Source organism: Triticum urartu, chromosome 6 (genome assembly GCF_003073215.2).
Source record: "Triticum urartu cultivar G1812 chromosome 6, Tu2.1, whole genome shotgun sequence".
NCBI lineage: Eukaryota > Viridiplantae > Streptophyta > Magnoliopsida > Poales > Poaceae > Triticum > Triticum urartu.
In genome coordinates, this window is record NC_053027.1 from 139799023 (window position 1) to 139871111 (window position 72089).

The window sequence follows — 72089 nt, forward strand, 5'->3', positions numbered from 1 at the left end:
TGATTATTATTAGCTAGTGTTAGTGGTGATTAAATAAATACTGTTGGTGGTAATGACTATGATGATGATTAAATAGCTTGTGCTAGTGGATTAGATTCAAGTGGAGGCAACATGTGGTGCACATCGAAAGTACTACTAGTCCAAACTAAATCAAGTTTGGATTAGTAGTATACTTTTGACATGCACCACATATTGCCTCCACTTGAACCTAATCCACCTTCATTTGACACACTGTTATGGACATAATGATGTAAACCTCATAACTGGTATTGTACCAATATTTATACGATGGCGCATAAATACACTAAAAATAAAAAAATAAAAAATAATACTAGTAGCGATGGAGAGAAAGCACGCTGCCAGTAGTTACATTAGCAGTAGCGTGGGAGTGAACAAACGCTGCAGCTATTTGTCCTAGCAGTAGTGCGTGCGGGCATGTGTTACTGCTAAGCAATAGCTGTAGCACCTTATTAGTAGCGCGCCTACCCGCGCTACCAATGAGCACAAAACCAGCACTACTGCTAGGGTTTTCCCTAGTAGTGTCCTAGCAAATTAAGCATGTCATGGGCAACTATAATCTATAATTGTCATTGCAAACAAGTTTCATTCATAATAGGCTAAATCCGGAACGATGAACTAATCATATTTACAAAAACAAGAGAGGTCGAGTTCATACCAGCTTCTCTCATCTCAATCAGTCCATCATATATCGTCATTATTGCTTTTCACTTGCACAACCGAACGGTGTGGATAATAATAATAGTGCACGTGCATTGGACTAAGCTTTAATCTGCAAGCATTCAATATAAGGGAGAAGACAAGGTAATATGGGCTCTTAGTTAGATCAACAATAATGCATATAAGAGCCACTTTAACATTTTCATCATGGTCTTCTCCTCTCGGCCCCCAAAGAAAAGAAATAAAACTATTTACACGGGAAAGCTCCCAACAAACAAAAGAAGAACGAGAAATCTTTTTGGGTTTTCCTTTTTTTACTACTACTAAAAGCATGGAAAGTAAATTAGCTAAAAGCTACAACTATTTTGTATGTGTTTTTCTTAAGGTTTTTCAAACATGCAAGAAGAAAGCTGGAAAAGAAAATAAACTAGCATGGATATTATAATGAAAAAGTATGAGCACCGACAACTGGCATGAGTGTGTGGACATGAATGTAATGTTAGTGAGGAATACGTACTGCCCCAAGCTTAGGATTTTGTCCTAAGTTGGTCTATGGCCATGGCTGGCCTAGTGGACATCCAAAGTTCAAGCTGGGGTCGTACTGAGATGCATCAGCTACTGCCTGACGAGCTATAGCTTGGAGGCGAGCTGCCTCCGTCCTCCTCTCGTACTCGTTCGCCTCCTCCCTAGTTATAACATATCTCCCTTTTGTCTGAAAGTCAAAGAAAGCAGGAGCAGGGAGAGCAACACGGACAGTGCGACGCCTATCAAAGATTAGTCGGTACTGGAGAGGTTGTTCATTCCTCTCAATAAACTAATGGCGAACCATAACATTAAAATCTAGATAAGCAGGAGGCAACTCCATATCATTTTCGTGTACAGGTAGCTCAAGAAAATTAGCTAAACGGGTTGCATAAATTCTACCGAACAAATCTCCACTAATACTGTTATGATGCAACCTATGTGCAACAATGGCCCCCAAGTTGTATTGTTTATCTCCTAATACAACACTCTTGAGAACACTAAGATCGGGAACACACATGTGACATGCCTCATCCTTACCATTAATGCATCTACCTATAAAGAGAGCAAAATAATGTATGGCAGGAAAATGAATGCTCCCTATGGTAGCTTGTGTTATTTCTCAAGATTCCCCCATAGTGATACTAGCAAGAAATTCTTTAAATTCATATTTGCGAAGTTCACAAACATTACCCCACTATGGGAGTTTACAGGCAGTATTAAAATCTTCTAAGTCCATGGTATAAGATTTATCATATAGATCAAATAGGACGGTGTGAGAATTGCGTGATGATGTAAATTTAAACCTTCTCATAAAGGAATCAGTTAGGTGATAATATTGGGGGCACTTATCGGAAACGAAGCCCTCAAGTTCAGCATTACGCACATATGGGTCAAATTCCTCCTTAATTCCTGCTTGGACCATAAAACCTTCTGACGACCATTCACAAGGCCACACTTGAGCTTCTCTTGGTAGTTCATAGTTCGGCTCATGTATCGCGAGCCTGGGTTCTTGCTTCTTTGAGGAACCACCTTGATACATTTTCCTAAACATATTTCTTCCTCGAAGAACAATCCCCCAAAGCAGTTTTGTGAATGGAGCTTTGAGCAAGGAGATCGAAAATGGCAGCAAGATGAGCTAGAACTCGGGTTTGAGCTGGTGGAGGATTTTTCTGGAGGAAGACGAAGTGTGTGGGTGCAGGAATAATTGGAGGGGGCCACGAGGGGCCCATGAGGTAGGGGCACGCCCAGGGGGTAGGGCGCGCCCTGCACCCTCGTGGCTAGGTGGTTGCCCCCTCTGGTGTGTTCTCAGTGCCAGATATTCTTAAATATTCTACAAAAAATCATATTTCATTTTCGGGACATTTGGGGAACTTTTATTTTCAGGGTATTTTTTATGCAAGGATAATTCAAAAAATAGACAGAAAATACTATTTTTGCTTTATTTAATCTAAATAATAGAAATTAAAAATGAGGGCACAGAGAGTTGTGCTTTCTGACTTCATCCATCTCATGCTCATCAAAAGGAATCCACTAACAAGGTTGATCAAGTCTTGTTAACAAACTCATTTCGAATCACATCAAACTGGAGAATTTTCGAATAACACTAGGTTACCTCAACGGGGATATGCACATCCCCAACAATAAGAATATCATACTTCTTCTTGACAGTAGGAAGAGGAAATTCAAAACCTCCAATAATAATCATTGAAAATTTTCCAATAGAATTGATACTATGGACTTGAGGTTGTTTCCTCGGAAAGTGTACCGTATGCTCATTGCCATTAACATGAAAGGTGACATTGCCTTTGTTGCAATCAATAACAGCCCCTGCAGTATTCAGAAAGGGTCTACCAAGAATAATAGACATACTATCGTCCTTGGGAATATCAAGAATAACGAAGTTCGTTAAAATAGTAATGTTTGCAACCACAACAGGCACATCCTCACAAATACCGACAGATATAGCAGTTGATTTAGCAGCCATTTGCAAAGATATTTCAGTAGGTGTCCACTTATTCAAATCAAGTCTACGATATAAAGAGAGAGGCATAACACTAACACCGGCTCCAAGATCACATAAAGCAGTTTTAACATAGTTTCTTTTAATGGAGCATGGTATAGTTGGTACTCCTGGATCTCCTAGTTTCTTAGGTATTCCACCTTTAAAAGTATAATTAGCAAGCATGGTAGAAATTTCAGCTTCCGGTATCTTTCTTTTATTAGTAACAATATCCTTCATGTACTTAGCATAAGGGTTCATTTTAAGCATATCAGTCAAACGCATATGCAAGAAGATAGGTCTAATCATTTCAGCAAAGCGCTCAAAATCCTCATCATCCTTTTTCTTGGATGGTTTAGGAGGAAAAGGCATGGGTTTCTGAACCCATGGTTCCCTTTCTTTACTGTGCTTCCTAGCAACGAAGTCTCTCTTATCATAACGTTGGTTCTTTGATTATGGGTTATCAAGATCAACAGCAGGTTCAATCTCTACATCATTGTTATTGCTAGGTTGAGCATCAACATGAACATCATCATTAACATTATCAGTAGGTTCATGTTCATTACCAAATTGTGTTTCAGCATTAGAAATAGAAATATCATTGGGATTCTCAGGTGTGTCAACAACAGGTTCACTAGAAGCATGCAAAGCCCTATCAATTTTCTTTTTCTTCTTCTTAGAAGAACTAGGTGCATCAACATTAGTTCTCTGAGAATCTTGCTCAATTCTCTTAGGGTGGCCCTCAGGATACAAAGGTTCCTAAGTCATTTTACCCCCTCTAGTCACAACTCTAACAACATTATCATTTTTCTTATTATTTAATTCATTGAGCAAATCATTCTGAGCTTTAAGCACTTCCTCTACTTGAGTGGTAACGATAGAAGCATGTTTACTAATAATTTTAAGTTCACCATTAACTCTAGACATATAATCACTCAAGTGTTCAATCATATAATCATTACGTTTCAGTTGTCTACCAACATAAGCATTAAAGTTTTCTTGTTTAACAATAAAATTATCAAAGTCATCTAAGCATTGGCTAGCAGCCTTATAACGAGGAATATCACCTTCATCAAATCTATAGAGAGAATTTACCGTCACTACCTATGTCGGGTTATCAAGACCATGTATTTCTTCAATAGGTGGTAAATTCTTAACATCTTCAGCTTTAATACCCTTTCCTTTCATATATTTCTTTGCCTCTTGCATATCTAGGACTGAGAAATAGAATACCCCTTTTCTTCGGAGTTGGTTCAGGAAGTGTCCAATCATTTTCATTACTCAACATATTATTCAATAGAAATTCATCTTGATCAACTATTCTTTCCCTGAAAAGACAACCAACACAACTATCCAGGTGGTCTCTGGAAGCATCAGTTAGTCCATTATAAAAGATATCAAGTATTTCATTTTTCTTGAGAGGATGACCAGGCAAAGTATTAAGTAATTGGAGAAGCCTCCCCCAAGCTTGTGGGAGACTCTCTTCTTCAACTTGCACAAAATTATATACTTCCCTTAAGGCAGCTTATTTCTTATGAGCAGGGAAATATTTAGCAGAGAAGTAATAAATCATATCCTGGGGACTACGCACACAACCAGGATCAAGAGAATTAAACCATGTTTTAGCATCACCCTTTAATGAGAATGGAAACAACTTAAGGATAAAGTAATAGCGAGTTTCCTCATCATTAGTGAACAAGGTGGCTATATCATTTAATTTAGTAAGATGTGCCACAACAGTTTCAGACTCATAGCCATAGAAAGGATCAGATTCCACCAAAGTAATTAACTCAGGATCAACAAAGAAATCATACTCCTTATCGGAAATATAGATAGGTGAAGTAGCAAAAGCAGGGTCATGTTTCATTCTAGCATTCAAGGATTTTTATTTCAGCTTAGCTAACAATTTCTTAAGATCATATCTATCATTGCAAGCTAAAAATTCTCTAGTAGTTTCTTCATCCATAACATAACTCTCAGGCACAACACGCAATTCATATCTAGGGGGAGAATCTTCATCATAACTTTCATCAATATTATCAGTTTCAATAATTTCATTCTCTCTAACCCTAGCAAGTTGTTCATCAAGAAATTCACCTAATGGCATAGTATTATCAAGCATAGAAGTAGTTTCATCATAAGCATCATGCAAAGCAGAAGTGGCATCATCAATAACATGCGACATATCAGAATGAATATCAGGAGTAGGTGTCGCAAGTTTACTCAAAACATAAGGTGAATCAAGTGCAGACCTAGATGGCAGTTCCTTACCTCCCCTCATAGTTGAGGGAAAAATCTTGGTTCTTTCATCTTTCAAGTTCCTCATAGTGATCAACAAATATAAATACCAAGTGACTCAAAGAATAGAGCTATGCTCCCCGGCAACGGCGCCAGAAAATAGTCTTGATAACCCACAAGTATAGGGGATCGCAACATTTTTCGAGGGTAGAGTATTCAACCCAAATTTATTGATTCGACACAAGGGGAGCCAAAGAATATTCTCAAGTATTAGCAGCTGAATTGTCAATTCAACCACACCTGGAAAACTTAATATCTGCAGCAAAGTATTTAGTAGCAAAGTAGTATGGAAGTAACGGTAACATTAGCAGTTTTGTAATGGTTGTAACAGTGGCAATGGAAAAGTAACTAAGCAAAGGTCAATATGTGAAAAGCTCGTAGGCAATGGATCAGTGATGGATAATTATGCCGAATGCGATTCCTCATGCAACAGTTATAACATAGGGTGACACAGAACTAGCTCCAGTTCATCAATGTAATGTAGGCATGTATTTCGAATATAGTCATACATGCTTATGGAAAAGAACTTGCATGACATCTTTTGTCCTACCCTCTCGTGGCAGCGGGGTCCTGATACATCTCCAACGTATCTATAATTTTTGATTATTCCATGCTATCATATATTCTGTTTTGGATGTTTAATGGGCTTTATTTTACACTTTTATATTATTTTTGGGACTAACCTATTAACCCAAGGCCCAGTGCAAATTGCTGTTTTTTTGCCTATTTTAGTGTTTCGCGGAAAAGGAATATCAAACGAAATGAAACCTTCGGGAGACTTATTTTTGGAACAAACATGATCCGGAGGACTTGGAATGGACGTCAAGAAACAAACAAGGAGCCCACGAGGCAGGGGGCGCGCCTACCCCCTGGGCGCGCCCTCCCCCTCGTGGCTCAACTGACCAACTTCTTCCTCCTATATATACTCATATACCCTGAAAACAACCAGGAGCACCACAAAACCCTATTTCCACTGCCGCAACCTTCTATACCCAAGAGATCCATCTTGGAGCCTTATCTGGAGCTCCACCGGAGGGGGCATCGATCACGGAGGGCCTCTACATCAACTCCATGGCCCCTCCGATGATGTGTGGGTAGTTTACTTCAGACCTTCGGGTCCATAGCTATTAGCTAGATGGCTTCTTCTCTCTCTTTGGATCTCAATACAAAGTTCTCCTCGATCTTCTTGGAGATCTATTCGATGTAACTCTTTTTGCGGTGTGTTTGTCGAGATCCGATGAATTGTGGGTTTATGATCAAGTCTATCTATGAACAATATTTGATTCTTCTCTGAAATCTTTTATGTACGATTGGTTATCTTTGCAAGTCTCTTCGAATTACCAGTTTGGTTTGGCCTACTAGATTGATCTTTCTTGCAATGGGAGAAGTGCTTAGCTTTGGGTTCAATCTTGCGGTGCTCGATCCCAGTGAAAGAAAAGGAAAAGACACGTATTGTATTGTTGCCATCGAGGATAAAAAGATGGGGTTTATATCATATTGCTTGAGTTTATCCGTCTACATCATGTCATCTTACCTAATGCGTTACTCTGTTCTTATGAACTTAATACTCCAGATGCATGCTGGATAACGGTCGATGTGTGGAGTAATAGTAGTAGATGCAGGCAGGAGTCGGTCTACTTGTCACGGACGTGATGCCTATACACATGATCATGCCTAGATATTCTCATAATTATTCACTGTTCTATCAATTGCTCGACAGTAATTTGTTCACCCATCGTAATACTTATGCTATCTTGAGAGAAGCCACTAGTGAAACCTATGGCACCTGGGTCTATTCTCCTTTATATTAATCTTTCGTCAACAAGCTATTTCTATTACCTTTTATTTTGCAATCTTTCCTTTTAATCTTTATCATAAAAATACCAAAAATATTATCTTATCATCTCTATCAGATCTCACTCTCGTAAGTGACCGTGAAGGGATTGACAACCCCTTTATCGCGTTGGTTGTGAGGTTCTTATTTGTTTGTGTAGGAACGAGGGACTTGCGTGTGGCCTCCTACTGGATTGATACCATGGTTCTCAAAAACTAAGGGAAATACTTATGCTACTTTGCTGCATCACCCTTTCCTCTTCAAGGGAAAACTAACGCAGTGCTCAAGAGGTAGAAGGTCCTATTGGAAACTAAGGGATATTAATGCCTCCTTTTAATAGAGTACCGGACCAAAGAATTAACACTTAGTGAATACATGAACTCCTCAAACTACGGTCATCACAGGTAAGTATCCCGATTATTGTCACTTCGGGGCTAACGGATCATAACATATAATAGGTGACTATATACTTTCAAGATAGGATCAAGAACTCACATATATTCATGAAAACATAAGAGGTTCAGATCTGAAATCATGGCACTCAGCCCTAGTGACAAGCATTAAGCATAGCAAAGTCATAGCAACATCAATCTCAGAACATAATGGATACTAGGGATCAATCCCTAACAAAACTAACTCGATTACATGATAAATCTCATCCAACCCATCACTGTCCAGCAAGCCTACGATGGAATTACTCACGCACGGTGGTGAGCATCATGAAATTGGTGATGGAGGAAGGTTGATGATGACGACGGTGACGGATTCCCCTCTCCGGAGCCTCGAACGGACTCCAGATCAGCCCTCCCGAGAGAGATTAGGGCTTGGCGGCGGCTCAGTATCGTAAAACGCGATGAATCCTTCTCTCTGATTTTTTTCTCCCCGAACGTGAATATATAGAGTTGGTGTTTCGGTCGGTGGAGCACCAGGGGGCCCACGAGGCAGGGGGCGCGCCCCCACCCTCATGGACAGGGTGGGGGCAGTGTTCCTATTTTATATAAATAATTGATCTCTCATGCTTCACTTGTATTATTTTGAGAGTCCTTTAGAACAACATGATAATTTGCTTTGGTTATAAAATTTAAATACTAAAGAGAAGTTGGATGCTTGATAGTTGTTTTGAGATATAAAGGTGGTAATATTAGAGGTGTGCTAGTTGAGTAATTGTGAAATTGAGAAATACTTGTGTTGAAGTTTGCAAGTTCTGTAGCATGCACGTATGGTAAACGTTGTGTGACAAATTTGAAGAATGGGGTGTTCTTTGATTGCTTTCCATATAAGTGGCGGTCGGGGACGAGCGATAGTCCTTTCCTACCAATCTACCCCCCTAGGAGCATGCATGTAGTGCTTGGTTTTGATGACTTATAGATTTTTGCAATAAGTATGCGAGTTCTTTATGACTAATGTTGAGTCCATGGATTATACACACTCTCACCCTTCCATCATTGCTAGCCTCTTCGATACCGTGCATTGCCCTTTCTCACCTTGAGAGTTGGTGCAAACTTCGCCGGTGCATCCAAACCCCGTGATATGATACGCTCTATCACACATAAGCCTCCCTATATCTTCCTCAAAACAGCCACCATACCTACCTATTATGGCATTTCCATAGCCATTCCGAGATATATTGCCATGCAACTTTCCACCGTTCCATTTATTATGACACGCGTCATCATTGTCATATTGCTTTCCATGATCATGTAGTTGACATCATATTTGTGGCAAAGCCACCATGCTTAATTTTTTCATACATGTCACTCTTGATTCATCACAATCCCGGTACACCGCCGGAGGCATTCACATAGAGTCATATTTTGTTCTAAGTATCGAGTTGTAATTCTTGAGTTGTAAGTAAATAAAAGTGTGATGATCATCATTAGAGCATTGTCCCATGTGAGGAAAGGATGATGGAGACTATGATTCCCCCACAAGTCGGGATGAGACTCCGGACGAAAAAAGAGGCCATACAAAAAAGAGAAGAATGTCCAAATAAAAAAATGAGAGAAAAAGAGAGAAGGGACAATGTTATTATCCTTTTTACACACTTGTGCTTCAAAGTAGCACCATGATCTTCATGATAGAGAGTCTCTTATTTTGTCACTTTCATATACTAGTGGGAATGTTTCATTATAGAACTTGGATTTTATATTCCAATGATGGGCTTCCTCAAATGCCCTAGGTCTTCGTGAGCAAGCAAGTTGGATGCACACCCACTTAGTTCCTTTGATGAGCTTTCATATATTTATAGCTCTAGTGCATCCGTTGCATGGCAATCCCTACTCCTTGCATTGACATCAATCGGTGGGCATCTCCATAGCCCATTGATTAGCTGCATCAATGTGAGACTTTCTCCCTTTTTGTCTTCTCACACAACCTCAATCATTATATTCTATTCCACCCATAGTGCTATGTCCATGGCTCGCGCTCATATATTGCATAAAAGTTGAAAGTGTTTGAAAAGGCTAAGTATGAAACAATTGCTTGGCTTGTCATCGGGGTTGTGCATGATGAGAGCATTTTGTGTGACAAAAATGAAGCATGGCCAAACTATATGATTTTGTAGGGATAAGCTTTCTTTGGCTATGGTATTTTGATAAGACATAATTGCTTGGTTAGCATACTTGTAGTATTACTATTTTTATGTCAACAATAAACTTTTATCTTCAATCTTTTGGATCTGAACATTCATGCCACAATAGAGAAAATTACATTGAAGAATATGCTAGAAAGCATTCCACATCAAAAATTCTATTTTTATCATTTACCTACTCGAGGACGAGCAGGAATTAAGCTTGGGGATGCTTGATACGTCTCCAACGTATCTATAATTTTAATTGTTCCATGCTATTATATATTCTGTTTTGGATGTTTAATGGGCTTTATTTTACACTTATATATTATTTTTGGGACTAACCTATTAACCCAAAGCCTAGTGCAACTTGATGTTTTTTTGCCTATTTCAGTGTTTCACAGAAAAGGAATATCAAACGGAATCCAAACGGAATGAAACCTTTGGGAGAGTTATTTTTGGAACAAACGTGATCCAGAGGACTTGGAGTGGACGTCAAGAAACAAACGAGGAGTCAACGAGGCAGGGGGCGTGCCTACCCCCTGGGCGCGCCCCTCGTGGCTCAACTGACCTACTTCTTCCTCCTATATATACTCATATGCCCTGAAAACAACCAGGAGCACTATGAAACCCTATTTCCACCGCTGCAACCTTCTGTGCCCAAGAGATCCCATCTTGGGGCCTTTTCCGGAGCTCCACCGGAAGGGGCATCGATCATGGAGGGACTCTACATCAACTCCATGGCCCCTCCGATGATGTGTGAGTAGTTCACTTCAGACCTCTGGGTCCATAGCTATTAGCTAGATGTCTTCTTCTCTCTCTTTGGATCTCAATACAAAGTTCTCCTCGATCTTCTTGGAGATCTATTCGATGTAACTCTTTTTGCGGTGTGTTTGTCGAGATCCGATGAATTGTGGGTTTATGATCAAGTCTATCTATGAAAAGTATTTGATTCTTCTCTGAAATCTTTTATGTATGATTGGTTATCTTTGCAAGTCTCTTCGAATTATCAGTTTGGTTTGGCCTACTAGATTGATCTTTCTTGCAATGGGAGAAGTGCTTAGCTTTGGGTTCAATCTTGCGGTGCTCGATCCCAGTGACAGAAAGGGAAATGACACGTATTGTATTGTTGCCGTCGAGGATAAAAATATGGGATTTATATCATATTGCTTGAGTTTATCCCTCTACATCATGTCATCTTACCTAATGCGTTACTCTGTTCTTATGAACTTAATACTCTAGATGCATGCTGGATAGCGGTCGATGTGTGGAGTAATAGTAGTAGATGCACGCAGTAGTCGGTCAACTTGTCACGGAGGTGATGCCTATATACATGATCATGCCTAGATGTTCTCATAATTATTCACTTTTCTATCAATTGCTCGACAGTAATTTGTTCACCCACCGTAATAGTTATGCTATCTTGAGAGAAGCCACTAGTGAAACCTATGGCCCCGGGTCTATTCTCCTTTATATTAATCTTCCGTCAACAAGCTATTTCTATTACCTTTTATTTTTCAATCTTTACTTTTAATCTTTATCATAAAAATACCAAAAATATTATCTTATCATCTCTATCAGATCTCACTCTCGTAAGTGACCGTGAAGGGATTGACAACCCCTTTATCGCGTTGGTTGCGAGGTTCTTAATTGTTTGTGTAGGTACGAGGGACTTGCGTGTGGCCTCCTACTGGAGTAATACCTTAGTTCACAAAAACTGAGGGAAATACTTATGCTACTTTGTTGCATCACCCTTTCCTCTTCAAGGGAAAACCAACGTAGTGCTCAAGAGGTAGGAGGTCCTATTGGAAACTAAGGGATATTAATGCCTCCTTTTAATAGAGTACCGAACCAAAGCATTAACACTTAGTGAATACATGAACTCCTCAAACTACGGTCATCACAGGTAAGTATCCCGATTATTGTCACTTCAGGGTTAACGGATCATAACACATAATAGGTGACTATAGAATTTCAAGATAGGATCAAGAACTCACATATATTCATGAAAACATAATAGGTTCAGATCTGAAATCATGGCACTCAGGCCCTAGTGACAAGCATTAAGCATAGAAAAGTCATAGCAACATCTATCTTAGAACATAATGGATACTAGGGATCAAACCCTAACAAAACTAACTCAATTACATGATAAATCTCATCCAACCCATGACCGTCCAACAAGCCTACGATGGAATTACTCACGCACGACGGTGAGCATCATGAAATTGGTGATGGAGGAAGGTTGATGATGACGACGGTGGTGGATTCCCCTCGCCGGAGCCCCGAACGGACGCCAGATCATCCCTCCCGAGAGAGATTAGGGCTTGGCGGCGGCTCAGTATCGTAAAATGCGATGAATCATTCTCTCTGATTTTTCTCCCCAAACGTGAATATATAGAGTTGGAGTTGAGGTCGGTGGAGCACCAAGGGGCCCACGAGGTAGGTGTCGCGCCCAGGGGGGTAGGCGCCCCCCCACCCTCGTGGACAGGGTGTGGGCCCCTAGCCTTGATTCTTTCGCCAGTATTTTTTATATATTCCAAAAATATTCTCTGTTGATTTTCAGGTCATTTCGAGAACTTTAATTTCTGCACAAAAATAACACCATGGCAATTCTGCTGAAAACTGCGTCAGTCCGGGTTAGTTCCATTCAAATCATGCAAGTTAGAGACCAAAACAAGGGCAAAAGTGTTTGGAAAAGTAGATATGATGGAGACGTATCACGCGACGTCTTCCCAGTGCGGAGGAAGTACTCCGACTCCTCCACCTCGCAGCACTTGACATACCGATCTGCCTCTTGCTGGCGGACGCGCGCGTCCGATCTTGCCATTTCGTTGGGCGCCCACCGGAGCTCCTTGTCGGTGGCACGCTGGAGCTTATCGGCCCACCTCCACGCAGCGACGAGGTGCCCTACGCCTATGACCTTCCTCGTGAAGTACCCGTCTTCGTACACCTCCTCGGCATGACGACGCGCCCGCCCCCAAAGCTCCGCGGCCTCCTTTTTCCAGGCGGCATCATGGGCTTTATAGGCCGCCTGGTACCTGGCTTCCTCCTCTGCCATCTCCTTCTTGAACTCCACTTGCCTGGCTTTCTCACCCGGCGGCAGTGACTTCCACAAACAAATATTATAGGCCCCAAAACCAATCCACAGTTGGGTGCTCCGACACAACCTCATCAGGCGGCGTGTAGGGGGTCGTCGTCGCTTCTAATCGAGTGAGCGTCCTCGGGGGGCGGTGACTCCTCATCGACACATGGGCAGACCGGCAGCGCCATGGCAGAGATTTGAGAGAGAGAGAGGGCGAGCGAGGGGAGGATGCAGATGAGAATGCAGGCGGGACGAGGTGAGCAAGGTAGTATTTATTGGTGGCCGGAATTTATGAGTACTGTAGTTTGAATTACACACGATTCCCGCGGCAAAATCCGTGTGTGAACATAATAGCTAAAATCCATGTGTGAACATAATAGCTAACTCTTTCCAATGTAGAACCGTGTCTGATTAATGATCCCCGCCATTCACCTACCAAACCTCGAGCCGCGAGATAGACTGCCAATCGTGTGGGGGCGGTGGTCTTGCCAGATCTTTTAAAAAAAATTGAACACAAGATATTTACATCGTCTGATGATTTTTTAACTCGCACACAAATACACAAAAATATGATTTTTCAAACCATTTTTGTTAGGCATTGCATGTAGATGTAGTTCAAATTTTAATTACGGTCATTAAATGGTTAGAAAATCACTTAAATGTCTTTAAAAGGTCAAATGACCCCTGAAAATTTCCAATTTTTCACATGACAGTTGTATTAGTGCACATTAAACATAGGAAACAATTTGAAGATTGTAAGAGGAAGCTATCTCCCGTCCGTCAGCGAACATGCATTATTCCCTCTCGGAACCACGAACTCCTAGTGAGTTGCTCCGAATTGTGAGGGGCGTGTGTCTGAACTTTCGTCAAACAGGTCAATTTTTTTACCACATCATCTTCGTGGCATGACATTAAATCAGAAAAGGTTTCATGTTTTTCTGATCATTTTTTAATTTTTTGGAATTAAAATGCCATGGCATGCACTCCATGCTTGTGCCCATGCCTTGACACCAATATGTTTGAAATTTCCTTATAATTTACCGCACATGAAATTAATTCGCACACAAGTACACAAAAATATGATTTTTCAAACCGTTTTGGTTAGGCGTTGCATGTAGATGTAGTTCAAATTTGAATTACGGCCATTAAATGGTTAGAAAATCACTTAAATGTCTTGAGAAGGTCAAATGACCCCTGAAATTTACCATTTTTCACATGACAGCTGCACGTTAAACATAGGAAAAAAAATTGAAGGCCGTAAGAGGAAGCTATCTCCCGTTCGTCATCAAACATGCATTGTTCCCTCTCGAAACCATGAACCTGCTAGCGAGTTGCTCCGGTTTGTGAGGGGCGTGTGTCCAAACGTTCGTCAAACATGCCAATTTCTTTACCACATCATCTTGGTGGCATGAGATTACATCAACCAAGGTTTCATGTGTTTCTGATCATTTTTCTATTTTTTTGAATTAAAATGCCATGTCACTCCATGCATACATATGCATGTGTCCATGTCGTGAGACCAATATGTTTGAAAATTCCTTCTAATTTACTGCACATGCATGGAATTAACTCGCACACAAGTACACATATATGATTTTTCAAACCGTTTTGGTTAGGCGTTGCATGTAGATGTAGTTCAAATTTTAATTATGGCCATTAAATGGTTAGAAAATCACTTAAATGTCTTTAAAAGGTCAAATGATCCCTGAAATTTACCAAATTTTCACATGACAGTTGTATTAGTGCATGTTAAACGTAGGAAAAAAATTGAAGGCCGTAAGAGGAAGCTATCTCCCGTTCGTCATCAAACATGCATTGTTCCCTCTCGGAACCACGAACCTTCTAGCGAGTTGCTCCGGTTTGTGAGGGGCGTGTGTCCAAACGTTCATTAAACATGCCAATTTCTTAACCACATCATGTTGGTGGCATGACATTACATCAACCAAGGTTTCATATGTTTTTGATCAGTTTTCTATCTTTTTGAATTAAAATGCCATGTCACTCCATGCATACGTATCCATGTGTCCATGTCGTGAGACCAATATGTTTGAAAATTCTTTCTAATTTACTGCACATGGAATTAACTCGCACACAAGTACACATATATGATTTTTCGACCCGTTTTGGTTAGGTGTTGCATGTAGATGTAGTTAAAATTTGAATTACGGTCATTAAATGGTTAGAAGATCACTCAAATGTCTTTAAAAGGTCAAATGACCCCTAGAATTTTCCAAAATTTCACATTACAGTTGTAGTAGTGCACGTTAGACGTATAAAATTTGAAGGCCATAAGAGGAGGCTATCTCCCGTTCGTCATCAAACATGCATTGTTCCCTCTCGGAACCACGAACCTTCTAGCGAGTTGCTCCGGTTTGTGAGGGGTGTGTGTCCAAACTTTCGTCAAACATGCCAATTTATTTACCACATCATCTTGGTGGCATGACATTACATCAACCAAGGTTTCATGTGTTTCTGATTTTGTTTTTGGAATTAAAATGCCATGCCACTCCATGCATACGTATTCATGCATATGTGTCCATGTCGTGATACAAATATGTTTGAAAATTCCTTCTAGTTTACTTACATCAACCAAGGTTTCATGTGTTTCTGATTTTGTTTTTGCAATTAAAATGCCATGCCACTCCATGCATACGTATTCATGCATATGTGTCCATGTCGTGATACAAATATGTTTGAAAATTCCTTCTAGTTTACTTACATCAACCAAGGTTTCATGTGTTTCTGATTTTGTTTTTGCAATTAAAATGCCATGCCACTCATACGTATTCATGCATATGTGTCCATGTCGTGATACAAATATGTTTGAAAATTCCTTCTAGCGTAGCATGAAGATGGTCTCCCTCAAGCAACCCTGCAACCAAATAACAAATAGTCTCTTGTGTCCCCAACACACCCAATACAATGGTAAATTGTATAGGTGCACTAGTTTGCCGAAGAGATGGTGATACAAGTGGTATATGGATGGTAGATAAAGGTTTTTGTAATCTGAAAATATAAAAACAGCAAGGTAACTAATGATAAAAGTGAGCACAAACGGTATTGCAATGCTAGGAAACAAGGCCTAGAGTTCATACTTTCACTAGTGCAAGTTCTCTCAACAATAGTAACATAATTGGATCACATAACTATCCCTCAACATCAGGGCCGGGCCGGAAAAATCTAGGACCCTGTGCGAAACTAAAAAATGAGGCCCTATTTTACTAAAAAAAATAACGAGCAATTATAATGTATATAACCCTAAAAAAGCAATTATAATGTATATGATATAATATCTTATCAGACTAATGTTTCCTCGTGATGACTAAAATCAGTATTATAGAAACACAAGATACAAAACATGAATAAAACAAAATTAAACTGATACCACAGCAGATACAAATTGGATGTTACGCGTGAATGTTAGGCAATTAGACGAACCATTTAACTCACCTGGTCTCTAATTAGAAATTAGGAGTAGGAGCCAAAGTTAATCAGAAAGAAGGACTTTCCAATGGGAAGCTACCTGTTTTGGGGAGAGGATCAGAGGAACTGTTGCCATGCCGCCCGTCTCCAGTGTTCTGTAGTCTGGAACTGTCGCCCTGCTGCCCCTCGCCGGTGTTCTGGAGTCTGGAACTGTCGCGGATCGATCCAACGATCCAGTTTCCAATGATCCGATCGACCAGCGTCGTAACTTGTCAGAACTGTCGCCGAGGCCGATCGATCCGACCATGGATGATCATGTTTCCTATAGGCCATAGCCTATAGAGTGCTTTTGCTTGTTTGCGATCCGTCGATCGATCCGATGATTCAGTTTCCTTTCTTTTAGGGTTCACGATCTCCAATTCCTAATTCCTATCAAGAGCGCTGCAAGGGTTTTCTTTTTTACGGGAAGCAATGCTTTTTTTGAAGGGGGAAGCAGTGCTGTAGCGGCTTTTTTTATTGACGGTAGTTTTTTTGAGACAATTTTATTGATGGTAGTGCTGCAGCGGCTGATCGATCCGACGCTCGACGCCTCGAGGCTCGACTCACGCGCACGCACTAGCGGCCCAGCGCCCAGGAACATGTAACATATCATAGGCCTATAAAAGAACTTGAGGCCCCAAAATTTTATGGGCCCTATGCGGGCCGCACGTTTTGCACAACTATGGGCCCGGCCCTGCTCAACATGCAACAGAGAGTCACTCCAAAGTCACTAATAGTAGAGAACAAACGAAGAGATTATGGTAGGGTACGAAACCACCTCAAAGTTATTCTTTCCAATCAATCCGTTGGGCTATTACTATAAGTGTCACAAACAGCCCTAGAGTTCGTACTAGAATAACACCTTAAGATACAAATCAACCAAAACCCTAATGTCACCTAGATACTCCAATGTCACCTCAATTATCCATGGGTATGATTATACGATATGAATCACACAATCTCAGATTCATCTATTCAACCAACACAAAGTACTTCAAAGAGTGCCCCAAAGATTCTACCGGAGAGTCAAGACGAAAACATGTGCCAACCCCTATGCATAGGTTCATGGGTTGAACCTGCAAGTTGATCACCAGAACATACATCAAGTGAATCAATAGAATAACCCATTGTCACCACGGTTATCCCACACAAGACATACAGCAAGTGTTCTCAAATCCTTAAAGACTCAATCTGATAAGATAACTTCAAAGGGAAAACTCAATCCATTACAAGAGAGTAGAGGGGGAGAAACATTCATAAGATCCAACTATAATAGCAAAGCTCGCGATACATCAAGATCGTATCACCTCAAGAACACGAGAGAGAGAGAGATCAAACACATAGCTACTGGTACATACCCTTAGCCCCGAGGGAGAACTACTCCCTCCTCATCATGGAGAGCACCAGGATGATGAAGATGGCCACCGGAGAGGGACCCCCCCTCTGGCAGGGTGCCGGAACGGGTCTAGATTGGTTTTCGGTGGCTACGGAGGCTTCTGGCGGTGAAACTCCCGATCTATTGTGCTCCCCGATAGTTTTAGGGTATATGGATATATACATATAGGCGGAAGAAATGCGTAGGGGAGCCACGAGGGTGGTGGGCGCGCCCCCTGCCTCGTGGCTCCCTCGTTTCTTTCCTGACGTGCACTCCAAGTGTATCGGGTAGATTTCCTTCCAAAAATAACCTCTCCAGAAGGTTTCATTCCGTTTCGACTCCGTTTGATATTACTTTTCTGCGAAACACTGAAACAAGGGAAAAACAGAAACTGGCACTGGGCTCTGGGTTAATAGGTTAGTCCCAAAAATCATATAAAATAGCATATAAATGCATATAAAACATCCAAGGTTGATAATATAATAGCATGAAACAATCAAAAATTATAGATACGTTGGAGACGTATCAGCATCCCCAAGCTTAATTCCAGCTCGTCCTCGAGTAGGTAAATGATAAAAACAGAATTTTTGATGTGGAATGCTACCTAACATATTTCTCTAAGTAATTCTCTTCATTTTGGCATGAATGTTCAGATCCATAAGATTCAAGACAAAATTTTAATATTGACATAGAAATAATAATACTTCAAGCATACTAACTAAGCAATTATGTCCTCTCAAAATAACATGGCCAAAGAAAGTTCATCCCTACGAAATCATATAATTTAGTCATGCTCCATTTTCGTCTCACAAGAATGCTCTCATCATGCACAATCCCGATGACAAGCCAAGCAATTGTTTCATACTTTAGTAATCTCAATCTTTATAAACCTTCATGCAATACATGAGCGCGAGCCATGGATATATCACTATGGGTGGAATAGAATATGATGATGGGGGTTATGTGGAGAAGACAAAAAGGAGAAATTTTCACATCAACGAGGCTAATCAATGAGCTATGGAGATGCCCATCGATTGATGTTAATGCAAGGAGTTGGGATTGCCATGCAACTGATGCACTAGAGCTATAAATGTATGAAAGCTCAACAAAAGAAACTAAGTGGGTGTGCATCCAATTTGCTTGCTCATGAAGACCTAGGGCACTTGAGGAGGCCCATTGTTGGAATATACAAGCCAAGTTCTATAATGAAAAATTCCCACAAGTATATGAAAGTGATAAAACAAGAGACTCTCTATCATGAGGATTATGGTTCTACTTTGAAGCACAAGTGTGGTAAAGGATAGTAGCATTGTCCCTTCTCTCTTTTTCTCTCATTTTTTGGGCCTTCTCTTTCATTTTTGTGGCCTTTCTCTTTTTTTCTGGGCCTTCTCTTTTTTATGGCCTTTTTTTATTCATCACTTGGGACAATGCTCTAGAAAATGATGATCATCACACTTCTATTTATTTACAACTCAATGATTACAACAAATACTAGAACAAAGTATGACTCTATATGAATGCCTCCGGCGGTGTACCGGGGTTGCGATGAATTAAGAGTGACATGTATGAAAAATTATGAATGGTGGCTTTGCCACAAATACGATTTCGACTACATGATTATGCAAGGCACTATGACATTGATGAAGTGTGTCATAATAAGTGGAACGATGGAAAGTTGCATGGCAATATATCTCGGAATGGCTATGGAAATGCCATAATAGGTAGGTATGGTGGCTGTTTTGAGGAAGATATAAGGAGGTTTATGTGTGAAAGAGCGTATCATATCACGGGGTTTGGATGCACCGGTGAAGTTTGCACCAACTCTCAATGTGAGAAAGGGCAATGCACGGTACCGAAGAGGCTAGCAATGATGGAAGGGTAAGAGTGCATATAATCCATGGACTCAACATTAGTCATAAAGAACTCACATACTTATTGCAAAAATCTAAAAGTCATCAAAAACCAAGCATTGCGCGCATGCTCCTTGGGGGATAGATTGGTAGGAAAAGACCATCGCTCGTCCCCGACCGCTACTCATAAGGAAGACAATCAAATAACACCTCATGTTTCAAATTTGTTACACAACGTTTATCATATGTGCATGCTACGGGACTTGCAAACTTCAACACAAGTATTCCTCAAATTCATAACTACCTGACTAGCACAACTTTGATATCACTATCTCCATATCTGAAAACAATCATCAAGTATCAAACTTCTCTTAGTATTCAATGCACTTATATGAAAGTTTTTATTATATCCCTCTTGGATGCCCATCATATTAGGACTAGTTTCATAACCAAAGAAAATTACCATGCTGTTTAGGACTCTCAAAATATTATAAGTGAAGCATGAGAGTTCATCTATTTCTATAAAATAAAACCAGCACCGTGCTCTAAAAGGATATAAGTGAAGCACTAGAGCAAATGACAAACTACTCCAAAAAGATATAAGTGAAGATCAACGAGTAGTTAAATAATTATGCAACTATGTGAAGACTCTCTAACATTTAAGAATTTCAGATCTTGGTATTTTATTCAAACAGAAAGCAAAATTAAATAAAATAAAATGACGCTCCAAGCAAAACACATATCATGTGGTGAACAAAAATATAGCTCCAAGTAAAGTTACCGATGAACGAAGATGAAAGAGGGGATGCCTTCCGGGGCATCCCCAAGCTTAGGCTCTTGGTTGTCCTTGAATATTACCTTGGGGTGCCTTGGGCATCCCCAAGCTTAGGCTCTTGCCACTCCTTATTCCATAGTCCATCGAATCTTTACCCAAAACTTGAAAACTTCACAACACAAAACTTAACAGAAAACTCATAAGCTCCGTTAGTATAAGAAAATAAATCACCACTTAGATACTGTTGTGAACTCATTATAAATTCATATTGGTGTAATATCTACTGTATTCCAACTTATGTATGGTTCATACCCTCTGATACTACTCATAGATTCATCAAAATAAGCAAACAACACATCGAAAACAGAATCTGTCAAAAACAGAATAGTCTGTAGTAATCTGGATCAAATGTATACTTATGGAACTTATAAAATTATCAAATAAATTGCTGGACGTGAGTAATTTATCTATTAATCATCTGCAAAAATAATTAACTAAATAGCACTCTCCAATAAAAAATGGCAGCAATTCTCGTGAGCGCTAATGTTTCTGTTTTTTTACAGCAAGATCAACAAGACTTTCCCCAAGTCTTCCCAAAGATTCTACTTGGCACAAACACTAATTAAAAGCATAAAACCAGATCTAACCAGAGGCTAGATGAATTATTTATTACTAAACAGGAGCAAAAAGCAAGGAACAAAAATAAAATTGGGTTGCCTCCCAACAAGCGCTATCGTTTAACGCCCCTAGCTAGGCATGATGATTTCAATGATGCTCACATAAGGCATAAGAATTGAAAGAGAGCATCATGAAGAATATGACTAGCACATTTAAGTCTAACACACTTCCTATGCATAGGGATTTTGTGAGCAAACAACTTGTGGGAACAATAATCAAATTGCATAGGAAGGTAAAACAAGCAAAACTTCAAAATTTTAAGCACATGGAGAGGAAACTTGATATTATTGCAATTCCTACAAGCATATATTCCTCCCTCATAATAATTTTCAGTAGAATAATGAATGAATTCAACAATATAAATATCACACAAAGCATTCTTTTCATGATCTACAAGCATAGAATTTTTATTACTCTCCACCTAAGCAAATTTCTTCTCATGAATAGTAGTGGGAGCAAACTCAACAAAGTAACTATCATGGGATTGAAAATTGAAATCAAGATGACAAGTTTAATTGTTATCATTATTCTTTAAAGCATACGTGTTATCACAATAATCATCATAGATAGGAGGCATGCTTTCATCATGGTAAATTTGCTCATCAAAGCTTGGGGGACAACAAATATCATCTTCATCAAACATAGCTTCCCCAAGCTTGTGGCTTTGCATATCATTAGCATCATGGATATTCAAGGAATTCATACTAAGAACATTGAAATCATGCTCATCATTCAAATATTTAGTGCCAAACATTCTAATGCATTCTTCTTCTAGCACTTGAGAACAATTATCGGAATCCTTATTTTCATGATAAATATTAAAAAGATGAAGCATATTAGGTACCCTTAATTCCATTTTTAGTTTTCTTTTATAGAATAAACTTGTGATAAAACAAGAAACAAAAAGATTCGATTGCAAGATCTAAAGATATACCTTCAAGAACTCACTTCCCCGGCAACGGCGCCAGAAAAGAGCTTGATGTCTACTACACAACCTTCTTCTTGTAGACGTTGTTGGGCCTCCAAGTGCAAAGGTTTGTAGGACAGTAGCAAATTTCCCTCAAGTGGATGACCTAAGGTTTATCAATCCATAGGAGGCGTCGCATGAAGATGGTCTCTCTCAAGCAACCCTGCAACCACATAACAAAGAGTCTCTTGTGTCCCAACACACCCAATACAATGGTAAATTGTATTGGTGCACTAGTTCGGCGAAGAGATGGTGATACAAGTGGTATATTGATGGTAGATAAAGGTTTTTGTAATCTGAAAATATAAAAACAGCAAGGTAACTAATGATAAAAGTGAGCACAAATGGTATTGCAATGCTAGGAGCAAGGCCTAGGGTTCATACTTTCACTAGTGCAAGTTCTCTCAACAATAATAACATAATTGGATCCCATAACTATCCCTCAACATGCAACAAAGAGTCACCCTAAAGTCAACAAACGAAGAGATTATGGTAGGGTTCGAAAACACCTCAAAGTTAGTCTTTCCAATCAATCCATTGGGCTATTCCTATAAGTGTCTCCCTAGAGTTCGTACTAGAATAACACCTTAAGATACAAATCAACCAAAACCCTAATGTCACCTAGATACTCCAATGTCACCTCAAGTATCCGTGGGTATGATTATACGATATGCATCACACAATCTCAGATTCATCTATTCAACCAACACAAAGTACTTCAAGGAGTGCCCCAATGATTCTACCGGAGAGTCAAGACAAAAACGTGTGCCAACCCCTATGCATAGGTTCATGGGCAGAACCCGCAAGTTGATCACCAAAACATACATCAAGTGAATCAATAGAATAACCCATTGTCACCACGATTATCCCACGCAAGACATACATCAAGTGTTCTCAAATCCTTAAAGACTCAATCCGATAAGATAACTTCAAAGGGAAAACTCAATCCATTACAAGAGAGTAGAGGGGGATAAACATTCATAAGATCCAACTATAATAGCAAAGCTCGCGATACATCAAGATCGTATCACCTCAAGAACGCGAGAGCGAGAGATCAAACACATCGCTACTAGTACATACCCTCAGCCCCGAGGGAGAACTACTCCCTCCTCGTCATGGAGAGCACCGGGATGATGAAGATGGCCACCCGAGAGGGATCCCCCCCCTCCGGCAAGGTGTCAGAACGGGTCTAGATTGGTTTTCGGTGGCTACGGAGGCTTCTCGCGGCAGAACTCCCGATCTATTGTGCTCCCCGATTGTTTTAGGGTATATGGATATATATAGGCGGAAGAAATACGTCAGGGGAGCTACGAGGGGCCCACGAGGGTGGAGGGCGCGCCCCCTGCCTTATGGCTCCCTCGTTTCTTTCCTGACGTGCACTCCAAGTGTATCGGGTAGCTTTCCTTCCAAAAATAACTTCTCCAGAAGGTTTCATTCCGTTTCGACTCCATTTGATATTCCTTTTCTGCGAAACACTGAAACAAGGGAAAAACAGAAACTGGCACTGGGCTCTGGGTTAATAGGTTAGTCCCAAAAATCATATAAAATAGCATATAAATGCATATAAAACATCGAAGGTTGATAATATAATAGCATGGAACAATCAAAAATTATAGATACACTGGAGACGTATCACTGCACATGGAATTAACTTGCGCACAAGTACACAAATATGATTTTTCAAACCGTTTTGGTTAGGCGTTGCATGTAGATGTAGTTCAAATTTGAATTACGGTCATTAAATGGCTAGAAAATCACTTAAATGTCTTTAAAAGGTCAAATGACCCCTAGAAGTTTTAAAAAAAATCACATTACAGTTGTAGTAGTGCACGTTAGACGTAGAAAAAAATTTGAAGGCCGTAAGAGGAAGCTATCTCCTGTTCATCATCAAACATGCATTGTTCCCTCTCGGAACCACGAGCCTTCTTGTGAGTTGCTCCGGTTTGTGAGGGGTGTGTGTTCAAACTTTGGTCAAACATGCCAATTTTTTTACCACATCATCTTGGTGGCATGACATTACATCAACCAAGGTTTCATGTGTTTCTATTTTTTTTATTTCTTGGAATTAAAATGCCATGTCACTCCATGCTTAATTGGGTCATAGCCGTTAGACCCATATATTTGAAAATTCCTTCCAATTTACTGCACATGGAATTAAATCGCACAGAAGTACATGAAATATGAGTTTTCAAACGTTATGGTTAGCTGTGGCATGTACATGTAGCTAAAATTTCAATTACGTTCATTAAATGGCTAGAAAATCACTTAAATGTCTTAGAAGGTCAAATGACCCCTGATATTTTCCAAAATTTGACATGACAGTTGTATTAGTACTATAAAATTTCTCGTTCATTTAAAACACCATCTGTTGGCACTTTGTTCCAAATTCGTCTTTCACAGCTAATAAAAAATATCTACAACATCACACACAGTTGTTTTCTAGGAACCGTTTGCGATGAAAATATCTGGGTCTATTTAAGTCTCCCTCCTTAAGCTTCACCGGCTCGTGTGCTCTAGTGCCAGCAACCCTCGAATCCACGAATCCCGATCCCCATTCCCGCACCCCCTTCTTGCAAAGATGATGCCGTGGAAACGCTTCATGAAGGCCCGTACGATGGCCGCGTCCCCCCTCCCTGAGAGCCACCGCCTGCGCCGAGAGCGCCGCCGCCTACGCCGAGAGTGCCGCCACATCCTTATTGAGCGCGGCCGCTTCCGCCAAGAGGGCGTCTGCGGCAGCCGACAGGGCAGCTGCAGCAGCCGAGATGGCTGCAGCTACTGCTGCGATGGCGGCTGCAAACGCCGAGAGCGCTCGAGTTGCCGTCTGTGCCACTGATGTCGCCCTGGCCCGATCGAGGCCATCCATAGCAAGATTGAGGATGCACACGCCAAGATATTCCAGGCCACCTTGGATTCCAGCATGCAACCCTCATCTGAAAAGGCGGTGGTGTCCATGGAGCACCTGCTTCCTCAGGATGTCGCCGAGCAGGTGCTGGAGATGCAGGAGGCGCCGGAGATCGAGGAGCACCAGGAGGAGGAGTTACGTGTGGCCGTGGTCGAGGTCGAGAAGAGTCTGTCCATCGAGGAATCGACAGTGGAGTACCAACGCGAGCTCTGGAGCAGCCACTACTACGAGTACTACAACCATGAGGGCGGCGCCGAGGACGAGGATGCGGTCGACTTCAGCAGGGGGGACGCAGAGTCCACCAACGGCGGCATGTCGCCAGGACAAGTCATCGACGTCTCATCTCACAACGGCGATGCATAGGCCGGCGCGGCGGCGGATTTTTAGTTATGCGTACTTAGGCTTTGTTTTTAATGCTGGTCTTTTGTTAGAGCAATGCTTAGGTCAACTGGCGCTGTGTAATTACTAAAATTGCTCGATTTAGTAAGTGTTCTCTGTCTGCTGTATGCTCTTTTGTGTGCCCAAATTAGCAAGCGATGTTAAATTATGCAATGACGTACCCGGGGAAAATTTCCACCAAAATTTGAATTATCAAACTCATCCCATGCGCGTAAAGCAGATGAATCGTTTGCGATGCACACAATCGTTCAAAGTGAATGGTCCATCGGCACCGCGCGCGTTCAAAGTGAATGTGCCCATGCCTTGAGACCAAAATTTGAATTATGAAACTCATCCCATGCGCGTAAAGCAGAAGAATCGTTTGCGATGCACACAATCGTTCAAAGTGAATGGTCCGGCGGCACCGCGCAAAGTTTCCCTCCAAATTTCCAAAATTTTGGCCTACCGCCAAAATATCTACCCCCGCCCCCTCCCCCCCTCCCCCCCCCCCTTTTCTCCCCAACCACAAGTCAAATTTCCCCTATTTCCTCCTTCCTTGCTAAGCTATAGCCGCTTCCTCGCTCTCGCCGTCTCGCATCCTACCGCCGGGGTCGCCATGGTCTTCTTCAAAGACATCTCCAGCGGTTCCTCCTCCGGTGACTACTCCTTCACCACCCGGGTATGCCTCTCTTCTCTCTCTCGGGCTATGACTTGGAATGAAGGATTTTTACCCGGAGGTCGATTTGAGTCATTTCTTCCTCTTGTAGCTCCCTAAGACCATCAGTGGCAACGAATGGAGCGGGGTGGCTGAAGATCTATCTACTCGTTGTCACCATCAATCTCCATGCATGAAGCTAGTTGCGTTTGATTCTATGGACGGTGGGAGGAAGTTTCTGGCATGTGCAGAGAAGGTTAGACCCTCTTTCGTTGTTACAAATCATTTGTTAGATGCGATTCAGACACTGTCACGGTCCCAATCAATTCATACCACACCTTCAACCAAACACATCCTAAGACAGTGTCACAGTTTGTACCTAGTATGTTAAATTGTTAACATCTCATTAGCGGTGCCATTAGAAAATTATTTGGCACCGCTTCAGCAGTTTGTGCAGCCAACTTTGGTCCACACATCCGAGCAGCCAAGCAGTAAAATACTAAATATTTATGGCACGAAGGAACTAGGCATCGGAGCAACTACGTGCTCCGGAGTCCGGGTCCTTGATATTTTTTCCGCTGCATCGGCTCACCAGTGCAAGGCACCGGTGTGAGATGTAGGAACAGTTGTCTTTACCCCAGTTTTGGCATACATAGTGGACGGCCTTAGTGCTATTAGTTCTATGTTACTAAATTTGTGTATGTACACACCTGTTAGTATCAATTTGTTATCATCCAAACATTGTCGCTATGTTGTTGCAGTTATATTTACCTTCCTCATAAAATGTTCAATTTGTTATTTATTGTACATGAGTAAGAACTTGTAGCGTCATTCTAGTTAATTATAGCTTCTAATGTTCCAGAATTTGGTTGTTGTCTCAGTACCAATTATTTCATTTGCACATTGATCTTTTTGAGAAGATATGTCATAATTAACATGTTTCTTCAGTTTTTCAAAATGAGCATTGGTGATTTTATATGTTGCTATAAACCCATTTCCCCTACAATTGTTAAAGATCTAGTTTTAAATATTATAGGATGAACGGAAGTGTTCTTACTTGGAGTGGGTTGATCAAGAGTGGCCACAGTCTTTGAAGATGTGCCTAACGAAGCTCTGGAGCATGTATGAGGAAGAGAACACACATAGGCTTAGAGAAAGTCTTGTCAACGCTGAAGCATATTTCAAGATGTGGGATAGAAGTTGAAGGTGGAGAATGAGCTCAGATTTTTTAAATCAGACTTTGCTAAGATGGTGTTGGCAAAGGAGGAGACACATTCCCAGTTGGCCCATGCAAAACAGGTTCTTACTGAACTGAAAGCAGAGGTGGATAAGACGAGGCTGTATGATCTCTATTAGGGAAATGAATATATTGTTATTATGAATATATGTTGTACTATGTTGTTTTCATGTAGCTACCGTATTGTGATGTTATAATATATTTATGTGCCTGATATGAAATTGGCAAACAGATGTTCGATATGAAATGTGAATTTGTGTAATACTGGAATTATTAATTGTAAACTAATAAACCTGCTAAATGTGTCATGGATCTTTGCAAACGGTTCTAGCAGTAAAAGCGCTTGCAATGGATAGCCCAATGCCACACAGTTTTCTTCATCAAATCATGTGTGATATAGTTGATAAAAGCAAACAGTTAACCAAGGAAGACAATGTGTGATAGTTACACCTTTTAGACACGAGCCTACACATAAAACTGTGTGGGATGTACGTCCGAACGGAAACGTTTTCCCTAGATTGACTGTGTGGGATGTACAAAAGAACGGAAATGTATTCCTTGGATTGACTGTGTGTGATATATATATGAACTAAAATGATTTTCTGGGATTCACCGTGTAGGATGTACATACCTACGGAAATGATTTTCTCGGATTACCATGTGGGATGTACATATCTATGGAAATGATTGGGTTTCGATGCGTCGCCCGATCGCACACGGCCCCAGCCTGGGTCCCAGGTGGGTCTATCCCCGATGATTTCTGGGTCGTGTGGGAAGGACACCCTATCGCACACACTCACTTGACGACGGTTCCAAATGCCGTCGCGGAAAGGGGTTAAAAACCGTTTGTTTAGGACCGACGTGCACCAGTGTGAATTGTTCAAGTGACCAATGCTGTGATTGCTAATTTTAAATAAATTTTACCAACTATACTTATTATTTGTGAAGTCATTACTTCCCATGGGACAAGCATATGATGCACATATAATTTCAACTTTATGATATTCAATTCTTTCAACAATTTACTATGCTTTTTCTTGCGGGCGTATAAGTCATCAACCGTTATTGTTTAGTAAATGTTTCCTTTATACCTATTTGTGCATACAGGGATATCAAAACTTCTAGTCGTTGCTATTTCGACTTTGATTTTAGTTGAACTGCACAAAAGGAGCCAATGTGTTTAAGGAAAATTGTTGCATTATTGGGCCAGTTGATCTTTCCTCTTTGCAGAAAGAAGCAATCACTGTTTGTGGTACATTACATAAGGAATAATTGAGAAGCTTCACAGAGTATTAGTAGACATTGGTAACATGACCAGTCCGCAGAGCTCAGGTGGCAACTCAACAACATGTGAAGTGCATAATTCTACAACAAGGAAAGGTATGACCAATTCAGTGGTGGACGCAGCTGTAACAAACAAGGTCAGTATCGGCCTTCATCCACATCACCGTGCTTTGTTATGTTGTGCTACTTATATTGTGGTACCATTTTGAATATTTAATTGAAGCTATTGTATTGCTATCTTTTCTTGTTAAGATAATGAAGATGATTATATTTGTGAGCGTATGTTTAGTCAGCTAGTACCACTATTATATTAATCGCAATTTTTCTGTATTTTTGCAGACAGGGATGCTCAGCTTGATTTTAGTGGAACTGCACAAAATGTTCAAATGGTTCGTGTCCTCCATAATACTTCGTCATGCACAATACGACGAATGGTTCTCAAATCATTTTCACCTTGAGCCACTGGACTATCTACATGAAAGGAGTTGCCAATGTCTTGAAGGCCTTGCAACATATAAATATGAAATCCACCATGTTATGCAAGACATTGGTTGATTTCAGTGGAACTGCACAAAAGATCAGCTGGTTAATCTAGCTCCATGTTCCATTTCAATGTTCAAACTGATAACTAACCTCCCCCACTCCACACTACTAGGAAAAGGGCTATAGATGAAATTGACACTAATGGCGCACCTGACATGTGGTGCGCCATTACTATATACTAATGGCGCACCATGTGTTGGTGCGCCATTAGTGTGCAAATACTAATGGCGCACCACATCCACAGTGCGCCATTAGTAAAAAAAAATTTCAAAACTACTAATGGCGCACCGTGGGAGTGGTGCGCCATTACTAGTTGAACTAGTAATGGCGCACCACATCCACGGTGCGCCATTAGTAAAAAAAATTAATTTTTTCAAAACTACTAATGGCGCACCGTCGGAGTGGTGCGCCATTACTAGTTGAACTAGTGATGACGCACCATGCCGCGGTGCGCCATTAGTAACTTGGCCCAAACATTCGCCCGAATGCACCCCCCCCCCCCGTGGACCGCATTTTCAGTTTCAAAAAAATAAAAGAAATGATAGAAATGTCAAAAAAAAAGAAAATAAGATTCCCATGTGATATGTGGTCTAGTTGTTAGCAAAATTTACAAACATGAATTTTCGACTTTTTTGCAAAATCTCTCGAGAATTTGTAAAAATGGGCATAACTTTTGCGTACGAACTCGGATGAAAAACTTTTTTATATGAAAAATCATCTACTCGAAAAGTTACATCCAAATTTAACTGGGGGAACCCTGTTAAACATTTTCAAAATCCTCAAAAACCTAACAAAAAAAAGATACGGGGCTTTTAAGATCTGGAGAGGAAAAAAAATTCAAAAAAAAAATTCAAACTTACTAATGGCGCACCTGCCCATGGTGCGCCATTAGTATCTTCCTGCCTTCAAAATTCAAAATAAGTCAAAAAAATAAAAAATAAAAAGTTAGTAATGGCGCACCTGCCCATGGTGCGCCATTAGTATCTTCCCGCCTTCAAAATTCAAAATAAATCAAAAAAATAAAAAATAAAAGTTAGTAATGGCACACCTGCCCACGGTGCGCCATTACTATGCCGTATATATGGCTGGGCGTGGTCCTCTCCTCCTTACCTCTTCATTCTTCTCCTCCACTCCACCTATCCTCCACTCCATCTCCTCCTCTCCTCCACTCCATCTTCCCTTCTCTCCTCCACCATACTACTCTCCTCCTCTCCGGCGACCTCCTCCTCCTCCTCTCCGGCGACCTCCTCCTCCTCCTCTCCGGCGACCTCCTCCTCCCTCCTCTCCTCCCCTCCCCTCCCCTCACGGTTTCTCCTCCCTCCTCTCCGGTGAGCTCCTCCTCCCTCCTCTCCGGTGAGCTCCTCCTCCCTCCTCTCCTCCCATCCCCTCATGGTTTCTCCTTCCTCCTCTCCGGTGCTTCGGTGAACTCCTCTCCGGCGACCTCCTCCTCCTCTCCGGCTATGTAGGCGAGCACCTCTCCAGTGACCTCCTCCTCCTCTCCGGCGAACTCCTCTCCGGCAAAAGAACACGGCAAAAGAACGTACAAGATCCAAAAACAGGAACAAAATTTGAAATAATATCGTGCCAAAAAATAAGCAAAAAAAAAACGAGCAAAAAATGGGCAAAAAAATCACGATCCAGATCCAAATTCAAAATTCAAAAATAGCAATGGCGCACGGTGGGGGTTAGATGGTGCACCACTACTATTTTCCCGCCTTCAAAATTCAAAAATACTAATGGCGCACCGTGGACTATACTAATGGCGCACCAGTGGCCTATACTAATGGCGCACCATGGCCTATACTAATGGCGCACCAGTGGTGCGCCATTAGTAAAAAATACTAGTGGCATGATACTAATGGCGCACCAGTGATGCGCCATTAGTAGGCAAAACTGGTGCGCCATTAGTAGCACTTTTCCTAGCAGTGCCACAATCATAGGAATTAGATATTTTGAATGGGAAAACCTTGTCAAAGTTTAATCATTGAGGTTAGCAAGAAGACATTCATTTGATATTTTGGAATTGGAAAACCTTGTGAAATTTTGCTCATTGATGTCAGACAAAAGACATGCATTTGATATTTTGGAATGGGGCGCCCTTTGCCGTGAGAAACATTGATTGTTTTTTTTCCTATTTGTGTGTCCAGTTCAGAAGTAAATATTAGCTCTGATGAGATGCATAATCATGAATGTTGACTTATATATGGTATTTTAAGATTTTGTTATGAATGTTGTCTTTGAAATTCCAGGCCTGTGAGTTTGATTGCAAAGTTGAGCTTGGAATGTCATGGCACGCGGCATGACGATGCAGGGTGCAGGCACACATAAAAGCCCCTCAAACTTTATGGTCCGTGTGAAACTGCAGTAAACGAGCAGTTCACTATGTGTCCTGAGAGTAATGCTATGTGTTGTTTTGCTTGTTGATCTAATGCCAGTGATTTGCATGTTATTAAGAATAAAATTGAAAGTGCACACGTAGAACCACTTCATCATCGACCGTACTAGTAGGTTTAGATGTTGGCGTTGTTTCCGCGCTTGAGAAGTTCATTGTCTTATGTTTCATTCATAGCTTATACAACAACAAGTTTGGGTAGGCTAGAGGTGAAACCATATGATCTTTTGTCCAACTCATTGTCTTACTATTTCATGCATAACCTATGTTATAAAATATAAAAGTATTGGATAACTTAAATTCTCCGTCCTTGCAGTCGTAAGAGCATCCACCACCTTTTTTTTGAGAAACTAGAGCATCAACAACCGAATGCCCCAAACCCGCCTCAAACAACAGGGTGGACGACCCGGTCATGAAATTCGACCCAGACGGGCTCCTCCAATAGGCCTCAAACACTCGGGCCGAACAGCACCCCTCATATACAACCCAAATATGCAGCGGATATGGGACGCCCGAGTGCGTCCGCCATGTTGGACTGACGTCAGGGTCCCATGTAGGATCGCCCAGAAACCCGGCGGTCCAACGGACGTCTCCTTCGGTGGGAACGGGGAGGTGTGAACGGTGTGTGGTGCCAGTCTAGCTCGTTGACCGAGGCCAATAAATTCTTTCGCTCCGGCACCCTTCCCATGCTCTCCGGCTTCACCATGGCCAAGAAGAAGATAACCACCTACGCTATTCTCACTCCCGAGTGTCGGTACCAGATCTAGCAGGAGATTCAGGCGAGGCACGCCGCCCGCATCACTGTCGAGCTGCCTTCAGACTCGCCTGAGCCGGAGGAGGAGGGAGAGGACCAGTAGCTGGCTTCGATGGAGGTGGTGGATCCATAATATGACGAGGAGGCAGAGATGACAGAGGAGGAGCTGCCGCCAGCTCCGGGCATCAACATGGAGGACGCGGAGGTGCCGTTGTCTATGAGGATGAGACGACGGAGCAGGATTCCATCATGGAGACCATCCAAGATTAGGCATATCACTGGTGGAGAGACATGCTATACAAACGGTTTTTACCCCCTTTCTGTGGTGTAGTTTTAAACCATCGCCTAGTGAGTGTGTGCGATAGGGGGGGTCCTTCCCACACGACCCAGAAACCGTCTGGGATAGGCCCTCTAGTCACACACGCGGGGCAAAATGAGCTCATGTGCGATTAGGCGAGGCATCAGAAACAATTATACAAGCCCAATCGTTTTCGTTCGTATGTACATCCCACACGCCTAGAAAAATGTTTCCTTTCATATGTATACCACACACTTTTTTTATGTGGAAACGTTTGTGCAAGGTGGCCTAACACAAACAGTTCTCTGCCGTAAGCCGTGTGTGATTGTTAATTGATCCAACATGCCTACTTTACAGAAACCATGTGGGTTATTTGATTTCGTCGCCCACGGTGTTGTCAGAGTAACCGTCTGCAATTGAAAACCCCAATAAGCAGGGTAATTGGCCTATTATTGATAGTCCATGTAGTAATCAAATTGACATTTCTTACAAAACACACCAGATATTTCATATCCGTATAACGGCAACTAGGATTTCATAATCGAATTACATCAGATAGCTTCAGCACACAGTTACATCATATAGGGATATACCTAGCTATGCCATTACACAACAGCACCAAGTTTCACATGCAACATCGAAAACCTTTGGAAAGTAGCATCATACACGGTGAATAGACAAATGAATCTCATCTAGGAAACTGCAGAAGCGGAAGGCAAATATTGAGCCTTCAGTGATGTTGAATGTCCTTGCAACTTTAGGAAAGTGGCTATGGATAATTGCCTTCCCAACCTTCGTCCTCTGCAAGAAGACTTCAATATTGTACCATGGGTGTTCAATGAATACCTTCCTCGCCTCTTGACCATGCAGGTGGTTTGAGAGGTAATCATCGGTGAACTGCTTTGGAAATTACCGAAAACAAAGATATGCATAAATCACTGTTATAAATTTTGAAATGGCACAAGGCGTAAAAACAAGGTAAAAGAGTTAGTACCACCCTATAGTTTACTGATGTCTTCTTCATTGTGCAAACAAAGATCTTGCTATTATTCACCGCAAGTTTCTTTATCCTAACAATCTTTTTGTGTTTCTTGACTTGACTAATATTTGTGGACATCTCATTTTCCCATATGCAACATGGGTCGAACAGTGGGTCTAAGCCTCTGACAGAAGGACCTATATGTGCAAGACCAAATTGTAAGAAACCTAAATGTTAGAATGATTGCTGTAACTTCACAATAATTTTCTATTAGCGAAAGGACCATGCATGAGCAAACCTCGATGGTAAACCACAGTGCCTCCCATTGTTTCCCTGCAACACATATAAGCAAGATTGTGATCAGGTTAACTGATAGTTGCCATACTATCAGTACAATATGTATTGAGTACAACCAAATTCTATTTATTTCTCACATGCATAACAATATAAAATTGTACCCACAACAAATGAAAATCAAATTGCAGAATTGAACCAAACAGTTAACTGGACAGCAGAACAAATGAACCAAAACAGTTAACTGAGCACGACATTGCATAATAGAACATATACTAGAAGATAAGACAATTAACGAAACCAGGAATGCTTGAGAACAATACTACAAAATGTAGCAATTGTTGGACCAAACTGTTAACTGAACATTACATTTCAGAATATCAGATTGCATATTAACATTACAAAGGACAAATCACTAGAAGGCACTGGCGGTGGCCTTGAGAAAACAGAACGAACTGTATTTTAAAGTAGACAACCGTGTGGCGGTGTCGACGGTGGCCTCAAAGACGATGTGCTCCTCCAAGATCTGGCGGTCGGCACGCATGGCAGCCATCGCGACCCTGTCCGCGCATGCGGCCACAATTTGCTTCTTCGCTGCCAGGTGCTGCTTAGCTCCATGCTATACCGCGTGCAAAATGGTTGTGGGCAGCGTTTAATTGGAGGATGTGGCCAGTGATTTGGTCGGACGGTGTCGCCCGTCGGTCGGGGCATGTGAGATGGGGAAGGAGGAGGATGGTGTGGGTGGGGTGTGGATTACCTGACCATAACGACGAGGCTGCGTAGCAAGAAGGGTCGCTGGCAAGGAGGCCGCGCTGCAAGAAGAAGGGTCACCGGCGAGGAGGCGGCGCGGCCAGTAAGCAGCAATGAAGGTTTGAACTTGGAAAGCAAGGAGGAGCAGTGGAAATGTGGCTTTTGCTGGGGGGGGGGGAGATAGATATTTCCATAGTGGCAGAATTTTTTTGCACGGTGCCGCGAGAAACTGGCACACAAGTGTGGTTCAAGCGCGGGCGTTGGACTGTAGACGATGATGCTTCCTGTGTAATCTAGACTAGACGGTGCACCAAGATATTTGATATCGCATCCCACACGATTCTTGCTAGTAAACTATTTGTGGTATACCTGATTTTTTCATTCTGTCTTGAAAGACAAAATGGTGTTACGAAGGGAAAGAATGGTGTTTGAATTGCTAGAACATTTATCTGCAGTGAACATGCAACTATATGCGTGCCATGTTAAACTTTGGAATTATTCAAGGTTCGTTTGGCCTTTTTATGCATTAATTGAGTTTCTAGGCATTTAATGTGCATAATTCAAATTTGAACTACAAGCACATGCTCCAGTGCACCAAAGTTTGTTGAAAAATCACATATGTGTCTTTGCGTGAATTTATAGGTCCCATGCAAGAAATGGGAATGAAATTCGAACATCTGGGCGTCGTGGCTCGGCCTGGAACTTTGAGAAACTTGATTTTTAAATTCCTGTAAATCCAAAACTCGCCTGAAAATCATGAAACTTGGCATGGTGTCATTTCATGGCACCAACATGTCGTGATGAAAAATTTGGCCGAATTGGGAGAAGTTTCAATATGAGCTTCTTGCAAACCGGAGCTTCTCTCAAGAAGGCTCGTGGTTTTGAGAGGGAAAGTGTCACCTTTGTGTGTGAAATGATATATGCTGCCTCCCCCCTTAATGTTTTTACAGAGGCAACATAGAACTATATGAGTTCCATGTTAAAATATGGAATTATTCCGGGTTCGTTTGGCATTTTTATACATTAATTGAGTTTCTGGGCATTTAATGTGCATAATTCAAATTTAAACTACAAGCACATGCTCTAGTACACCAAAGTTGGTTGAAAAATCACATGTCTGTCCATAGGTGAATTTTAGGTCCCACGCAAGAAATGGGAATGAAATTCAAACATCTGCGCATCGTGGCTCAGTCAGAAATATTGATAAACTTGGTTTTTAAATTCTTGTAAATCCAAAACACGCATGAAAATCATGAAACTTGGCATGGTGTCATGACATGGCACCAACATGCTATAGTAATTTTTTTGGCCAAATTGGGACAAGCTTTCGTATAAGCTTCTTGCAAACCGGAGCTTCTCTTAAGAAGGCTCATGATTCCGAGAGGGAACGTGTCACCTCCGTGTGCGAAATGACATACACTGCCTTTTCCCACCTTGATTTTTATAGAGGAAGCATAGACAAGTAGGAGTTTCATGCTAAATTTTGGAATTATTCTGGGTTTGTTTGGCCTTTTTATACACTAATTGAGTTTCCACACATTTAATGCACATAATTCAAATTTGAACTACAAGCACATGCTCCAGTGTGCCAAAGTTGGTTGAAAAATCATTTATGTGTACTTGGGTGAATTTCTAGGTCCCATCAAGAAATGGGAATTGAATTCAGACATGTGGGCATCGTGGCTCAGCCGAAAACATCGAGAAAATTGGTTTTAAAATTCCTGTAAATCCAACACTTGCCTGAAAATCATGAAACCTGGCATGGTGTCATGACATGGCACAATCATGCTGGGGTAAATTTTTTGTTTGATTTGCGAAGGCGCACACATTAACAATCAATAAAGTCATTTTGGAACAAGTGATGTCACGTTACAATCAGAAACACAAGTATTATTGAAACCGTGGGCGTTCTAATTACCATTTATGTGCCGCCATGTGTCCCCTTTTTATTGGCTAGGAGGCGCCGTGCGGGGTAGCTATTTGAGTGCGGGAGGCATGCGATCAGACCCCTGCGCGTGATTATCAGGCGGAGAGCCATTTGACCTCCGTCCGCTGCCCACCTCTCTCCCAACGTCTCCAGTAATGGCACCCGAGCCCCTATTTAATGGCCTGGCTATGTCTCACTCGACTAAGACTTAAGAGAGAAAAAAGATAATCTGAAAAGAAAATTTTGCATGGATCTTGATGTAAGATCTGACAGACCTATATAGCATCGACTGTGAATTATAGCAAGACTGATGAATATATAAGGACGATGACAGTGGATAATAATTGTCTTACATATTTAAGAAGATAATTTAAAAAGCCACATGTGGCCATGCCCGAAATACACAAGGGCAAAATAAGAATGAAGACGCAAACAACGATCTGGCTCACTAATCTCTACTTTCTTGATGCGCTACAGGCCGCGAAGACTAGTTCTCGCGACGAGCGGCGATGGTCTCTTTCGTGTCCTCAATACGCTGCTTGACAACATCCTGATATGTCTCCAACATATCTATAATCTATGAAGTATTCATGCCCTGTTTTTGGTATGATTTTATTAGAACTAACCCGGACTGACGATGTTTTCAGCAGAACTGCCATGGTATTATTTTTGTTCAGAAATCAAAGTTATCAGATTTACCTGAAAATTATGGAGAATATTTTTTGGAAAATATAAAAAATACATGAGCGAAAATATACAAGAGGGGCCAACCAGAGGCCACAAGCCCAGGGGCGCCCCCCTAGGGCACACCCCCTAGCTTGTGGATTCCTCGGGGACCCCCTGACGTGAGATTGACGCCAAAAACTCCTATAAATCCTGTAACCCCCAGAAAGAAACCTAGATCGGAAGTTCCGCCGCTGCAAGCCTCTATAGCCATGAAAAATCAATCTAGGGCCTCTTTGGCACCCTGCCGGAGGGGGCCATCATCACCGGAGGCCATGGAGGAGGAAGCCTGAAGGGGCCATCATCACCATGGAGGCCAAGGACCAGAGGGAGAACCTCTCCCCATCTAGGGGGAGGCCATGGAGGAGGAAGCACAAGGGGGGGACTCTCTCTCCCCTCTCTCTCGGTGGCGCCGGACTGCCGCTTGGGGAACCATTGGCGCGGTGATCATCTTCATCAACATCACCATCTTCATCACCTTCCTCATCTCTTTTAAGCGGTCCACTCTCCCACACCCCACTATAATCCCCTACTTGAACATGGTGCTTTATGCCACATATTACGATCCAATGATATGTTGCCATACTATGGTGTTTTGAGTAGATTTGTTTTGTCTTTTGGGTTGATAGATGAGCTAGATTGGTTTGAGTTGTATGTTTTATTTTGGTGTTGTCCTATGGTGCCTTCCGTACCACGCACACGTGAAGGATTCCCGTTGTAGGGTGTTGCAACTCGTTCGTGATTCTCTTATAGTGGGTAGCTAGAGTGATAAAAGCTTAAACCCGAGCAAGGGGGTTGTTGTGTATGGGATAAAGGTGTGACGCCCGGATAATAAGCAACAATAACCCTCTACTAATGATGCCACATCACGACGGTTACTGTTACCGAGCTCACTTTGATTCAAATCCCGTTCGAATTCAAAGTTCAAAATCAAGTCAAACGGTAAAATTTTTCAAACATTAAACCTAAAATGTTCTAAATATGACAAATAAATCATAAGTAGTAATGGTGGAGAAACCACATTTTGTTTTTAATATTTAAATGCTCCCAAATAACTGAAACAATGGCTATAACAATTAAATTGATGCCTTTTATAAGGTTATAATGTTATAACTAAAGTAGTAGTGTGTCCAAATAATTGTGGCAGTGGCCTAAATTATCAATACTAATTTAGGTGCTAACTCAGTATTTTATAAAACTAAAATAAAATAAACTATAAATAAAAATAGTCAAGAAACAAGTGAAACAGAAAGGAATACAAAAAAATAGAGACCTAGTCCTACAGGGCACCTTGGCCTATTAAACCAAACGGCCCAGCCCACCATCCCCACCTCCTTCTTCCAACTGCTCACCAGGGGCTGGGTGGTCGCCGTGTGCCCGACCACGTCGTGCATCAACCACGGGTCGGCAATCCGTCGCACCCCAAGCATCTACAAAGCCGTCCCCGACGCCCTAGATCAAACCCTACCCCCAATTTCCCCCTCCTCGCGCCGCGTTCGTCTCCACAGTGCTCGTCCACCCGCTACAGTCACCGTGTCATCGCCATTGCCGTCACCTCGTCCACTCCCTCGCCTCGTCCTCATGTCGGGAAGCACCACCGTCGCCTGCTTCACCTCCCTTGCCGCTGGATCGGAGCCGAGAAACCTCTACGCCGACACCCACGTTCGTTCCCTCTGTCAGCGTCTGCCTCGGCCACCACTCCGACGCTCCATCGCATCCCCGACCCCCTTCGACCTCGACTTCCCCTCGACCCTGCGCCCCCTGTGAGGCCCTGCGTTGACCCCCCTCTTCCACTTTCGTTTCTCCCGCCGTAGATCGCCGCGACGAGCTCACGATGAGCACGCACTCATCGCGCCTCTGTCTCGCACACGACCGCGCCCGACCACCGCTCGGATCCACTCGCCGCGAGCCCTGGATGCGTCCGCGCGCCTTGGCTACCCCTGGCCATGTCCCTGCCTTGCCTTGGTCGTGCCTGCGTCGCCCAAGCTTTGGCCGCCCACCGTGCCTCTGGTCGCGTCGCTGCCCACTGCCACTGTTGCCTTCTCCTTGCCGCTACTCTGCTACTCTGCTTCCAGCACGACTGTTGCTCGCCCACCGCTGCTCTGTACTGTTGCCTGCTGCTGCTGCCTTCCCATGCCACCCACTCGCGCCTGCTATTGTGCTGCTTGCTGCGGCCTTCTGCTGATGCTGCCCATGCCACTTGCTGCTTGCTAGCGCTGCCGCTGCCGTTGCTAGCCAAGGCCGAAGCCCCGAACCCCCTTGCACGAGTTCGCTCCTCCGCACATGAGCTAGCCGTGCCTGCTTCCCCCGCTACCTCCCGCTCGTCTCGCCCAGGCCACGGCCTTGCTGGTGCACGCTTGTGCGTGCCTGGCCGTGGTGGCCTGCTGGGCCAATGCCTTGTGTGGCTGGTCGTTTGATAGGTTAAGGGCTAATCCCCTATTAAATAAACCCCTCCCAATTAGTCTAGTGCCCTATGATAGGTGGCCCCACCTCTAATAATCCAATTAAAGAAAATGTTAAAATTGTTTCATTAACAGTTGGGCCCCACTTTGACCCTATTGACTAGATCTGCAGCCCCACCTGTAATACACATGGCTGGAGTAGCAATAGGTGACAAAAGTATTTTTTATATTTTACTTAATAATCCAGAAAATGTTTAAAACTTTGAAAATTAATATCAAATAATCCGTAACTCGGATGCAAATACTTTGAACATGAAAGTTGCTCAAAGCGACGAGACGAATCCGGATACGCAGCCCGTTCACCCACCACACATTCCTAGCATAGCGAAAACGCAACTTTCCCCCTCCAGTTCCCCTGTGCGAAAACGTCAAACACCGGGGATACTTTCCCGGATGTTTCCCCCTTCGCCGGTATCACCTCCTACCGCGTTAGGTCACCCTAGCACCGCGTATTGTCATGTTATGCCTTGTGATGCTTTGATTGCACTATTATTTATTGTGTTCCGCTCCGTTACTTCTTTCCGATAGACCCCGAGACCGCTGCCGGTACCCCTGTTGTCGACTACGATGTTGACGACCCTCCTTGCCAGAGCAACTAGGCAAGCCCCCCCTTTGATCACCAGATATCGCCTACTCTTCTCTATACTGCTTGCATTAGAGTAGTGTAGCATGTTACTGATTTCCGTTAATCATATCCTGATGCATAGCCTGTCATTATTGCTACAACTGTTGATACCTCACCTGCAATCCTACATGCTTAGTCTAGGTTGCTAGTACTTCATCAGTGGCCCTACATTCTTGTCCGTCTGCCATGCTATACTGTCGGGCCGTGATCACTCGGGAGGTGATCACGGGTATATACTTTTATAGATACATACTATACATGTGGTGACTAAAGTCGGGTCGGCTCCTTGAGTACCCGCAAGTGATTTCGATGTTGGGGGCTGAAGGGGCAGGTGGCTCCATCCCGGTAGAGGTGGGCCTGGGTTCCCGAAGGCCCCCGACTGTTACACTGTGGCGGAGCGACAGGACAGGTTGAGACCACACCTAGGAGAGAGGTGGGCCTGGCCCTAGTCGGCGTCCGCGGTTATGTCAAAATAACACGCTTAACGAGATCTTGGTATTTGATCTGAGTCTGGCCACTGGCCTATACGCACTAACCAACTACGCAGGAACAGTTATGGGCACTAGACGTCGTGGTATCAGCCGAAGCCTTCGTGACGTCAGCGACTGAGCGGCGCGCGCCGGGTTGGACCGCGTAACGCAACTTCCTTTGTAATGGAGGTTGCTAGGTCTGCTCTCCGGCCGCGTACGCAACATGCAGGTGTGCAATGGACGATGGGCCCAGACCCCTGCGCCATAGGATTTAGACTGGCGTGCTGACCTCTCTGTTGTGCCTAGGTAGGGCTGCGACATGTTGATCTTCCAAGGCCGGGCATGACCCAGAAAAGTGTGTCCGGACAAAGGGGATCGAGCGTGTTGGGAAATGTGGTGCACCCCTGCAGGGAAGTTAATCTATTCGAATAGACGTGATCTTCGGTAACAGGACGACTTGGAGTTGTACCTTGACCTTATGAAAACTAGAACCATATACTTATTAAAACACATTCTTTCAAGTGCCAGATACAACCGGTGATCACTCTCTTACAGGGCGACGAGTGGAGGATCATCGGTTAGGATTATGCTATGCGGTGTTACTTGGTGAACTTACCATCTACTTTCTTCTTCTGCTGCAAGACGGAGGTTACCAGAAGCGTAGTCTTCGAAAGGACTAGCTATCCCCCTCTTATTTCGGCATTCTGGAGTTCAGTCCATATATGATACCCTTATTCCTTTTGATACCAATGCATACATATGTAGTGTAGCTCCTTGCTTGCGAGTACTTTGGATGAGTACTCACGGTTGCTTTGCTCCCACTTTCCCCCCTTTCTATACTCGGTTGCTGCGACCAGACAATGGAGCCTAGGAACCAGACGCCACTGTCGATGACGATTGCTACTACTCGGGAGGTGCCTACTACTACGTGTAGCCCGCTGACGATGACTATGAGTAGTTTAGGAGGATCCCAGGCAGGAGGCATGCGCCTCTTTCGATTTGTATCTCAGTTTGTGCTAGCCTTCTTAAGGCAAACTTTTTTACTTATGTCTGTACTCAGATATTGTTGCTTCCACTGACTTGTCTATGATCGAGCTCTTGTATTCGAGCCCTCGAGGCCCCTGGCTTGTAATATGATGCTTGTATGACTTATTTTATTTGTAGAGTTGTGTTGTGATATCTTCCCGTGAGTCCCTGATCTTGATCGTACACGTTTGCGTGTATGATTAGTGTACGATTGAATTGGGGGCATCACAAGTTGGTATCAAAGCCGACTGCCTGTAGGAATCCCCCCTTCGAACTCCTTGGCCGAAGTTGAGTCTAGACAAAGAAAACTATTTTACTAACTTGGCTGTGTGGCTTACGGGCCCACGTCGCCAATTGGGTGGTATTAGGACCATTTATTCCTCGACCTATACTCTAGGACTCTGATCTCTCTTCTATTCAGGTTAAATGAATTTGCTAAACTCTAACATTAGGTTCTCGTAACAACTTTCTCCCAGAGAGCCCCTTGTTACAGATGATCGCCGGCTGCACCTGAAGATTTCAAAGTTACTCTCCGATACTCTTTCGAGACTTTGTGCCCGTTGCTTTTGCAATTCCCTACCACCGAATTATCCCTACGTATGAATACATACACTTGTCGTTCGTACTTTTATTCCTAGTTGATCTTGTTATTACAAGATACCCTGAAATTCTCTCTATTGATCCGAGAATACTTTGTGCCTACTGCCTTGCAGTTCTTGCCACATGAATACCCCCTACGGATAATTTCTCGCACTTACCGAGTATCCGCCCATCCCTAGTTGTTTGTGTGTTTCACTAAGTTCTTCAAAATAATATTCGAACTTCCGAAAATCCTGAGTAGCCTATTGCTCTTGAAATTCTTGCTTGCTTGCATTATGGTTAATCCCATAAGTCTAGTAATCTTATTGGCATCCTTTGTCGCTATCATTTTAAGTCTGTTGATTCTATATGTGTGCGAATGCACACAATCATCAGTTGATCCTGATAAATTATATTTCCGGCTCAGACATCTTTCGAACATGAGCTGGTTCTCGGCCAATCAGATTGCCATCGGTTGTACCCCTAAGTCTATTCAACTTATCCATCCTTGATCAGAGCATTTGCTCCTAATCCCTTGATTTGAAAATCATAATTCCTTTGCTAATTAAATGTTGAATTATTCAGATGTTCTATAAACCGATGCATTGCATTCTTTCTTCCTCTGATTGGGTATCGATACTCACATCAGCTCCATTGTGGATCACCATATCCACTGTTGGATTATTATCCAACAATGTCCTTGATAATTAATCACCTTGTGAGTTCTTTCTCTGATACATAATGCCTTTGGTAAATGGTATCCTCTCCTTTTGTCAACCATGCTCTGCTTTCGAGCTGGTGATATTTACTCTTGAAGCTTGTGGTATATGTTCCTAAGAAGCCCCGATGGGTTGAACCAATGCCTCCCCTAATCTGTGCAAACCCGAAAGATTTCATGGGTCATACTTATCTGGTATTGCACCAGGTAAAACTTTACACAACTAATGCCATTTTCGAAATACGAGAGGTCAATGTAAGGTTATGCATTGAGGAAGTGGGAGTCGACCTTGAACCTTTGTGTTCATGCCCATGGAAGCAATGTAGATCGTATCATTAAAGCTTCTCTTCAAATAAATATTTCCGTGGTATAAGTTTATATTATATCTGGGATCTGGCATTTTGCAATCATTGTTCCGGCCTTGTTCTCCTTTAAATACCATTTCTCGGACAAGTTGAAGTACTTGTCTTCTGTAGATCTTTGCACCTGTCCAACCTTTACTTTGATCTACCATCGAGTATTACACTCTGGTATCTCGAAAATATCATGGAACTGCATACCTTTTTATGGGTTCTTCATCAACTGTTATTTCTCACCGATTCCAATTTTCCTAGGTTCTGGGTTGTCGTCAACCGAGAACACCGATATGTGAACCGAGTCTGCACTACGGTTCAATAACTCTAAGTAATCTTCGTTGCTTATGAGTTTATTAATCCTTCAAGTCATTCCTAGCCTGGTCGGCTATATCATTATCGTGCTAAATTTTAACTGTGCTACCTAGTCCTTAATCCCGAAGCACAACTTTCGACGATGAGCTAATCTTACATCGATCTTCCTCGTCGTATCATTTGTCCTTGAACAACAAGCTTGATTTCGAGTTTGTGTCGTACCCATGGTTTCAATAACTTTTCGCTTCATCATTCCGTTGACTTGATGTCATTGCTGATTGGTTACATCTTCTTGAAACCTCTCAACAAATGTGTCGTGATCCTCATTAACATTCTGAGGTCTTCCAAGATATCAATTGAATTCATGATGAGAAATAACATCCTTGCCCTCGATGATTGGTGCTATCATCGACCACTGTATTGCCTTCCCTCCAACACAAACTTGTTCGTGGTCTATGTTATACCTTGAGTTCCCTGCCATCCAGCAATTGTTCTTCTTTACTCGGAACATTACCATCTCTTATGTCATCAATGTTGTGAGAATTACACCACCTCTTAAGAATTTGTGATACAGTGATGCTTCTCACCATCACCATTCTTTTCTTGGTCCCCGTGTTGAGTGAACTCTGTTGCGCAAATTTAATATCTCTAGCAACCCTATTGCTTCAGAGTTATTGGACAATAATTCCAATTTAGTGTGTTGGTTGCTCAAACGCCATTCCGATGTGGGGCGTGCAACCCAACCCATATTTCGAGTGCACTTTCAACCCATGTTTAATTGTGTATGTTTTCCTCCAGCATACATCATTAAGTCATTTGATCTGGCTATTGTTATATCCTTGTTCACATGGTTGTGGAAATCCATCTTTTGAAAATCTCAACGAATTGTCACTGAGTTCACCAGTCACCTCCTCACCTCTCCTTGATTTAATGATGAACCCTTTTTCGGAACTCTCTTCCATAGTTCATTTCCCGAGAATCTTACATTGTCATCTCGTCAATTTGTGTTGCACCTTTTCTTCTCAGGCATCCTAAGTCGCAGTTATTCTGACACCAATTGGATCTGAACCTCGGTCAGATATGATGGTTGGAACATATTTCCAGGAGTTATAACATTGGTCTTTATATGACTCGGTAAGGAGATGTCATGCCTAGCACACCTGACCGGAGGACCTATTGTTATAGTTTCCTTTTTAGCAAGCTTAGCGATTCTTCCATGAGAAAACCGTAAGACTTATTTTATAAGTTGTTCTTGATGAATCCTTTGTGTATCCAAAGTCTGACCTTTGCTCGAAGACCATGTCAATGCTATCTCAAAGCATGTCTGTGGTACTCCGATTTTCAACAAAAACATTTGAAGCCCAATGCTAAATGTTTCCTGCTCAACTATCCTAACACCGCTATATGGGTAAAGTCATGAAATTTCTCTCACCTTACCTAAAGAGTTTTCTATGTTATATCCTGTCATGGATATCATTCTCTGCTTGTCCTTGGGAAGGATATACCCTTGAAATATGTGTTTAAACACCTTTTCCTTTCCATTCTTCGGCTTAATCTGATAATCTCGTTTTCCTTTCCATTGCTTGGTTTAACCTTTCTTGTGATCTATATGATCTAAGCAGTAATATTCTCCTGCTTATGTAAACCCCTCGGTGTACAATTCAGTCAGCAAGACCCTATTACTATTGTTGATGACATTCCGGTAGCCATCGATGGACGAGAACCTTGCCTATTGGTCCGCCTCGTTCAACGAGCAGGAAGATGGTTCTCTTCGTCCCTCGCCCTTGGTACCAACGATGCTGTCAACATAAACTGACCGGTTATTCTCTGACATGCCTTGCTTACATGATCATGCAAGACGTCACCCCTCTTCCTACTATTAGCCCACATGGTGGGCCCATAACCCACAGTTCCATAGATCGAAACCTAACTCTCCTATACACCCCCTGTTCGCAAGGTTGTTCCTCGTGTGTGGCCTCGTATGTGGCCTCATATGTAATCCATGAGCCACCTTCCGTGTGATCATCCTGGTATCAAACACAATACCTATTCTCGTTGCCTTGAACCCCTTTCACGCGTTGTTTCAGGCAACGATGTTTGTCTATCCGCTTCAAACTTCTTATGATACCTTCTTACTTTGCTCCCGATGTGTTTCAATTGTTCAACTCGAGAGATACTCTTATGATCATTCTTGGGGTACCCCCACAGACGATTTTCCCTTATAACATTCAATTGTTGTAAAGTTGCCCCTTACCTATTTGTAAGCACGATGGAGTTCCCGAGGAAAGGACGACAACTTCATCATGATGACCTGAAATAGAGAAATGAAGGCATCAACTTAATGGATCAACCTCTTCGAGAAGAACAACCAAGACCAAGAACACTCCCAAGAATTTTGTAACCCGAACCTTCCCCTTTACTTCCCTCTTAAATCTCGGGATGAGATTTCTTGTAGTGGAGGAGAATTCTGACGCCCGGATAATTAAGCAACAATAACCCTCTACTAATGATGCCACGTCACGACGGTTACTATTACCGAGCTCACTTTTATTCAAATCCCGTTCGAATTCAAAGTTCAAAATCAAGTCAAACGGTAAAAGTTTTCAAACATTAAAACTAAAATGTTCTAAATATGACAAATAAATCATAAGTAGTAATGGTGGAGAAACCACATTTTGTTTTTAATATTTAAATGCTCCCAAATAACTGAAACAATGGCTATAACAATTAAATTAATGCCTTTTATAAGGTTATAATGTTATAACTAAAGTAGTAGTGTGTCCAAATAATTGTGGCAGTGGCCTAAATTATCAATACTAATTTAGGTGCTAACTCAGTATTTTATAAAACTAAAATAAAAGAAACTATAAATAAAAATAGTAAAGAAACAAGTGAAACAGAAAGGGAATACAAAAAAAGAGAGACCTAGTCCTACAGGGCACCTTGGCCTATTAAACCAAACGGCCCAGCCCACCATCCCCACCTCCTTCTTCCTACTGCTCACCAGGGGCTGGGTGGTCGCCGTGTGCCCGACCACGTCGCGGATCGACCATGTGTTGGCAATCCGTCGCACCCCAAGCATCTACAAAGCCGTCCCCGACGCCCTAGATCAAACCCAACACCCAATTTCCCCCTCCTCGCGCCGCCTTCGTCTCCAAAGTGCTCGTCCACCCGCTATAGTCACCGTGTCATCGCCGTTGCCGTCACCTCGTCCACTCCCTCGCCTCGTCCTCATGTCAGGAAGCACCACCGTCGCCTGCTTCGCCTCCCTCGCCGCTAGGTCGGAGCCGGGAAACCTCTACGCCGACGCCCACGTTCGTTCCCTCTGTCGGCATCCGCCTCGGCCACCACTCCGACGCTCCGTCGCATCCCAGGCCCCCTTCGACCTCGACTTCCCCTCGACCCTGCGCCCCCTGTGAGGCCCTCCGTCGACCCCCTCTTCCCTTTTCGTTTCTCCCGCCGTACATCACCGCGACGAGCTCACGATGAGCACGCACTCATCGCGCCTCTGTCTCGCACACGACCGCGCCCGACCACTGCTCGGCTCCACTCGCCGCGAGCCCTGGATGCGTCCGCGCGCCTTGGCTACCCCTGGCCACGTCCCTGCCTTGCCTTAGCCGTGCCTGTGTCACCCAAGCTTTGGCCGCCCACCGTGCCTCTGGTCGCGTCGCCGCGCACTGCCACTGTTGCCTTCTCCTTGCCGCTGCTCTGCTACTCTGCTTCCAGCGCGACTGTTGCTCATTCGCCGCTGCTCTGCACTGTTGCCTGCTGCTGCTGCCTTCCCATGCCACCCACTCGTGCCTGCTATTGTGCTGCTTGCTGTGGCCTTCTGCTGATGGTGCCAATGCCGCTTGCTGCTTGCTAGCGCTGCCGCCGCCATTGCTAGCCAAGGCCGAAGCCTCGAACCCCCTTGCACGAGTTCGCTCCTCCGCACATGAGCCAGTCGTGCCTGCTTCCCCCACTACCTCCCGTTCGTCTCGCCCAGGCCACGGCCTTGCCGGTGCATGCTTTTGCATGCCTGGCCGTGGTGGCCTGCTGGGCCAATGCCTTGTGTGGTCGGCCCTTTGATAGGTTAAGGGCTAATCCCCTGTTAAATAAACCCCCTCCCAATTAGTCTAGTGCCCTATGGCAGGTGGCCCCACCTCTAATAATCTAATTAAAGAAAATGTTAAAATTGTGTCATTGATAGTTGGGCCCCACTTTGACTGGACCCGCAGCCCCACGTGTAATACACATGGCTGGAGTAGCAATAGGTGACAAAAGTATTTTTTTATATTTTACTTAATAATCCAGAAAATGTTTAAAACTTTGAAAATTAATATAAAATAATCTGTAACTCGGATGCAAATACTTTGTACATGAAAGTTGCTCAGAACGACGAGACGAATCCGGATACGCATCCCGTTCACCTGCCACACATTCCTAGCATAGCGAACACGCAACTTTCCCCCTCCGGTTCCCCTGTGCGAAAACATCAAACACCGGGGATACTTTCCCGGATGTTTCCCCCCATCGCCGGTATCACCTCCTACCGCGTTAGGTCACCCCTAGCACCGCGTATTGTCATGTTATGCCTTGTGATGCTTTGATTGCACTGTTATTTATTGTGTTCCCCTCCATTACTTCTTTTTGGTAGACCACGAGACCGCTGCTGGTACCCCTATTGTCGACTATGATGTTGACGACCCTCCTTGCCAAAGCAACCAGGCAAGCCCCCCCTTTGATCACCAGATATCGCCTACTCTTCTCTATACTGTTTGCATTAGAGTAGTGTAGCATGTTACTGCTTTTCGTTAATCCTATCCTGATGCATAGCCTGTCATTGTTGCTACAACTGTTGATACCTCACCTCCAATCCTACATGCTTAGTATAGGTTGCTAGTACTTCATCAGTGGCCCTACATTCTTGTCCGTCTGCCATGCTATACTATCGGGCTGTGATCACCCGGGAGGTGATCACGGGTATATACTTTTATATATACATAATATACAGGTGGTGACTAAAGTTGGGTCGGCTCGTTGAGTACCCGCAAGTGATTTCTATGTTGGGGGCTGAAGGGGCAGGTGGCTCCATCCTGGTAGAGGTGGGCCTGGGTTCCCGAAGGCCCCCGACTGTTACACTGTGGTGGAGCGATAGGGAAGGTTGAGACCACCTGGGAGAGAGGTGGGCCTGTCCCTGGTCAGCTTCTGCGGTTATGTCAAAATAACACGCTTAACAAGATCTTGGTATTTGATCTGAGTCTAGCCACTGGCCTATACGCACTAACCAACTATGCGGGAACAGTTATGGGCACTCGACGTCATGGTATCAGCCGAAGCCTCCGAGACGTCAGCGACTGAGCGGCGCGCGCCGGGTTGGACCGCGTAACGCAACTTCCTTTGTAATGGAGGTTGCTAGGTCTGCTCTCCGGCCGTGTACGCAACGGGCAGGTGTGCAATGGGCGATGGGCCCAGACCCCTGCGCCATAGGATTTAGACCGGCGTGCTGACCTTTCTGTTGTGCCTAGGTAGGTCTGCGACATGTTGATCTTCCGAGGCCGAGCATGACCCAGAAAAGTGTGTCCAGACAAAGGGGATCGAGCGTGTTGGGAAATGTGGTGCACCCCTGCAGGGAAGTTAATCTATTCGAATAGTCGTGATCTTTGGTAACAGGATGACTTGGAGTTGTACCTTGACCTTATGACAACTAGAACCAGATACTTATTAAAACACATTCTTTCAAGTGCCAGATACAACCGGTGATCGCTCTCTTACAGGGCGATGAGGGGAGGATCATCGGTTAGGATTATGCTATGCAGTGTTACTTGGTGAACTTACCATCTACTCTCTTCTTCTGCTGCAAGATGGAGGTTACCAGAAGCGTAGTCTTCGAAAGGACTAGCTATCCCCCTCTTATTCCGGCATTCTGCAGTTCAGTCCACATATGATACCCTTATTCCTTTTGATACCAATGCATACATATGTAGTGTAGCTCCTTGCTTGCGAGTACTTTGGATGAGTACTCACGGTTGCTTTGCTCCCCCTTTTCCCCCTTTCTATACTCGATTGCTGCGACCAGACAATGAGCCCAGGAGCCAGACGCCACTGTCGATGACGATTGCTACTACTCGGGAGGTGCCTACTACTACATGTAGCCCACTGACGACGACTAGGAGTAGTTTAGGAGGATCCCAGGCCGGAGGCCTGCGCCTCTTTCGATTTGTATCTCAGTTTGTGCTAGCCTTCTTAAGGCAAACTTGTTTACTTATGTCTGTACTCAGATATTGTTGCTTCCGCTGACTCGTCCATGATCGAGCTCTTGTATTCGAGCCCTCGAGGCCCCTGGCTTGTAATATGATGCTTGTATGACTTATTTTATTTGTAGAGTTGTGTTGTGATATCTTCGCGTGAGTCCCTGATCTTGATCGTACACGTTTGCGGGTATGATTAGTGTACGATTGAATCAGGGGCGTCACAAAAGGGGACTTGATACTTTAATGCTATGGTTGGGTTTTACCTTAATGATCTTTAGTAGTTGCAGATGCTTGCTAGAGTTCCAATCGTAAGTGCATATGATCCAAGTAGAGAAAGTAAGTTAGATTTCATATAAAATTGCAATAATGATTACCAATCTTGTTAACAATTGCCTAGGATAATTCCGCACACCGGTCCATAATTATTCCATAGTAGCTATTTGTAATATATAGTAATATATTCTAACTTTATATTAACAACACCTATTTTTATATTTTAGCTCTCCGATATCATGCAAAGCTATCCTCTTCATACCCACAATGTAGCTTTATTTCTCATTTCTAGATGGAAGCAAAAGTTCGGTGTACGTAGAGTCGTATCAGTGGCAGATAGGACTTGAGAGAATACTGATCTTACCTTTAGCTCCTTATGGGTTATACACTCCATACTTACCACTTCCACCTTTGGAAATTGCTACGATGATTCCTTGCACCTGGGGATTATCAAGCTCTTTTCTCGTGCCGTTGCCGGGGAGCAATAGCGTGGGATTGATATTCTCGTGTGTGCTTGTTTGTTTCTTCACTAAGTAGATTTTTTCCCTTTTGTTTTTGTTTTCTTTAGTTGTGGGTGAAACAAACAAACAATAAATAAAAGAATGCAAAATATGAAAAAATTACTTGCCTCTTATGCCTATTTTTTTCAAAAAGATAAGTGATTGGAAGGTTATGCATTGGAGATGTGAGGGTCGACCATGAGCAGTTGTGTTCATGCTCATGGAAACAATGTAGAATTTTTCACAGAAGTTTCAAAATTAATTATCCCCTTGTATATATATCCATTGTGTTATAAAAATAAAGTGCCAAGGTTTGGCTTTAGGATGATTAGATCTCACAAGGTTTTTTGTTAAGTTTTGTGTGGATGAAGTGTTCGAAGATCGAGGAGTTATCGATATGAGAAGAATAAGGAGAGGCAAGAGTTCAAGATTGGGGATGCCAAGGCACCCCAAGCAAATATTTCAAGGATAGTCGAGCATCTAAGCTTGGGGATGCCCTGGTTGGCATCCCATCTTTCTTCTTCAACAATTATTGGTATACCTCAGTTTTTGTTTTGTTCACATGATATGCGTCTTTTGTGTTTATTTTTCTTTTCTTTTTTCCTTTATGCACAATGATATTATGAAATAGTCCTTCACTGATTTATAGAATGCTTCATATGCTTCACTTAAATCTTTTGAGTATGGCTTTATAGAATGCTTCGTGTGCTTCACATATATATTTTGAGCTTGGATATTGGTAAATCTGTATTATTTGTAGAATGATCTATGAACTTCACTTATATCTTTTATATTATGAATAGAATTATCATCGGAATTGGGCTTGGAAGAGTATCATTAAAATACCATGCCGAGCTAAAAAGGCATTAAAGAAAAGATTTTGTTGGGAGACAACCCAATTTTTACCCCTACTATTTTTGTGTGTTCTCATGCTTATGCTACTATAGTAATCATGTTTTATAGTTTTTGTTTCAATAAAGTGCCAAGTAAGACCTTTGGGATGATCTAAGGTGGTAGTTGATTTGATCTTGCTGACAAACAGAAACTTTTGCGCTCATTGCTAGAATTTTAAAAAAATAACAGCAGTGTGTATTTGGTCTAATATTTTTACATAAGATTGATATAGAAATTGCCTAGGTTGTCCTATTTTTTCAGAATTTTTGGAGTAACATAAGTATGGTTGTTTTTCAAATCATTACCGACTATTCTGTTCTTGACAGATTTTGTTTTCAATGCATAGTTTGCTTGTTTTCTAGTTTCTATGGCTTATACTACTCGATATAAATTGTATAAATGATATGGTACAGTAGGAATTGTGTGAGAACAATTATGAATCTTAACTTGACAGTACCAAAGTGAATGATTTGCTCTTTATCAAACTAACCCATCTCACAAAGTTCCATTAAGTTTTGTGTGATTGAAGTTTTCAAGTTTTGGGTGAGATATCGATATGAGGAGAATAAGGAGTGGAAAGACCCTAATCTTTGGGATGCCCAAGGAACCCCAAGGTAATATTGAAGCAAGACTCAAGCACCAAAGCATGGGGATGCCCCGTAAGGCATCCCCTCTTTCGTCTTCAAAACTATCAGTATGCCTTACTCAGAACTATATTTTTATTAGTCACATGATATGTGTTCTTCTTGGAGCATATTTTCATTTTACTTGCTGTTTGAATAAAATCATTGGATCTGAAATGTTGAATGAGAGAGAGTCCTCCCATGGCTATTTAACTATTTGACTACTCATTGATCTTCACTTATATCTTTCTAGAGTAGTTTTGTCATTTGCTCTCGTGCTTCACTTATATCCTATGAGTAAATGGTTGAATGAACTAAATATAATAAATCTGAAATTCTATATGTTTCATATGCTTATCCCATGGGGAGTAATGAATTCACATATAAGAAGTATAGGTGGTAAAATTTATTGAAAGTTAGCAAACTCAACATTGGTCACTTGAACAATCCATGAAAGAATATTGAAGGAAGAGAGATTTCACATACAAATATACTATCTTGGACATCTTCTATGATTGCGAGCCCCGTTAATTATTTTCAAACTTGAGAAAATTAGTTGAAGTTGGACAAGGAAGACAACGTAATGAGTTATGTTTATGTATATTTGTATAGAAGTTATACTGTTATGGATCCTCCAACATGAGGTGCTTGCTTAGGATCTTTTGCTAGCCAAAAATTTGCAATATGTAGAGATACTACTTGTGCATCCAAAACCCTTAAACCTAGTTTCTTGTCATGAGTGTCCACCATATCAACCTATGGGTTGAATAAGATCCTTCAAGTAAGTTGTCATCGGTGCAAAAAGCAATAAAAATTGCTCCTAAATATGTATCATCTTTTATTGTAAGGGAAAATAAGCGTTGTCCGAACTTTGTGATGGTAAAGAAATAAAAGCAACAGACTTCATAATAAAGGTTGCTATCACAAAGGGCAATACAACATGACGTTCCTTTGCATTAAGGGTTTGCACATCCAAAATTAAAAAGTGCATGACAAACCTCTGCTTCCCTCCAGAAAGGGCCTATCTTTTACTTTCATGTATTTACTTGTATGCAAGAGTCAATAGTATTGCTTCTTATTTCAACCTCAATTATTCAGTTGGCAAGCATCATGTGGTGGGGAAAGATCCAAGAATTTATGGCCATTCAAATATAATTGATCATGAATTATTATTGTTGACAATTATGTATATGATAAATAAGTTGGGAGGCAAAACATTAAGCCCCTATCTTTCTCTGTGTTCGATGGATGCTATTTGTTCTAAAAATATGCTTTGAGTGGTAGCAATCATGGAAGACTATATGATAGTTGAGTATGTGGAATTTGCTAAATCAAAGCTCTTACATAGACCCTTTTTGGAAATAAGATGAATTGCAGTTGCTTGATGATCGAGAACGTAGTTTGTTAGTTTTCTAGAAATTTTATGGTCTATGCTTTAACATGTGAATAGCTTGTTACTTGATCATGATTAGTTTTATGAGATGAGCTACTATTTATGATATATAATGATGCTAGAAAAAGTGATTGGAATTATCATTGATGAAACTTGTGCACTTGCTAGCATTCACACTTCATAAAATTATTTTCTTTTATCATTTACCTACTCGAGGACGAGCAGGAATTAAGCTTGGGGATGCTGATATGTCTCCAACATATCTACAATTTATGAAGTATTCATGCCCTGTTTCCAACAATTTTATATGGTTTTGGTATGATATTATTGGAACTAACCCGGACTGACGTTGTTTTCAGCAAAACTGGTGACATTTTTGTGCAGAAATCAAAGTTCTCGGATTGACCTGAAAATTTACGGAGAATATTTTTGGAAAATATAAAAAATACCAGAGCGAAAAGATATCAGAGGGGGCCACCCAGAGGCCACAAGCCCAGGGGGCGCCCCTAGCTTGTGGATTCCTCGGGGACCCCTAACATGAGACTGACGCCAAAAACTCATATAAATATCGTAACCCCCAGAAAGAAACATAGATCGGAAGTTCCACCGCCGCAAGCCTCTGTAGCCACAAAAAATCAATCTAGGCCCTCTCTGGCACCCTGTCAGAGGGGGTATCATCACCGGAGGCCGTGGAGGAGGAATACGAAAGGGTTCGTCATCACCATGGAGGCCAAGGACCAGAGGCAGAACCTCCACTACTAGGAAAAGGGCTATTAATGGCGCACTAGTTTTGCCTACTAATGGCGCATCACTGGTGCGCCATTAGTATCACGCCACTAGTATTTTTTACTAATGGCGCACCACTGGTGCGCCATTAGTATAGGCCACGGTGCGCCATTAGTATAGTCCACGGTGCGCCACTAGTATTTTTGAATTTTGAAGGCGGGAAAATAGTAGTGGCGCACTGTCTAACCCCCACCATGCGCCATTGCTATTTTTGAATTTTGAATTTGGATCTGGATCGTGATTTTTTTGCCCATTTTTTGCTCGTTTTTTTGCTTGTTTTTTGGCACGATATTATTTCAAATTTTGTTCCTGTTTTTGGATCTTGTACGTTCTTTTGTCGTGTTCTTTTGCCGGAGAGGAGTTCGCCGGAGAGGAGGAGGAGGAGGTCACCGGAGAGGTGCTCGCCTACATAGCCGGAGAGGAGGAGGAGGTCGCCGGAGAGGAGTTCACCGAAGCACCGGAGAGGAGGAAGGAGAAACCATGAGGGGATGGGAGGAGAGGAGGGAGGAGGAGCTCACCGGAGAGGAGGGAGGAGAAACCGTGAGGGGAGGGGAGGGGAGGAGAGGAGGGAGGAGGAGGTCGCCGGAGAGGAGGAGGAGGAGGTCGCCGGAGAGGAGGAGAGTAGTATGGTGGAGGAGAGAAGGGAAGATGGATTGGAGGAGAGGAGGAGATGGAGTGGAGGAGAGGTGGAGTGGAGGAGAAGAATGAAGAGGTAAGGAGGAGAGGACCACGCCCAGCCATATATACGGCATAGTAATGGCGCACCGTGGGCAGGTGTGCCATTACTAACTTTTATTTTTTATTTTTTTGATTTATTTTGAATTTTGAAGGCGGGAAGATACTAATGGCGCACCATGGGCAGGTGCACCATTACTAACTTTTTATTTTTTATTTTTTTGACTTATTTTGAATTTTGAAGGCAGGAAGATACTAATGGCGCACCATGGGCAGGTGCGCCATTAGTAAGTTTGAATTTTTTTTTTGAATTTTTTTTCCTCTCCAGATCTTAAAAGCCCCGTATCATTTTTTCTGTTAGGTTTTTGAGGATTCTGAAAATGTTTAACAGGGTTCCCCCAATTAAATTTGGATGTAACTTTTCGAGTAGATGATTTTTCATATAAAAAAGTTTTTCATCCGAGTTCGTACGCAAAAGTTATGCCCATTTTTACAAATTCTCGAGAGATTTTGCAAAAAAAGTCGAAAATTCATGTTTGTAAATTTTGCTAACAACTAGACCACATATCACATGGGAATCTTATTTCTTTTATTTTTTTGACATTTCTATCATTTTCTTTTATTTTTTTGAAACTGAAAAGGCGGTCCAAGGGGGGGGTGCATTCCGGGCGAATGTTTGGGCCAAGTTACTAATGGCGCACCGCGGCATGGTGCGTCATCACTAGTTCAACTAGTAATGGCGCACCACTCCGACGGTGCGCCATTAGTAGTTTTGAAAAAATTAATTTTTTTTACTAATGGCGCACCGTGGATGTGGTGCGCCATTACTAGTTCAACTAGTAATGGCGCACCACTCCCACGGTGCGCCATTAGTAGTTTTGAATTTTTTTTTTACTAATGGCGCACTGTGGATGTGGTGCGCCATTAGTATTTGCACACTAATGGCGCACCAACACATGGTGTGCCATTAGTATTTGCACACTAATGGCGCACCAACACATGGTGTGCCATTAGTATATAGTAATGGCGCACCACATGTCAGGTGCGCCATTAGTGTCAATTTCATCTATAGCCCTTTTCCTAGTAGTGCTCTAACCATATAGGGGGGAGGCCATGGAGGAGGAAGCACAAGGGGGAGACTCTCTCTCCCTCTCTCTCGGTGGCGCTGGAGTGGGTCGGGGGAACCATTGCCGCGGTGATCGTCTTCATCAACATCACCATCTTCATCACCTTCCTCATCTCTTTTAAGCGGTCCACTCTCCCGCACCCCGCCGTAATCCCCTACTTGAAAATGGTGCTTTATGCCACGTATAATCATCCAATGATCTGTTGCCATCCTATGATGTTTTGAGTAGATTTCTTTTGCCTTTGGGTTGATTGATGATCTAGATTGGTTTGAGTTGTATGTTTTATTTTGGTGATGTCCTATGGTGCCTTCTGTGCTGCACACACGTGAAGGATTCCTGCGGTAGGGTGTTGCAATATGTTCATGATTCGCTTATAGTGGGTTGCTAGAGTGGCAAAAGCTTAAACCCGAGTAAGGGGGTTGTTGCATATGGGATAAAGGGGACTTGATACTTTAATGCTATGGTTGGATTTTACCTTAATGATCTTTAGTAGTTGCAGATGCTTGCTAGAGTTCCAATCATAAGTGCATATGATCCAAGTAGAGAAAGTATGTTAGCTTATGCCTCTCCCTCATATAAAATTTGCAATAATGATTACCGATCTTGTTAGCAATTACCTAGGATAATTCCGCACACTGATCCATCATTATTCCACACTCGCTATTTACAATATATAGTAATATATTCTAACTTTATATTAACAACACCTATTTTTATATTTTAGCTCTCCGATGTCATGCAAAGATATCATCTTCATACCCACAACGTAGTTTTATTTCTCGTTTCTAGATGGAAGCAAACGTTCAGTGTACGTAGATTCACATTAGTGGCAGATAGGACTTGAGAGAATATTGATCTTACCTTTAGCTCCTTGTGGGTTTGACACTTCATACTTATCACTTCCACCTTTGGAAATTGCTACAATGGTTCCTTGCACTTGGGGATTATCACATACATGGATTTCTCCACCATCCATTCGCGCTCGATGCGGAGCATGGCATTCTCGTCCATAAGTTTCATGACGATGACACCCATCCTCTTCAACAAGGTAGTGGCCTCCTCGTGCTCCTTCGCCCTTCCAGTGATATTCGCCCTCAGCAGGTCGCGCTCAGTTTGGAGCTTCGCCTTGTGCTCCCCTAGTCCTCGGATGACGCTAGTAGCATTTTCAAACAAGGCATTCATCTCGTCCTACAACTTCATCCAACCATAGATCCAACCCATCAGGTAATCGAGCATAGCGTGCATGATCTGTGAGAGTCCTCGCCTACCCGCGAGACATTTTCCCAGGCCGTCGCGGCGTGGGAGGACCTCTCTGCTGCATTCCCGGTGCGGCGATACATCTCTGCTGCCTCCGCGACGCGACCAAACCAGTCTGTTGCATCGACGGTGCAAGCAGGACCTTTGTGCTGCTTCGGCGATGTTGCAGGACCTCTGTGCTGCTACGGCGGCGCGACGGGACATGTTGGCTGCTTTCGTGGCGAGGCATAACATCTCTGGTGCTTCCGCTTCCATGCTCGCCTCTCCCTCGTAGTAATCCCTCGACCCAGAATTCATGCGGGCCATTGCAGACGCATGGGAACAACGATGAAAGACTTGTTTGTTTTTGTGGATGAGGAGTTGAGGAGGAATGTGCAGTCATCTTGGAGTAGGTAGTATTTATAACCGAGTACTAGTACACTCCTAAGTGGGAAAAAGTTTAGGTTTCGATCGATGTGAACAGGTTAGCAATTAAATATTGCGTGGTTGTAATTTGGAATGTGACGGGACGCAATCTCAAAATTTATTGACGGTTATAGTTTCGAAGTGCGGCACTATTCCTGGATCGCGTAACATGGGCACACGTTCTCGGCCGCGTACGTGGCATTTGCACCATAGGGTGCACCGCAATAGGCGATGTCAGCACACGTCTTGTTCCATCAACCGTTTGCGCTGGTTATTACCATCTCACACGCTTCTTTTAATTAGAATCTATGCCCATCTAGCGCACACACGTTGATCTATCTAACTGTTTCTGTTTGCTGTGGCTAATTGCAAACAGTTCATCCGTGTGAAGTGTATGCCACCAATCGTGGACACCTTGATCCAGCTGACCGTTTGTGTTGTGTTGCCTAATCACAAACAGTTCATCCGAGTGAACTATATGCCGTCAATCGCACACACATCTTGATCTACCCAACCATTTCTGTTGTGTTTCCTAATCACAAACAGTTCATTCGAGTAAACTGTATGTCGTATATCGCACGCACCTTCATATGGCTGCCTGTTTCTGTTGTTAAGCTCATCGCAAACAGTTCATTTGAGTGAACTGTATGCCACGCATCGCACACGCAACTATAATCTTAAATGTGTTTGTTGTCTCCGCCATCGCAAACGTTTTGTATCTTTTTTGACAGTTTTATTACATCATCGTTTGTGATTAATGCATTGCTCACAGTTTCGTCGAATGGTCTTTGATTGTAGTGTCACGTTAGCAACATCCTGCAGTAGTGTATGTGCAGGCCAACCGACGATTCATCCGGTAGGAACGGGCGACGATTGACGCCGTCTTTGATGAGGTCGAAGCGGAGATGGATGCAGAGGAGCCACAGCTGCGGATGTCGCCCACGTACCCAGCGCCGGGCACGGAGCTAGTGGACATCTCCGACAAGGACTAGGCTACTTGATCTATGTAGTACTTAGGTATTTTCATTTGCATGGTTTTGTATGGATTTAAGATTTCTAGTATGAGTTATCCGGATGCAAATGAGCAAATTTGAGGCTTGACCGGTTAGTGTCCAGGTATAGATGCAGTAAGCTACTAGACAACACAAGTCTTCTATTCTAATCCCGTCTCTTTTTTTATTTTTTGGGATTAATCTCATCTTCTTCGCCGGCAAGCTCACTGAGCTTAGAGACGAGGAGCAAACGATGGATGAGGCTTCCGTCCAGGAGCCGGCGCCATCGCCCACACCGGTTCATGCCATGTTCACCATAGAGTAGGTGCGGCCGCACTTCGATGCCCTAATGGTCGAAGAGCTACCAGCACCGCCGATGTCGGCGTTCTGGCAGGCACAGGAGGACCAGTGCTACAACCTCCGTCTCCTTAATGGGTGTTGGCACGCGGAGGGACAAATCACCGGCGAACAGGCAAACGACAATGCTGTTGTGGACATGTTGGCCGATGATTCTATCTTCCTGGATGAGCAGCAGGAGTTGTACCATACCATCCATAGGGCCCGCGAGGGTCTATACGTCGTACTTTGCCTTGTTGCGCTCACGGTGGCACCGCCGTCTTGCGTTGTCAATATGGTCAACAAATAAGGGAAATCAGGAGATGACTGTACGTGGAGAGGATGACATTAGGGACCCACTAGGAGCATGACCATGCGTAGGCAAAAGCCTCCTTATTAGAACTACAAGAAAAAATTTACTTCCTCTTGAGTTCCTAATATCTGGGTCCCACACAATTGTCAATGTATAGTCAATAAATGAGAGAATTGCACAAGGAGTGGCCGACAGCTGGGACCCAGCAGCTTGAGCAATATTTTTTTGAGCGATGATTTTGTTGTTGTTGAGAGGAGCAGGGTATCAACTAGGTGGGTTGTGGCCCGCTAGCCCAGGCTATTATTTTATGTCGACCAAGCCTAGATATTAATTTTTCTATGTGAAAATGGCTAGCGCGGCTTTACTTTTTTTGAGGAATGCCCAATGCAGGCCAACTTGTTATTCTCCACCCTACTGGGTTGCAAATCTTTCCTAGGAGGGATGCATTCGGCTTGCCAAGGAAATGAGCTTTAAGAAATAATAAATGGGTCTTAAATATAAAAACACACCGAACCGGTAATTAGTTTTTTAATTTTGAAAATTTTAATTTCATTAGTTGTTGTGCATGCAAAATTTCATTGGAGTTTTACCTAATATAAATTTATGGTGAAATTAGATTGAATATGACTCAAAATTTCAGGATAAAAAATAGTTCAGATCCCATCAAAATGTGAGAAATTTGGTTGAAATTATTAACCATTGTCCTAGCTTGAAAATGGGTTGTAATGTTAACAAACAGTAAATGGGCTGCAGTAAATTCTATTAGAATTAAAAAATGGGTTGTAAATTATTAAAAATAGCAAATGGACAATATGTTATCTGCCATAGATGTGATGCTCACTTGTTGGCCTACTAAGTTGACAAGTATGCAAGGCTTTATCAACTTATAGTCAACACACGATTCTAGCATCAATGGACGTTGGATGTCCATCCAATGGCTGTCGTGCTTCTTCAATCTCGTATATTCTTGTTTCAACCACCCAAACTACCACCGACGGTACCGCCTACTCCCTCCTCCCATGGTCGGCTGTGCTGCCGCACAGGCCTCACGGGCCCACCCTACTCCCATCGTTGTCGAGGCCATTCCTCTACTCATCCACACCTCCTGTTACTCTCCTGCGTCGGCAGACTCACATCGCGGCTGAACCAGTGAACTCTCGTACTTCCCCTCTGTGTGTGAATCCACTACCGCATATTCCCCGACTCTGGGTCATTCCCTTCCTAGGCCTCGCCGTCATCCACCGCCTTGGTGCTCTTGACGCGGTGTGGTCAATGTGGTCAAGGAGCGACATCCATCGGAAGAAGAATGCACATGGAGAGGCTGACAGCTAGGTCTACGGCCACACGCGAGGAAGTTCCTCCTTATTACGCGCAAAATAATGATTCTTCCACCTGACAGCGGGGACCCACGGAAGGGCCTCTTTATTTCATGAAAAAGTGTTTCCCCGCCAACAGCTAGGACCCACCAGCTATATCTTCGCACGCAAGGAAGTGCCTCCTTATTACGTGGAAAAGTAATGCTTCCTTTCCCTGACAGCTGGGACCCACTAGCTACATCTTCACATAGAAGGAAGTGCCTCCTTACCCCCTGACGGCTGGGACCCACCAGGTGGAAGCGTATGTAGTGTTAGTTGTCTGGTCGCGAACGTGTAGGTACATAGCGGTCGATCGGTCTCTCTACAACGATGAACCATGGTCATGTAAGGAGTGGCACATGTCGTAGCAGAGCCGCCGACATAGCATGTCACACAGTCCCGTCTATATCATGTACATGTATGTACAACCACGCTGCAAGTAAATACGGCTATATACGTACATACGAGCATGGTCTCGAACACGTACAACGATGACGTCCTATTCATCGGTAGCCAACCGGCTGGGTCGGAACGGAGGAAACAACATTGTGTTCATCAGGAGGTAACATACTAGGTTGGAATGCGCCCTTTTGAATGGGAACGGACCTGCTTGGACGGAACAGCCAAAACGGGGTGTGGCGTATCAAAGAATGGAGGAAATGGCCTTCTATTCGACCGCCTACGGTCGAAACGGGATCCTGTCCATCATGAGGGGTCTGCCATACTGCAAAACAAAGGAAAAAAACTTCAGTTCGAGCGCCTACGGTCAAAATGGGGTCCTATTCATCAGGAGGGGTGTAGCATACCGCAAAATGGAGGAAATAGACTTTTGTTCGAGCGCCTACGGTCGAAATGGGGTCCTATTCATTAGGAGGGGTGTAGGGTAGCGCAAAACGAGACTCCATGGGCTACTGTTCATCCACTGTCTACCGCATCGCTCTAGCCTCCACAGGCTACTGTTCATCCACCGTCGTCCTCTAGCCTCCATCAGCTACTATTCATCCAGCCTCCATGGGGTCCTGTTCATCCAACCCCAACTGGCCGGGGTGTGGTGGCCTCGTCGAGGTCATGTTCATCTAGTGGAAACCGCATACTACCATGGGGTCCTATTCATCCAAAACCCACCGGCTAGGGTGGGGCGTACGTACGAGCGGGTGGCAGCAACGGGAACTGCTCATCCACAGCCAACCAACCCGCTAGACTCACCACACGTCTCGACTCGTTCTACGTACATATCACGCGTGCGACAGCAATGTGCACTGTTCATCCAGAGGTAACCCAACACACCGACTAGCTATGTCTTGCACTGGGGCTCGATTGGCTTTAGTGAGCAGCGAGAAGGATCGATAAATAGGGTTCAGTTAGGAGTAGAGGAATTAGTCTGATTCAGATAGCAGCGAAGGAATTGCTCAGGTTCAGTTAGCAGCGAAGGGATCGACCGGTCGTCTTCAGTACATAGTGGGAACGATCGCTCGTGTTCAGTACATAGCTAGTGCAATTGCTCGGGTTTAGTAAGTGGACGCCTCACTCGGGTTCAGTTAACGAGCACCTCGCACACACGCGCGTACGAGAGAAACACACAAATCACACTGCATCGCTCTGCCCCGACAACCCATAACAACCGGGAACTCCCCGAAATTTTTCTCGCCCTCACTTCTACCACAATTTTTTACGTCATGGACGGCCCAAAGAATGTCATGCAGGTGCATCTCCGGCTGGCCCAGGACGAAAAGCCCATTTTCTGTCATGATTTTTTGTAATAGATGTAGAAGCCCACCACATTAATGGTGATACGTGTTTTTATCACAATTATCGTCATACAAGTGTCATAAGAATGACAGAAAAACTTTTCGTTCGGGCCATAATGTCATTAAGGCGTCTTTTTTATAGTGACGGCAGTAGACAACATGGTTCCAGGAGTCAGAGTTAGCGCGAGATCGCCCCTCGGCGCGAGATGAGAAGGTTGCTAGTCAGTTCCCACGTCCCTGCTGACAGTTTTGTTGGTAATTTCCTTCTTCTTGGATGCACAGGACAACACTATGTGATGGGAACACCCTGCAGGCTCAGCGTTGGCATGAAACCTCGACCGTGGGGGTGGGCACCATAGCCCACTGCACGGAGTAGTTATTGTTGCCATCTTTCCCGGAGATCTCCTTATTGGGTGGAGTCCCGCTAGCCTGACCCTAGTAGTGTGGAGGGCTGGCGTCCGAGGCGTCATCATGTGAATCTCCTGGCGGGCCACGATGATGCGAACAAGAGCCACTAGCACCACCGCCACCACCATTGTTGCCGCCTCCAATGTCCCCGGGCGGTTCCTTCGCACAAGTTCAGGAACAATCTTCAAGTTTTAACCCACTCCATTGAAGAACACTAGCATTATGCCTTGCATGTTGGATGGATCGAGGGACTGTACCTTGGCGCGCACGAACATTCCTTTGATAAGAAGAAGCTCATCCACCACCTCCACCCGACCCAAGATCCTTCACATGTTGCGAATTACCGCCCCATACCTAGCATCCTTCGGTAACCCCAAATCTGCAGACAAGTGGACTGAAGAGCAACCACCGCTGTCGGATCGGCCTCTGGGATGGAGATCCTAACAAGGAATGTCGTTGAGAGCAAGTGTGATCCCCGTGCTCTTCGTGCAAATCTACCTCCATTCATCTAAGGGAAACGCAACCACAAACTCCGTGTCATCGATCTTTTTGACAGCCCAATCCCAATCCTTTTTGATGAGGTACTTAAACTCATCGTCGATCATTGCCGCTGTAGCCGTGCCCTTGAGCACTTGGACCAGAACAATCAGAGAGGTTGCTGCCGCCCCTAGCTCCTCCAACTCCATGTAGAAGAAAGCCTGGTCCGGTATGCCATGGCCGAAGAGCTGCATCTCATGTAGCCTGGACCCCTCCGGACAATCCGCCATGTGATGGGCAGGCTTCTGGCAGGTGAAGCATAGGAGCAGAGCCGGGTAGTCCACCTGGATGTGACGCTCTTCGTTGCAATTGAAACAAACCAGGGGTTGGTTCGACATCGTGTCCCCTGGCAGAGGAGGAGGACCTGACAGCTGCTCTTGAGACCACTGAGAATTCGGTCTCGACGTCGGCCCTGGTTTTCCCTTCTTCTTGAACTTCTTGGCCGTCTTTGCGCTAGTTCTGGCCTTGATCATGGAACCTCAGATTGGTACATGTGGGTGACTAGTAGTTTTGATTACATCTTGTAGTTGATGCTATATGGTTTATTTGATGGAAGATTATATGTTCAGATCCATTATGCTATTCAATATCCCTCTGATCTTGAGCATGAATATTATTTGTGAGTGGTTGCCTTTGCTCTTGAGAGAAGTCATGTTGATGATATGTATGAGAGAGAAATCATGTTGCAAGTAATCATTGAATTTGATATTCGTTTGATATTTTGATGATATGTATGTTGTTATTCCCTTAGTGGTGTTATGTTAACGTCGACTACATGACACTTCACCATCTTTGGGCCTAAGGGAATGCATTGTGGAGTAGTTATTAGATGATGGGTTGCTAGAGTGATAGAAGCTTAATCCCTAGTTTATGCGCTCTTTCGTAAGGGGCTGATTTGGATCCATATGTTTAATGCTACAGTTAGATTTTATCTTAATACTTCTTTTGTAGTTGCGAATGCTTTTGAGGGAGTTAATCATAAGTGGGAGTATTGTTCAAGTAAGAATAGCAACCAAGCACCAGTCCACCCACATATCAAATTATCAAAGTAGTGAACACGAACTAAACCAACATGATGCAAGTTACTAGATGAAATTCCTGTGTGCCCTCAAGAACGCTTTGCTTATTATCTGAGACCGTTCTAGTCTGTCCTTTGCCATTAAAAGGATTGGGCTACCTTGCTGCACTTATTGTTACTATTGTTACTTTTTACTTGTTACAAATTATCTTGCTATCAATCTTCTTGTTACCGACAATTTCAGTGCTTGCAGAAATTACCTTGCTGAAAACTACTTGTCATTTCCTTCTGCTCCTCGTTGGGTTAGACACTTTTACTTATCAAAAGGACTATGATTGATCCCCTATAATTGTGGGTCATCAAGACTCTTTTCTGGCGTCGTTTCCGGGCAGTGAAGTGATCTTGGTAAGTGGAAATCCGTATGGAAAAAATTATATTACGTGCTGAAATTTATTGTCACTTGTTACTATGGAAAACAATCCTTTGGGGGGTTTGTTCGGGCTATCTTCACCTCGACTAGAAACACAAAGAGTTGCCCCTCAACCTACTGCTCCTACTGAAAATATTAGTTATGAAATTCCTTCGGGTATGATAGAGCAACTGCTAGCTAATCCTTATGCAGGAGAGGGAATGAAGCATCCTGATATGCATTTGATACATGTGGATGAAATTTGTGGATTGTTTAAGCTTGCAGGTTTACCCAAAGATGAAGTTAAGAAGAAGGTTTTCCCTTTATCTTTGGGGGGAAAAGCATTGGCATGGTATAGGCTATGCGATGATATTGGATCTTGGAATTGCACCAAAATTTTGGCGTCCTGAAGGAGAAATATCGCTCTGGCTTGGGGGAGGCTTAAGTCAATGTTATATTCATGCCCCAATCATGAGCTCTCAAGAGAAATTATCATTCATAATTTTTATGCTCGACTTTTTTGTAATGATCAATCCATGCTCGATACTTGTTGTGCTAGTTCTTTTATGAAGCAGACTATTCAATTCAGGTGGGATCTTTTATAAATAATTAAATGTAACTCTAAAGATTGGGAACTCGACGAAGGTAAAGAGTCAGGTATTAAGTTTGAGTTTGATTGTGTTAAATCTTTTATGAATACCGATGCTATTCACAAGTTTAGCGCTAAATATGGACTTGACTCTGAGATAGTAGCCTCCTTTTGTGAATCATCTGCTACTCATGTTGATCTCCCTAAGGAGAAGTGGTTCAAATATCATCCCCCTATTAAAGAAGAAATTACAGAACTAGTTAAAGCTAAAGATGAAACTATCATGTATAATGTTGATCCAGTCGTGCCTACTGCTTATATTAAAAAACCACATTTTCCTGTTAGGATAAAGGAACATGCTAAGGTATCAACCGTGGTTCGCGAAAGTAATATTAAAGCACCTAAACCCTCTGAGCAGATCAAAGTAGAACCTTGTCTGTGCAACAAACCCTGGGTCTATTGACCAACTGTGCACGGGCACAAGATCAAGATTGAAGCACCAGCTTAAGTCAGAGATTGAAGAACCAATAGATTTGAAGAACCAACATGCAGCTCAGAGGGACCAAGATTGCGCATAAGGAGCAAGATATTGGCAAGAGAAGGGCCTCCCTTGCCGGGCAAGCGAGCCCGGCAAGGGGTGAGGCCACCACCAGAAGCAAGCAACCGAGGCTCCCCGGCAGAGCCTGCCGGGGCTCACGGGGGCTGGACCACCCCACCAACCACTCAAGCACGACTCACATCGTCAATCAGTGCGGTGTCAAGCCGCAAGATTATTAGGTGGCAGCCATTTGCCATGGCAGCCATTTCCTACAGAGAAGCCTACAAATGACACCTGTCCTGCAACGTGTCAAGAGAACAGGTGCGGAGCTGGCAAGATAGCCCGGAAGGCCTTGCCGGGCACCCAGTGATGTGACACTAAGCGGTGCATTTAATGCACCCTGACAGCCCGTAGAGTTAGGTATGATAGCACTATTTGCTAAAATGTCAGTGGATAGTGGCCACTTTTCCACTGTGGTGACCCCCTTAATCTATAAAAGGAGCCCATGGCACTCGTAGGGGGGTTAGAAGGTTGGAAAGGTGGCAACCCCAAGCCACCACACACACACGTAGTCGCTGCGCCCCTGAGGCAAACCTTTCCGGGCAAGTGTACTACACACCACCACATTCATTCTTCCACCAATCTACTAAAGCAGCAGTAGGGTCTTACACCTCGCGGCGGCCCGAACATGGGTAAATCGCTTGTGTGCTCTCTGTCGTGTTGCCGTACACTAGTCTGCTCTTTGTGCAACGCGCCATCCCCTGCCGAACCAACAAGGGGCCACCCGGTCCCATAGGTGGCCGCGGAAATGCCGCGACATCTTTGGCGCGCCAGGTAGGGGGAGCGCTTGCACGAACCTGCAAGTGTACGCCGCGCGTCATCTTCATCAACATTTTCATCCTCGACGGCGCCATCGACCATGGCACCCAAGAAGAAATCTGGCACCTCGGCCCACCCATCCACCTTGACGGCTTCACGGCCTCCAACGCCAGGGGTGACACGGGGGAATGCGAGGACGTGGACGCTGCTGGGGGCGTGGTTGCAGCAGGTGGCACCATTACGACCTCCCCCGCGGCCGTCACAGGGGCCAGAGCTACCGGAGGAGAACAACATCAGCAGCGTCTCGATGGTCAAGCTCTGCAAGGTGCGGGCGAGGGGGTCACTCCGTCCGCGCCCCCTCCTCCCGCCAACGAGCACAGCCACAGTAACGGCGGTCGGTGCGGGGCGAGCCATCGCCCTCCGGTCGCCCCCATCACGGGAGCGACCGCCGCACATGCGCCTCCTCCCGGACGATCCAACTAGGCCGCTGCACTCGACGGAGCCGCTGATCTTCGAGCACCACCGCCACGCGACCCCGGTGCCCCGATGTCGCCCCACCGCAGCGTGGGCGCGGCGCCGTCGCCGTCGCCACCACCACTGGCACCATCCGGAGCAAGGCGACGGTGCGGTCAACGTCATCGACATCCATGCCAAGCACAGCCACGGAGGCCATGGCGCGAGCTCAGCTATTACTGAGGTTCCCGCCAGCAGCCGAACAGATGGATGAGTGGCGTGCCATCATCCAACGCCTTCTCGGTTTTGCTGAAGCTAGGGGCTCGTGACGAGCTTGCCCATTGCAACCTCCCCAAGCAACAGCCACCGCCCGCGCCTCTAGCCGTACGAAGGGGGTCGTCCCCACGGTTTCAGTCCCCGCCACGGCAGCCGGTGAGGGCACATCAGAATGAAGAACCCGATGATGTCTCGATGGCCTCTTCTGACCCTCAAGCACGTCCAGGGCAACGTTGAACCCCGGAAGACAGGCAAAGGGGAGACACGCGCATCGTCGGCGAACGGTGCCGCAACGATCCCCGCCAGACCGACAGGTGCGACGGCCTCAACGTCGACGAGCCTGCGCTCGATGTTGGCGGGAGCCTACCCTTCGAGGTTGGCTGCCCTGCCTTTACATGAGAGATGTGGCAATTCCGTTGGCTGTCCATTCGCATGTTCAAAACATAGATACCTGAGAAGTACGACGGGAGGCTGAACCCAGCAAAGTTCCAGAGCATCTACACCATCGTTGTTCAAGCTGCCGGGGGAAGAGATGAGAAGGTGTTCGCCAACTACTTCCCTTTGGCCCTCAAGTCCAATGTGAGGTCTTGGATGATGCACCTGCCAGAGAACTCCATTTCGTCATGGACAGACCTTTGCCACGACTTCATTGGTGCCTTCACCGGTGGCCACCAAGAGCCCGACAAGCCCAGCGACCTGCAGCTTCTCCAACAGAAGGAAGGAGAAACCCTCCGTAAGTATTTGCAGAGATTCAGTAAAGTTCATAGAAATATTCGAAATATCCATCCGGCAGCCGTTATAGCAGCTTTCCAGTCCAATGTGCGCAACCGCCGCATTCGTTCCAAAATGAATGTGCGGTTGCCCAGGACTGTGAAAAAACTATATACGCTGGTGGACAAATGTGCCCGGATGGAAGAAGGAAGGAAGTTGCCCGGAGAGGAGGATTGTATTAATGTTAATTCAGAGGATGAAGATGAATCAACCAGTCAGAGGAAGGGCAAGAAGCGTAGTAAGAAGCCAAGAGACAAGGCAGTGATGTCTATAGAAGGCTCGGGCACACCTAGTACCGGCAAGAAGGCTGAGGCCCCCGGCCAGGAAGATACCGCGTGCACTGCCTGCCGGGAGGCTGCTGCCGTGGAAAAAGTTGGGAAAGGTGATGGGTCGTACTGCAAGATCCACCGGACCAAACACCATGACCTTCAAAAGTGTTATGAAGTTGAGCAGCTCGTCAAGAAGCAGAGGGCAGAGTATGATAAGCGTGACAAGGAGAAAGGTCAGAATGCTACTGGCGGAAAGGTCTGGGGTGGTGATGCAAATCGCCCCGGCAGACCCTTTCGGAACCAAGGAAAGCCCGCCAGGGGCCAAGAGAAGGAAACCTATGATGATTCCAGTGATGGAGGGGATGAAGAGGAAACTAGTGGGCAGGAATTTCAGAAGGCCACTGACGCCCTATGCATTGATGGAGGTGCATCTTTGCACACCTTGCTACCTCTTAAGCACTGCGTTGGTTTTCCCTTGAAGAGGAAAGGGTGATGCAGCAAAGTAGCATAAGTATTTCCCTTAGTTTTTTAGAACCAAGGTATCAATCCAGCAGGAGACTACATGCAAGTCGCCTTGCACCTACACAAACAAATAAGAACCTCGCAACCAACGCGATAAAGGGGTTGTTAATCCCTTCACGGTCACTTACGAGAGTGAGATCTGATAGAGATAATAAGACAATTATTTTTGGTATTTTTATGATATAGATTGCAAAATAAAATAGATTGAAAACTTATATGATGAAAATAGACCCAGGGCCATAGGTTTCACTAGTGGCTTCTCTCAAGATAGCATAAGTATTACGGTGGGTGAACAAATTACTATCGATCAATTGATAGAAAAGTGCATAATTATGAGAATATCTAAGCATGATCATGTATATAGGCATCACGTCCGCGACAAGTAGACCAAAACGATTCTGCATCTACTACTATTACTCCACACATCGACCGCTATCCAGCATGCATCTAGAGTATTATGTTCATAAGAACAGAGTAACGCATTAGGCAAGATGACATGATGTAGAGGGATAAACTCAAGCAATATGATATAAACCCCATCTTTTTATCCTCGATGGCAACAATACAATACGTGCCTTGCTGCCCCTGCTGTCACTAGGAAAGGACACCGCAAGATTGAACCCAAAGCTAAGCACTTCTCCCATTGCAAGAAAGATCAATCTAGTAGGCCAAACCAAACTGATAATTCGAAGAGACTTGCAAAGATAACAAATCATACATAAAAGATTTCAGAGAAGAATCAAATATTGTTCATAGGTAAACTTGATCATAAACCCACAATTCATCGGATCTCGACAAACACACCGCAAAAAGAATTACATTGAATAGATCTCCAAGAAGATCAAGGAGAAATTTGTATTGAGATCCAAAGAGAGAGAAGAAGCCATCTAGCTGATAACTATGGACCCGAAGGTCTATGGTAAACTACTCACACATCATCTGAGAGGCTATGGTGTTGATGTAGAATCCCTCCATGCTTGATTCCCCCTCCGGTGAAGCTCCGGAAAAGGCCCCAAGATTGGATCTCTTGGGTACAGAAGGTTGCGGCGGTGGAAATAGGGTTTTGTGGTGCTCCTGGATGTTTTCGGGGTATATGGATATATATAGGAGGAAGAAGTAGGTCGGTGGAGCTGCGAGGGGCCCAGGAGGGTGGGGGCTTGCCCAGGGGGGCAGGCGTGCCTCCCTGCCTACTGGCCTGCTCGCTCCTTTCTTGACGTCTACTCCAAGTCCCCTGGATCATGTTTGTTCAAAAAATAACACTCCCTAAGGTTTCATTCCGTTTGGATTCCGTTTTATATTCCTTTTCTGCGGAACACTGAAATAGGCAAAAAACAACAATTTGCACTGGGCCTTGGGTTAGTAGGTTAGTCCCAAAAATAATATAAAAGTGTATAATAAAGCCCATTAAACATCCAAAAACAGATAATATAATAGCATGGAACAATCAAAAATTATAGATACGTTGGAGAAAAATCTCGCATAGACCTGTCTCGGATGCCACTATAAGGAAACGTAGCATGCAAAAAAATTCCTACGCTCATGCAAGATCTATCTAGGAGATGCATAGCAAGGAGAGGGGGAGAGTGTGTCCACATATCCTTGTAGACCGAAAGCGGAATAGTTTGAAAACGCGATTGATGTAGTCGAACTTCTTCTCGTTCTGACCGATCAAGCACCGAACGTACGGCACCTCCGAGTTCTTCACACGTTCAGCTCGATGACGTCCCTCAAACTCTTGATCCAGCAAAGTGTCGAGGGAGAGTTTCGTCAGCATGCCTGCGTGGTGATGGTGATGGTGAGGTGATCCATGCAGGGCTTCGCCTAAGGACTACGATAATATGACCGGAGGCGTAAACTATGGAGGAGGGCGCCGCACACGCTAACAGATGTTTATGTGTCCTCTAGGCGCCCCCCTCCCCACATATATATAGGTTGGAGGGGGGAAGAGGCAGCCAGGGGGCGACCAAGTAGGACGAATCTTGTGCCACCCCAATTCGCCCCCTCCTTATTTTGGCACTAGGAGAAGGAAGGAGGAGGTGCCCCCCCCCCAATTCCTTTCTCCCCTGAGAAGGGGAAGGAAAGAGGGGCTAGCCCTCCTCCCTTTCCTTCCCTAGGGCTGGCCGGCCTGGTGGAAGGGTGCACCAGCCCCCTATGGGCTGGTCTGTCCCTCCCTAGGCCCATTAAGCCCATATAGCTTGTCGGGGGTTTCCCGAAACCCCTTCCGGTGACCCGGTATGTACCCGGTACCCCTGGAACACTTCTCGTGTCGGAATACCATTGTCCTATATATCAATCTTTACCTCTTGACCATTTCGAGACTCCTCGTCATGTCCGTGATCTCATCCAGGACTCCGAACAACATTCGGTCACTAAAACACATAATACAAAATTGTCATCAAACGTTAAGTGTGTGGACCCTGCGGGTTCGAGAACTATGTAGGAATGACTGAGACACCTCTCTGGTCAATAACCAATAGCGGAACCTGGATGCTCATATTGGCTCCTACATATTCTACAAAGATCTTTATTGATCGAACCATTATGACAACATATATGCTCTTTGTCATCGGTATGTTACTTGCCCGAGATTCGATCGTCAGTATCCACATACCTAGTTCAATCTCGTTACCGGCAAGCCTCTTTACTCGTTCCATAATACATCATCATGTAACTAACTCATTAGTCACTTTGCTTGAAAGGCTCCTTATGATGTGTATTACCGAGAGGGCCCGGAGATACCTATCCGATACTTGGAGTGACAAATCCTAATCTCGATCTATACCAACCCAACAAACACCTTCGGAGATACCT